We start from the raw sequence: 69,776 nt of genomic DNA on the forward strand, positions 1-69,776 counted from the left end.
TGCTGGGTTTGGGGCTGCCAGCCTCCTCTATTCCCCACTCCAGGGTAAGCCCTGCTCCCCAGCAGACTCCAGCCCCACTGCACCCCAGAAGCCTCCCCACCCCCAGTTGCTCCCTTCACCCCTGCCAGCCCCCGGAGTCCCACCCGGCCATCACCATGGGCTCTGTCTTGGAGAAGGGAGGCTTGAACTGACCCTCACCAGCCAGGGACTCCGACCACAGAGACAGGATACCTGTGTGCTGCCCCACCCCCCGCTGCACCTGGGGTGCCAGCAGGCTGCTACCCAACACCCTTCTCCTGGGGCCGGTGGCCTCAGGCCTTCCCCGGCCCCGCCTCTGGGCAGCTGCACGCAGGGTTTGAGATCTGGCTCCGTCCAGTTGCTGCTCCCTCCTCACCTCTGTGCCTGGCCAAGGCCAGGAGCCGGCCAGAGAGGGAGGAGATGTCGAGGAACTGGAGGAACTGTGAGCCAGGTCCCTGGGGGACAGCACAGGGGTCCAGCCTCCCTGGGGCCAGCAGAGAGCAGGGGTCAGCCCAACGGGGCCTGCAGGACACAGGGGCAAGGGTGGGGGTGAGCAGAATGGACGTCCCCTCCCTGTGGGGGCCACCTGGGTGTCGCCTCTGCTGGCCTCTGGGTATCCCGCCAACTCAGACCTGGAACTGGTCACTGCAGGCTGGCAGATCCCACCCCTGGGGGCAGCAGCTCTGGAGGCAGAGCCCAGCACAGGGGGCGCATCCAGAGAGCCCTCTGAGCAGGCCTGCTCTGTGGAGAATCTCGTCAGGACGGGAGCCTGGCTGCGCCTGGGCCTCGGTCCGGGAGTCCAGGGACATTTTGCTACCAGGTCCCGTGAGGGCCACATCTTGGGTCCCGTGCATTTTGAGGACTACCAAAATACCCGAGGCTTCAGTTTATTGGCTCCCAATGATGAGTAGAAAATGCCACGTTGAAACTAACAAAGGTCCAGTGACACCGGGACCCCACACGGCAGCATGATTCTCACACCAACAGGGAGATGGCCACAATTACTAGCATCCCATGGGCAGGAGAACGAGGCAGAGGACCACAGGCGCCCACCCAGGGACACGTAACGGGAAACTCCAGGGCTGGGGTCGCCGAGGTCCCCAAGCACAACCCTCGCCGCGCTGTGCAGAGGCTGGTTCCCTCCAGTGGCTGGGTCTGACTGGCCTCCACTGCACCTACAGACACCTTTGTCATTTCAAGACTGTGGCAGGCCGGGCCAGTGTGGACTGCTGGGGTCTCACCGGCCCCACCTGTCAGGACACACCAGACCCTAAAAACCTGCTGGGAATTGGCAAGACCAGGCCCCAAGGGCCAGAGGGTCTTCCAGGAGACTGGAGAGGACCTCAGGCCAGGAACTCACCGGACCACAGTGCATGGACCCTGCTTGCCTGCCACCCCAGGACACTGCCCACCTGCCACCTGGGGTCCCCCTGGCTCCTAGGAGGAGTGAAGAAGCTGGAGGGAGGAGTGGGAAAGTGTTCTACAGGCTCCGGCTGCCCCGCTGGCTGGTCCTGCTTTTCCTCTGCCCCACTCTTGTGTGACCCAGGAGACAGTCAAGGGAGCAGCTGCTAGTGGAATTCGGGCTTCTTGCTCTCTCGATGCATGCAGTGAGGACAAGGGGCTGAGGCCCAGGAGCAGGGTTTTCTGCTGTGGGGACAGAGAGTGGCTGAATGGGAAATGGCAGCCACAGAGCTGGCCGGGGCTGCCTGTACCAGGCACTGCAGGGAGAAAGTGGGGTGGGGGGCAGAGGGTCAGCAGGGCCTTGACATGATCCCCAGGCTGCCAGCATCCCCAAGCATCTCCTACCACAGCCGTGGAGCAGAGGACAGCGGGGACCTAGGCGACCACCCGGTCTCAACTCGAGGCTCTAAGCACACCTTAGAAGCTGGGGTACCCGGTGGTAACACGTGTCCCGCTAATTCTTCCAGCTTCTGGAGTGGGCCGCGTGGTTCTGGATCACAACACAGTGACTGGTGCCCGGTTCAAGGCAGCTGGATTTCACGTCGGCCAACCATGGGCGCAGGCTTTCGGGACCTCCTGTCCTCAGCACCCCGTGAGTGTCTGGGGCGGGCGCTTCTCCCACTTTGCGGACAAGGAGACTGAGGCTCAGGGAGTCTCCATGCTCCTCTAAGGCCACAGCCAGGATCGCGCCAGCTCCCGACGCTCCCACCTTGGTGCTGGGCAGGTGCTGGGCACCTCGTCCCCGCCCTGCCCTGCGCTGCCTCGAGCTCTGCAGGAGACTGCTTGGAGGAGGCACTGACCCCGCAAAGGGCCCTCCAGGGAGCTGCACCTGCCAGCCACGCTCCTGTCCACGCGCAGAGCACAGTGGTCCCCAGCAGGTGGGCCTCGACTGGCAGGAGGGAATACACCATGACCCCCCAAAGCCAGGTGGGCCTGAGCCGCCTCTGAGACTCCGGAATCCCCAGGCGGGGCTTCTGTGAGCACACAGTCGCAGGACATGCTGCGTAAATGCCAGCGGGGAGCCAGCAGTGGCTGCTGCCGGTGTGCCTCCCGGCCTCTGGCCACCTGGAGGGACCACCGAGCACCCCACCCACGGTGCTTTTCTGTGGGCACCACTGCCCGGAGCTCAGATTCCAGTTGACATGGGAGGAGGCAGCTGGGACCCGCCTGTGCCCGCTCCGTCCCTCGGCAGGCTGGGTGGCCCCAACTTCCCTCACACTGACAAGCAGGTGGAGGCCAGCCTGGTCTAGCCTCACCAGCCCTCATGTGTCCCCCACGCAGCCCTTGGGGAAAGCTCTGGAGTCAGGCCGGGCGGGTCCTCCTTTCTCAGGAGCCTGGAGTCAGACCTGCCACTGTCCTGCCCACACAGCACAGGGCCCTGGCCAGCAGGGTCAGGGACCACATAATCTCAGGTCTGGACTGGCCTTCTCTAGGGGTGTCTGAGCCGGTCACTGTCCTGGCAGTTCAGTCTGCCCAAAGGGCCTGGCCAGGCTCAGGGTCTGGGAAGCTGGCCCTGCTGACCCCAGGCTGCACCCAGGACCGCTGTCTGTACCCTAGAGTCTGGCCAGGCTCTCGGCCAGATTCACAGCTGTGGGAGAGCCTCCCTCGCCACCTGATCATCCTCTAATCTCTCCTCCACTCTGCTGGGCAGTCTCCGTCAGGATTTAGAAATAGCCCCTTTCAAGCCCCTCTCAAGTGGCCGAGAGTCAGACACAGACAAGACAAGAGATTCCCCGGGAGGGACCCGCCCTGGCGAATGCTGACCAGCTTTGAAGTATGTCCCCACCCAGCCCTGGAGGAGGGAGCAGGGCCCCCTCGCCCTGGGCAGGCGTGGTGGCCAAGGTGGCAGGAGCCTCCTGGAGGAGGGAGCGGGCAGGGCTGTGGGTGCAATGCAGCAGGGGCCCCGCGGAGCAGCTGGAACCTGCTGCACGCTCCCAGTTCCCTGCCCTCACCTGCCCGGCTCCGAGGGCGCTGGACGTTGCGGGAGCAGAGGGCAGCGCTCCTGCCTGGCAGGCCAGGTCAGCCCTCAGGGAACTCTGAAGTCAGCAGAAAGCCAGCCAGGCGGCCGAAGCTCTGCACCCCCAGATCAGCCGGCCCCGCCCCTTCCCCACGTGCTTCCAGACCTCAAGTCCAGTCCACAGTGGCCCCAGAGCTACCGCCCATAGTGGGGCCTTGGAGGGGACCCCCCTTCCCAGGCAGGTGGGAGCTCAGACGCGGCTGGGCTGTGCGGGCGGTACTCACCGTGCAGCAGGGCATGAGGGCGGCGGGGTCCCTCCTCCAGGCTGGTCCCTCACTGCTTCTGCTCAGCCTGCTGGCTCCAGTGGGCTGTGCCTGCCTAGTGGGCTGTGCCCGCCCACCGGACTGCTCAGCCAATGGCAGAGACCCGGCGGCCCCCGCCCCCTAGTGGAAGCTCTTTGTGTGGGGACCCTGCAGCCCTGCCTGCCGGCTGAGCCAGACGGAGTAAGTCATCCAGGCCACCACAGGTGTGGCAGGGACTGCACAGCTAGCGGGTGGCGGCCAGCCAGGGCTGAGCGGGGCTCGCTGCATGAGAGGACGGCTCTCAGAGGATCTTGGAGACTGGCATCCCAGGGCTCCCACAACCATCCCTGCACGTGCCATGCCAGAGTCAGCTGTCCCCTCCAGCAGGACGGCTGCAGCAGCCTCTTGGGCACCAGGCAGACTGGCTGCAGGCACCACTGCGGCGGGGAGCCGAGCAGTCTGGCCTGTTACCTAACACCCAGGAGCTGCGGCTCCTCCGCAGCAGGTTTGCTTGGGGACTGCAGGGGGAGGCACACCATCCATCATCAAACATGAAAAGACCCTCCTGCCCGGCTTCCCGTGGCCTTCAGTGACCTTTCTCCTTGGGGACAGGTGGGCAAGCCTGAGGCACAAAGAGGGTGGGTAAGCCTGACATCACACGGCAAGTTAGGGGCACATGGAATTCTGGCCCAGCGTCCTATATTCTAGTGTTATTTCCCAAAGCCTGAGCGTCCAGCTCCCTCCCAGCACCATGCTCAGCCCAGCCCAGCTCAGTCCAGTCCAGCCCAGCTCAGCCCAGCCCAGCTCAGTCCAGTCCAGCCCAGCTCAGCCCAGCCCAGCCCAGCCCAGCCCAGCCCAGCTCAGCCCAGCCCCAGCCCAGCCCAGCCCCAGTCCAGCCCAGCCCAGCCCAGCCCAGCCCCAGTCCAGCCCAGCCCAGCCCAGCCCAGCCCCAGTCCAGTCCAGCACAGCCCAGCCCCAGTCCAGCCCAGCCCAGCCCAGCCCAGCCCAGCCCAGCCCAGCTCAGCCCAGCCCCAGTCCAGCCCAGCCCCAGTCCAGCCCAGCCCAGCCCAGCCCAGCCCCAGTCCAGCCCAGCACAGCCCAGCCCCAGTCCAGCCCAGCACAGCCCAGCCCAGCCCAGCCCAGCCCAGCCCGGCTCAGTCCAGCTCAGTCCAGCCCAGCCCAGCTCAGCCCAGCCCAGCCCCAGCCCAGCCCAGCCCAGCCCAGCCCCAGCCCAGCCCAGCCCAGCCCAGCCCCAGTCCAGCCCAGCTCAGCCCAGCCCCAGCCCAGCCCCTGTCCAGCCCAGCTCAGCCCAGCCCCAGCCCAGCCCAGCCCAGCCCAGTCCAGTGTGGCCCAACCCTTCCCAAATTTGCCCACACCTGTAGTGAGTGAGAGGCCTGCAGAAGCTGGGTCAAGAGGTGGTCCCGAAGGCTTCTCATGGGTAGTTTCCAGAAAGTCAGTTGGATAATGATCTCAGTGCCTCTCATGGCCCTCTGATGTGGACTGACCCTCTGATGTGGGCATCTTTACCTCCTGTGTGCCAGTGTGGGGCAGGGCCAGCATCTGCTTACCACACCTACCCCTACTGCTGGCCGATTCCTAGGCAGCAAACCTCATAGCACCAGGGAGATGGGCCATGGGTGGAAAGACCCTGGGCTGCAGAGAGGTGCCCAGCGTGACATTCTTATCAGCATGAAACTGGGACCACTCCTTTACCCAAATTTGTCACATTGAAGAGGAAACAGAAGACCATGGAGTCCTTAGCCTGGGCTTGAACAACCACTCCACCTGCTGGACAGACACTGCAGGTGGGGGACTCCGTGCCTCAGTTTATCCACCCTCATGGGGTCAGGGGAGGTGATTTCCATAAGGAGGTGGGCTCTAGCTCATGGCATGCAGTAAGTGCTTAATCGATATTTGGTGCCGTATTCCTTTTCCCATTTGGCCCACTCAGGGACCCCTCCCAGAGGGTGGCCTCTTCCACCTACACAGGTGGAGGCTGAGTCTCTGTGAGGCTCACTGGCTTGCCCTGAGTCACTGAAGGAGGATGCTCAGGAGACAGCAAGCCTGGTATCTTGTGTGTACCTGGGGGACGGCTCGACAGAAGGAGGCCACTCCGTGATGGGCAAGATGTGGGGGGTGGGTGCAAGATGTCTTCCGGTCCATCTTAGGGGCCCTGGCAATCTAGGCGTCCCAGGGGCCAGGAGTGCCTCATAGACCCTGGCATCTTCCATCTTGTCTGACAGCCAGAGAGAATGCCGACAGGACAGCAGCCCGGGCACCATGGAGACGGGCCAGACAGAACCTTCTTGATGTCCAGAATGCTTCAGAGTGGCTCGTGGCCCACCTACCCACAGAGAAGGAAGCAAGGTGGATGGCGGGGGTGCACAGCTGCCGGGGACAAGGGGCAGCGCAGCCCAGGCAGGCTGAGCCAGGGACACGCCCACCGTGTCCTGGTGGGCACAGGCAGCTCAGTCGCCAACACAGCGTCTGCGGGAACTTGCTCACGTCAGAGCTCTGAGGCAGTCCCTGGGACACGGCTCCACACAGCGGCTTCCCAGGACATGTTGCTGCATTTGGAGTTTGGGGAGCCCACCAGAGTGGGGTTTGGCCCCCTGCTAAGCCCTTCTTGGTAGGGTGGACAGCAGAAGGACTTCTGTTTGTAGAGGAACAGAGGACCTGCCAGTCTATGTTCAGGGAAGACTCGAGGAGACTCATTTGTCGGCTTGGTTTCCTTTTATTGAGAAGACAGACATTTTACTCTCTCTGGCAGAGAGCATAAAACCTACTCTGGAGAACCATAGGGTGTGGCAGGAGCCCCTAATCTAGCTGGGCATGACTTGGGGACTTCTCATTAGCCAGGGAACTTGAGAGTCTGAGCCAAGAATGAAACCCCACCTCTTCTTCAGGCACCCCAACCTCCCTGCCTTTCTTAGCCTCTCCACCTCCTCTTCTTCCCTCTGCCCTCCCCTCCTTCTCTCCCTGCCTCCCTGCCTTCCTCCCTTCGCCCTCCTCACTCCCTGCCTTCCTCCATTCCTCATCCTCCCTCTCCTTATTCTTCTCTAGCCCCTTCCTTTCTATCCTTCCCCCTCACCTAGCACATCCACCTGATACTGACGGTACCAAGTTGGAGACATGGCTCCTGACCCCACGCTCACCTGAGCCTTCAAACAGGTGAGCATACCTGCTGAGGACACTGACGTCAGCATGTGATTTAAGAAGACTGTAGTTGAATCCGGAAAACTGGAGCCTGCCCCGTGGAGGAGGCTCTTGCATACATGTGACTGAGGAGGGCACTGAAGGTGATGGAAGTGGGTTTAGAGAAGGCTGTGAACTGAGGTGAGGAGATGGGGGACATAGGGCTCTCTTCCTTCTACTTCCCTTCTTCCTCGGAGGACAGTAGGTGGATGATGGGGACGAAGGTGGTGGTGATGGTGTTGGTGGTGGTGATGGTGATGGTGATGGTGGTGATGATGGTAATAGTGACGGTGATGTGGTGATGGTGATGGTGAGATGTGAGGGTGATGAAGATGATGATGACTAGTGAAAGTGGTGGTGGTGATGGTGATGGTGGTGATGCTAGTGATGATGGTGGTGGTGATACAAGTGATGATGATGGTGAAATGGTTACAATAATGGTGGTGGTGGTAATAATGGTAAGGGTTATAATGATGATGGTGGTGGTGGTGGTGATGATGATGGTGATGATGATGGTGATGATGGTGGTGATGATGGTGATGGTGATGGTGAGTGCGGTGATGATGATGTCGTGATGGTGACAGTGGTGATGGTGGTGATGATGGTGATGATGGAGATGCTGGTGGTGGTGGTGCTGGTGGTGGTGATGGTGATGATGGTGGTGATGATGGTGATGGTGATGGTGAGGGTGATGATGATGATGTCCTGATGGTGACGGTGGTGATGGTGGTGATGATGGTGGTGATGATGGAGATGCTGGTGGTTGTGGTGCTGGTGGTGGTGGTGATGGTGATGATGGTGGTGATGATGATGTCGCGATGGTGATGCCGATGTAATAAGTGGGTGCCCTGCAAGGCCCTTGTCTCTGGCTGCATCATGGTCCCTGTGTTTTCCTGGGGGACCTACTGTTTTCCTGCTGGTCCTACTCCCTCTGCACAGCAGAGGGGTGAAAGTGCTGCTTGTCCCGCTTTTGCTTTCTGGCCAGGGCTGGCCCCACAGATCTCCGCTCTGATGTTCCTCTCCATTTTGCATGTGTGATGCCAATGGTGGGATTTCAGAGGCTGTGAGCGGCAGGGGAGGCAGCATTAGGGCTGGGGATAGACCCCTCAAGTCTGCTTCCCTGTGAGGGGTTGGGCCCTCCCTGTGCCTGCTGAGCAGTCTCAGAATGAGGTGCTAATAATGAGCAGCCTCGTGATGAGGGCTTGCCAGACCCTCACTGGCTCCAGAGGGGACGGCTCCATCTGTCTGCTGGGCTCCTGGCGAGACTGGGCCTGGCTCCCCACAGGAAGCCTCCAAATGTCCTTACTCAGTGTTTCTGCAGCAGACTCCTGCAGGCCAGCTTTTACCAGGCCATTAGTCCTGCCCAGGCCGCCTGCAGCCCCCTGCTGGAAGGCCCAGGTGTTTGTCTGGGGGACAGAGCTAGGGGCCCGTCTCCAACAGGCCTGAGCCTACGGGCTCCTGGGCCCTGCAGGTCCCCATCAGAGCCCTGGGCATGGGGCTCAACCCCTCTGTCAGAAGAGGGGGAGGCCCTGGCTCACTCCGCTGCTGTCCAGCTGTTCAGTCCAGCCGTGTGATTGCGGCTACCTGCCCTGGCGGGGAGTCCGTGCAGGCGGGTTTCCTCGCACCTCAAACACGAAGGTTGCCGTCACTTCCACAAGAAGCAGAGGCTGCTCCTCGCGAGATGCTCACTTTCCCCTTCCATCTAGAATACAAGGGTGCGGTGCAGTGACAGGCCTAGAACAAGGCCAGCAGCGGAAAAGGTGTGACAGGGTCTGGGGACATGCACGCCGGAAGTCCGCCCCTCCGTGTGGCTAGGTGGTGACGTGGGACAGGTTGGCAGCTTCTGACATTCAGGAGAGGCCAGACACTTGGATTTATGTGAAATCTCCTTCGCTCAGTGCGACCAACTGTTCAGAAACATTTAATAGCAGCCGAATGCCAAAAAACCTGTGTCTCAGACCCGTAGGTCTGGGCCTGGCCCAGGAAGTCATCCCCAGAGCACCTGCCTCTCCTGTGATGCCTGCTGAGCTCTCCTGCCTCACTTCCTCCCTGGCCCTGGGCGTCTCTGGCCTGCCTCACTTCCTCCCCGGCCCTGGGCGTCTCTGGCCTGCCTCACTTCCTCCCCGGCCCTGGGCGTCTCTGGCCTGCCTCACTTCCTCCCCGGCCCTGGGCGTCTCTGGCCTGCCTCACTTCCTCCCCGGCCCTGGGCGTCTCTGGCCTGCCTCACTTCCTCCCCGGCCCTGGGCGTCTCTGGCCTGCCTCACTTCCTCCCGGCCCTGGGCGTCTCTGGCCTGCCTCACTTCCTCCCCGGCCCTGGGCGTCTCTGGCCTGCCTCACTTCCTCCCCGGCCCTGGGCGTCTCTGGCCTGCCTCACTTCCTCCCCGGCCCTGGGCGTCTCTGGCCTGCCTCACTTCCTCCCCGGCCCTGGGCGTCTCTGGCCTGCCTCACTTCCTCCCCGGCCCTGGGCGTCTCTGGCCTGCCTCACTTCCTCCCCGGCCCTGGGCGTCTCTGGCCTGCCTCACTTCCTCCCCGGCCCTGGGCGTCTCTGGCCTGCCTCACTTCCTCCCTGGCCCTGGGCATCTCTGGCCTGCCTGGCTTCCTCACTGAGCCATGCATGCTTCATGCAGCTGCTGCTTCAGCCTCTGTTCCAGCACCTGCAGTGTCTGTTTCCTGGAAGATCTCGCCTTCTGTCCAGGCTATTTGTAGAACTAACCTGCCGTGCCGGTCATGGCCCCTCTCCTCCTGGCCCCACAGCACCTTCCTGAGGCTCCTCCTCCAGGAAGCCTCCCCTGCTTCACAAGGGGGTTATGGGACCCTCCTTTGCACTCCCCTAATGTTAGGGTGACCACATGATTTGACATCCAAACCAGAACTCTTGCTAGTGAAGAGAGCCAGGGTAGCAGTCACAAACTGGGTCGTCAAGGGCAAGTTGGGACGAACACCACCTGATGGGCTTCTGTGCAACCTTCTGCAGACATCAGGCTCCTTGGGGATGGGGCCGCCGTGGCAGGGTTCACTCTAGCACCAACCCAGTGTGCTGCCTGAGTTGGCCCGGGGCAGGGCAGGCCTGGGTGGCTGGGCAGTACCGTCTGCAAACCTGGACCCCTCATCCGAATCGGTCAGGTGTGGGCTGGCCAGGAACCTCCCAGACTTCAGGACCAGCCTGGCTGCTTGCCTTTGGCTGGACTGCAGGTGGAGTGATCCACTCTGCCCTGTCCCCGTCCGTCTCCCAGCCACCAGCTATCCACCTGTCCATCTGTGGGACACGCGCTCCTCCGGCCCCTCTTCCCAGGCCCTGGAGACAGTGGCGACTTGGCTGCTGGCTCAGTGCCCTTGGGGGGCTTGCCCTCTGGGAAGGCACACTGGCACTAAGCAGGACAACACAAGACTGAGTGTTGTGCCCGACTTCGGTCCCGCCTGTGGGCAGCGGCTGCTGGGGCACAGTGGTGACCCTGGGTGCTCAGACAGAGCAGACCCTGGGTCGGGCAGATGGGACCAAGGGCAGGGGCACCAGCAGGCAGCATCATGTGGGGGGACAAGGTCAGGGGTGGAAGCAGCTGCAGCTCGCCAGGAGGGCAGGGCAACACCCTGGCCAGAAGGTGAGCCCACGGCAGCCCCTGTGGCGGCCTCCCCCACATCATCCTGCAAGGGAAACTTTCCTGCTTCCTTCTCAGGTCTGGCTCTGAGCAGTCAGGTGACTCACTGGAGGTCACCGCGCCAGAGAGGAGCCAGCAGGCAGGAGCCGGCACCCCGGCAGGAGCCTGCCATGCCCTCGCACTCCTGGACCGACCTGCCCCAGGACAGCCCCGCCTTCCATCTGGCTGTGAGTTTTTCAGGGCCAGGAACACGGCTGCTTCTCTCTGGGCCTGGCCTTGTGTCCCCCGAACCCAGCAGTAGGTTCTGGGAGCTGAAGCCCCTGCGCTCCCCATCTGTCTAGACAGGGCTATTTATCATGGGCCCAGGCACAGTCAGCTGCTGGGCTGCCCACCTGTCCTCTGAGGCACACAGATGGACAGCCCTGCGGGCCCTGCAGTGAATTCCTGGGACTGACCACGGAAGCTGCCCCCCACCCTATCCCATTTCCAGGACTTCTGGGGAGGAGGCCACAGGTCCCTCTTGGGATCTATTGTGAAGTGTTGGAAGGAGGGAGACCGTCCCCACGCCGCCCACCTCCCCAGGCTGGGGGTCTTCCATGGGCCCCTAGCCCACCGACCAACAGAGCTCCAAGTCCCCAGTCTGGAGGTGGACTTGAGATGGCCAGAGCCACCCTCTGGCAGGAGCAGCAAGACTCCTACAGAGGGGAATTCTCTGGGTGGGGGCTGCTGCTGAGTTTCCCTTCTTTCCACTTTTTAAACATTCTCCAAATTTCCCACAAAGGAGTAACACTTTTACTTTTCTAGTGAGAAAAACACAACTTTATCCAACAACAAAGGTGAAGGCAGCCGTGAATACTCTGCTAAACAGATTTGGCGTGGCATGAACAGAATGCCAAAAGAAATTACAAAAGAAAAAAAAAAAAAAAAACAGAAAAAGAAAGATAGAAATTTTCCGAGGGTGTGTCTCGGAAGACCCCGAGTGGAGCCGTCCCGTCTTTCACCCGAAATGCTGGCGGGCCTGCTGAGGACTCGCCTGGGTGCTTCCTGCAACCGCGGAGGGGTCTGCTTTCGTGTTCGCTGGGGATGGAACAAGGGTCTTGGGCGTGCTAGGCAAGGGCTGCACCCTGAGCCACAGCCCAGCCTTGTTTGTTTGTCAGTTAAATGACTAGAAAACACGCCGAGTGGTTTGTCCTTGGCTGCCCTTCTAGCCCACCTCTCTCCTTTCCTGTCTTGGTTCTTGGACCCTGTGGGTAGAGCTGGTTGGGCACATCTGTGGTGGGAGACACCAGGAATGGCCACAGGTGAGCAGAGCGGGGAGGGGAGAGGCGGGGTCTGCACAGAGCGCCCTGCCCACAGTAGAGGGTCCTCAGGCTCCTGAGAGGCTGGCAGGGAGGCCCAGTCAGCCCCGCTGGTCAGTAGGCAGCGCCCTCTGGTGGCCCGTGCTGGCGACACCAGGAGGGAGAGCTGGGAGTGGTCTACGTGCTCACTGGAGCAGGCTGGGAGTGGGACTCAGGACCTGGGGCCTGGGGGACGCCCACTTGGGTGAGGGAGGGGACAAGCAGGTCAAATGAGACTTTAGTGAGGAACCAGCTGCATGGCCTAAGGGCAACGGGGCTCCTGCCCAGGTGCAAGGGCTGGGCTCCAGGCCATCAGCCCCACCCTGGCCGGGGGGCGGCTCTGTCCTGCACTGCATTTTCCTTGTGTGGGATGCAGGGGGCAGGATGGAGGGGCCCTGCCTGCAGCACGCATCTGCTGTGACCTCATTCTCAAGCTTGCCTCACCCTGCGGGCCTGTCCTGTCCACGCTTGGGTCCCCGGGCAAGAGCTGGGCGGTAGAGCGGGCTTGCTCACAGTCCTGGGTGGGTCTGCGTAAGGGCAGGGCCTTCTGGCAGCTCTGTGGGTGGGACAAGGTGGAAGGGCCGGTCACCCGCTAGATGGGGCCCATGGGCAGGGACAGCCCCTGAGCGCCCGGCCGGGACCCCTCTCCCAGGGCCCTCTGCAGGACTGTCCGCAGCGGCTCCCGATTCCCGGGCTGCCGACCCATAACGAAGTACAGGAGGGGCTTGGCACTGCTGTCCACGCAGGCCAGGAGGGTGGCCAGCGGGAGGAAGAGGGGCAGCAGGAAGTTCAGGATCGGCCGCAGGCTCCAGTAGAGGATGAAGGGCAGGCGGCAGAAGAGGAGCAGGACCCCCGAGCCCTGGACGATGCCGCAGAACGTGGGGCGCGGGCGGGGGGAGCAGCAGTGCACCCAGACAAAGAGTACCAGGCAGGCCCCGAGGGCCACGCACACCAGCGACAGCAGCCAGGTGACGCTGACGGCGTGGTAGCGGATGCAGGCCAGCAGGCGCGTGCCCGCATGCAGCAGACCGCAGGCGTTGGCGGGCAGCAGCACGGCCGGCAGCGTCAGCGCCCAGACCAGGACGCAGAGGCCGGCGGAGGCGTGCGGGGGCCGGCAGCGCTGGTGGCAGGAGGGGAAGATGTCGGAGAGGCAGCGCTCAGCACTGAGGACCGCCAGCAGCCAGAGTCCTGCCGAGAACCACAGGAAGGTGACCACGAAGTAGAGCGCGTCCCAGGAGGAGCCCAGCACGGCCTGGACGATGGAGAAGGCCACCTGGCAGGAGAGGAACAGGAAGTCCGCGGCGGCCAGGTGCAGCAGGTAGGTGTTGAAGGGGCCCTTCTTGATGTGGAAGCCCAGGTTCCAGAGCACCAGCCCGTTGCCCAGCAGCCCCCCAGCGGCGATGACCAGGGTCAGGTAGAAGAGGACGCTGTTGACCGTCCTCCAGACGTTCAGGATGCCGAACATCTCGGCTGGCTCTGTAGGCGCCGGGCAGGAGCCTGTGAAGGGGGACGGGCACTGAGCACCGCGTCAGTGGGCACCGTGTGGGGAGCGGTGGGCACTGACCACAGTCCTGCCTGTCAGGTCGTCCTGGTGCAGCTCTGTGTGACCAGCGACTGTGACCTCCAGTGCTCAGCCCCCAGTCAAGGCCAGGTGTGCCTTTGGCCTCACCCTGGCTGCAGGTGCATGGTCCCTGGCCCCTCCTGGCTGGGCAGAGGGACGTGCCGATTCCCACACTCTCCCTGGCCAGTGCAGCCCTGCAGAGGGGACATGCAGGGACCAGGAGTGGAGGGTCTCCCTCTGTCTTCCATTAGGGACTGGGAAGTGGAGGCTGGACCCAGCCTCCTGCACTCCAGGCCCCTGCAGTAGCTAGTCTCCAAGGGTCACAGGAAGAGAGCTGCCCAGGGGGACACTCCAAGCCTTGGGTCAAAGGCAGGGACGTCAGAGGCAGGTCGCAGGGCTCTGGGTCTTCTCGGGGCCGCTCAGGATGAGGAGAGAAAAGGGCACTAGTGTTTTGTGGGCAGCGAGGGCTGCTGAGGAGCATGTCTCCCTGGGGATGTGCGCAGAGTGGAGGGAGGGTCTCAGCGGCCCCACTGTCCCTGCCCCACCAGATCCACAGCAGCAGCTGTTCTAGCTCAGGGAGGAGGCGGGGGGAGAGACGGGGGGGGGGGAGAGATACAGGGAGACAGAGATGGAGAGAGGAAAAGAGATACAGGGGATGAGAGAGAGATGGAGAGAGAGAGATGGAGAGAGAGAGATGGAGAGAGACAGAGACAGAGACAGAGAAGCAGAGACAGCCAGTGAGGTGAGATGAGCAGAGGGCCGCAGTAGCCAGGGATCCTGACCTGCAGTGTGTCCCTTGGGTGTCATTGCTGGGACTGAGCCTCTGCTTGGACCACCCTCCTCTCACAGGCCTGGGACCTTCTGCAGTTTCTGGGGTTCACTCTCACCTCCACATCTCACCCCTGGGCATCCTGGCCTGGCCTGGCCTCTCACAGGACAGTGGCTGGATCTCTGAGCCTAGACTGCAGGGCCAGACTCCACGACCTCAGCTGGACTCTGGTGTCACATGGTGATACACAGATGAGACTCTGCCCTGCTGGGTCTCAGTTTCCCCAAGTGCACCAAGGAGCTCAGCAGACTGCCGTGTGGGTCCTAAGGGAGGGGCCAGGCTGGTGGGGAGCTGTGGAGGTGTGGGGTGGAGATGGGTGCAGAGGGTTGACAAGATGATGCGGTCCCCAGGTTGGGACCTCACGGTCGCATGAACAGAGGTCCTGCTCTGTCTTTCCGAAGCAACCCTGGCTGCCTCCTGCCCTGCCTGCCCTGAGGTCCTTCCCAGAGGAGATCCTCTAAGCCCCCAGCGTCCCTCTGAGAGCCAGGCAGGGCCAGGGTCCTGCAGGGGCAGGGGAGGATGTCGCTCTTACCTGGGGCCAGGAGGAGGGGTGGATTGAACCTTTCCTCCTGCCAACCACCTGCTGACGGTGACTGTCCTCAGCTCTCCCAGGCCCGCTGGCCCTCCTCTGCTCAGGCCCACACCGAATGCCTGGGGGCTCCTGGAAGGCCTTAAATCCGCCTGTGTCCTCTGGGGCCTGGCTGGCTGGACCCAGGGTGTCCTGGCCAGTTCCCTAGAAGTGGGCGGGTGTGGTGCCCGGTTCGCAGGAATCGCAGGAGTGAGCTCAGATGGAGATGTCAGTGTGGGCGGCCCTTCCCTTCCTCCCTGGCCCACTTGGGTGGGGAAACTGAAGGACCTAGCACGTGAACTCTTCTGGAACAGCCCAGTCCGCCTGGGCCAGGACAGGACCCAGGTGCTGAGAACCCAGAGGGACGGGCAGACAGGATTGCGCAGGGGCAGCTCGCTGGGGACTTGGCAGAAGGTGGTCCTGGGTGGCAGAAAGACTCTTGAATCCCTGCAATTTGGTCAGAAAGAGGGGCCTCGTTATGCGTTAGAAGTGATTTCGTCCCGACTGAAATGCGTCTGGCTTGTCAAAGATCCAGTGTGTCCCCGAGCAGGCCTGGTTGTGAAGCTCCACACTCCAGTGGCTCTCGTGTCTCAGTTTGCTGGCAAACTGCACGAAAAACCGACCATGGTTTTCTGGGGTGAGCAGTGGGCTAGGGCTCCAGATGGCTGCGGTCGAGTCAGGTAGAACCACACCTGAAAACCCCACGCATCCTCTCTTCTGCAGGGTGGCACATTGCCCAGGAGGCGGCTGGAGAGGCTTGCAGCAGAGGGGACGGAGAGTAGAGGCTTGGGCACGAGGAGACGGAGAACAGGTGTGTAGACGTGAATGGCGGTCGGTCCCCCCAGGAGCCACACCTGCCACTTGGCATCTGCTCTAGAAGGAGGGGCGGGACCAGGCGTGCCTGGGCTTTCAGTGGGCTTTCAGAGAGTGGGGACAGTGGCACCGACGTCTGGGACATCGACAACGTCACCGCCTCCTGCCTGGGTCAGTTCTTGGCCAGCGTAAGTACCCCCAGGTGGCGGTCACTAAGCAGGCCACGTGAGTGTGCTTCGGAAGTGGCTTCACCCCACCAGGTCACTCGCTGGGAGGAATGCAGAGGTGACCGTACCCACTGCAGAGGGACCCATCTTTTTTAAATTTTTTTGGTACCAGGGAGTGAATCCAGGGGTGCTTAGACTTTGAGCCGCATCCCCAAGCCCTTTTTTGTATTTTATTTAGAGAGAGGTCTCGCTGAGTCACTTAGGGCCTGGCTAAGTTGCTGAGGCTGACTTGAGCTTGCGATCCTCCTGTCTCAGCCTCCTAAGCTGCTGGGATTACAGGTGTGGCCATCACGCCCAGCAAGGGGACCCACCTTGCTCAGAGCAGGTGTCATGCGCTGGGCAGTACAGTGGGGAGGACCTTCTCTTGTGCCCATGTAAACCCCAAGGTGCCTAAACTGGACTGGGGTGACTGGGCCCCCACCCATCTTGGTCTCTGTACTGCTCTGCAGCACTAACTGCTGGGCAGCTGGCCGGTGGGTTTGGTGAAACCCAGGCAGTGTCCTCAGTATGACTGGCTTGTTGCTGCCCAGTGCTGCCCGCTGACTCAAGTGTCCGTACCAGGGCCATCCACAGGCATCAGTTCCAAGTCTTTCAAGGTCTCCCGTTACCCAGTGCTGTCTGCCTGTTACGGGGCGCAACTTAAGAACAGACCGATCACCACTGAGAAGTCCAAATTTGAGAGTCTTTATTAAGCTGGCCAGCTGACTGTCTCACACAATGCCCCCAAAATATGGCTGTTGGGAGAACAGCCCCGACCACAGGGTTGTAGGAGTTCTTATATCAAAAATCACATCAATCATAAGTGTCTGTTGCTATGATTCAAAATTACAAACTAACATCATGAGATCATCGACAGAGGGGGAAGTGGATCAAACTGACCCTTACCTAGGTACAAACTAAAGAATGGTTGCTACAAACTAACATCATGAGATCATCAGCAGAGGGGGAAGTGGGTCAAAATGACCCTCACCTAGGTACAAACTAAAGAATGGTTGCTAATCCACACAATCACCATTTACATGGTACATTGGTTAAGAGCAATAGAGGTCAAAGGAGAGCAATTTTTACTACATAGGAGTTGCCATTGTATATTATTAAACACGTCACACCAAGTAACTGACGATGGGCACAGAGGCAGGGTGTTCCCATGGGAGAAGCTTATTTCCTACATAACATGGAGTCTCAGAGCAAAGTGGAGTCTGTTTAGTCATTTCCCTTAGAGTCTGGCCTAGAACATTCTCATGGAGCCAGATCTATCAGCCCATCACATGCCGAGACATGGAGTGACCACACGCGGCTGCTGCAAAGCATCCCAGGTGAGCAGGAAGCGTGGCCGGGTGTGTACAGTGCAGGCCATAGACCTCTGGGTGCGCTGGCACTGGCCGCCTCCCTGGCGCCTGGCACACGCTGCCTGTTGATCTTGAAGGCCTGTTTGTGAGGAGCCTTCCAATCCTGGCCTCGGAGAGGAGTGGCCCCCAGGGCGGTGCAGACCAGAGGGAGCGTCCACGTGCCCAGCATGCTCAGCACCACACCCGTGTCTGTGGAGGGGACGAGAGGACCCACAGGAGTCCAGAGCCGTGTGTTGGGAGGGCCCTTGTAAAAGCCGCTCTGCTCCTCCAGCGTGACAGCCCCGTGAGGTCCCGCGAAGGAGGCTGCGGGCTGGCGAGTTGGACCAGGCCTCTCTCCAGACACGGGCGGACTAGCCGGCTGACCCAGGGCAGCTGGAGGGTCCCGGGGCATTTCTTTTGGCCACTCAGGGCATGAACCATGACCACAGGTCCAGACTCCAACAGGATCCGTGGGACCATGTTGGGAGGGCCAGAGACCCCTCAGCCGTGGCTGGACCAGCCAACAGGTCGGGGAGCGAGTTGCTCAGCCCTGCTGGAGCTCCCACCCTGGGCTCCTTGCTCATTCCGTGGGCACCAGCAGCACTCTTGGCGTGGGTGTCCACCTTGGCAAGGGCACTCCAGACCCACAGCTTGGACACCAACGGTCTTGGGCATGGGCGGAGCTCCCAGGCATCTTAAGGAGCCGGCCTGCCGGCCCTCGGCATTTACATTCACTGAGGTCCTCCGAGGACCTCAGTGCAGCCGGCCCAGGGTCAGCTCCACGGCCCCTCTCAGTCTTCCTCCCGACGGCCCTGCACCCGTGGCTTAGGTGGCAGACAAGCGTGCCGCTGTTTGGGTGAGCTTGGCCTAATTCGGACAGCCGTGAATGGGTACCACAAGCCACATGTAGCTTCCCAAGGCCTTTGGTGGGCAGCGTGGTCAGCTCTCTTGCTGCAAAGGCTCAGGCAAGGCTGGAAGGCTGCGGCTCCTCCTGCCTCGTGCCCCGTAACGCAAAGCCGCAGCACCAGGCACCACGGCCCTGGCCCAGAGGCCACCAGACGCCCCAGCCACGGCTGCTCTGCTTCATTCCTGCCTCGGTCCCTCTGATGGACCCACCTGAGCTCTGAGCACTGCCGGCTCTGGGGCCACCCCCTGGCACCCGTGAGCTCACAGGGGCTGAGGTGTCCTCAGGGCTCTGGCAACCTCACTGGCCAGCAGCTGCTCAGGAGTGGTAGGGCTGCACCGCACAGATGGGAGCCGTGGAACCTGCCCTCCAAAGGTGGCGGTTTCCCAGGGTCCAGTACAGTCCTGGTCAGCAGCGTCACTCCCCGCAGGACAGGCTCACCTGGATGCTGCTGTTTCAAGGGGAGGGTCTGCTTCAGCTCCTGTCCAGGGCTCTGACCTAAACCCGGAGCTGCCTCTTGTCCCTGTCATTCCTGCCCAGGAGCCCGACTCAGGCCACTGCTGTAGGGGGACATCTAACTGCCCTGGCACTGCTGGCAGAGGGTGGCCGAGCCTGTGCTTCCAGGTCCTCACTCTCCCAGATGCTTCCTGCTGGGCGCCCAGGCCCACGCGGCTCCCTTCTTGATCAGGTGACGCAGGGGCACAGACCACAGTCAGAGGTGAAGGGAAGGCCACAGGCGGCCCAGGAGCCTGCGGAAGCTTTGCCACGCGGGGGACAGGGGAGGGTCGGCCTCATTTCACACTGGTCTGTACTTGAACAGACCGCTCAAGGGTCTTCACAGATGGTCCGGTCCCTGGGTCCTGTGGGGTGGACAAAAGCAGTGCGTAGACAGCAGCAGTCTCCGCCAGTCAGCATAGTGCCGTCAAGAGGGTGCACGGTAATGCCGGCAGGAGAGAGAACGGAGGGCCCACGCTGGGCCCTCTGGTCCCTCCAGTGGAGGAGAATGGGTCTCGTGAGTCCAGCTGTAAAGGAGCCCCAGGAAAGGCCTTGACCAGTTCCAGGGGGGCCTGTGCAGAGTCGAGGGAGGCTGTGGTCCCCCCACTGGGTCCCGTGTAGGGCTGGGCACTGCAGGGGGGAGGGGTGTCACCTGGAGTAGCTCCCTCCCGTCGCCCATGGTGCTCAAACCCCATCCAGCTGCCTCAGAGGCCAGGCAGGGCTGTGGAAGGCACTGTGGCAGGTGGTGGAATCCGTGTCCCCCCGGGCGCACCGCCCGCCTCGCGCCAGGGAGCCTAGCAGGGTCCCACGGTGCTTCTCCAACGCTGCCTTTACGACCACAGCTTTGGAGACCCCCACAGAGCTCTGCCAGCTCTCTCCTAGTGGAATGGCCACCCCAGAGGATTCTCAGGGACCCAGGAGGTGAGCACCAGATGAGGAGCAGGGGCGCCCTCCCGGTTCCTGGGCACCAGTAGACACTGACGGCCTGGCCCTGCACCCAGCAGTGACCGCCGGGGCCCTGGAGAAGGCGCCATCCTGTACTGGTCTTCTCCTTGTTCTTGGAGGACCAGGAAACAGTGGTTCCACCTGAGTCCTCTGGTCACTCTTCGTGGCCCTTGCTCGGGATTGGCCTTGGCCCCACACTGACCACGGGAGTGAGGGTCCATCCCGAGTGCTTCGGTGCCAGAGCCTGGACGCCCGGCCCTTCCTCAGGAAGGGGGAAGCCGGACTGCTGTTTGGGGTCGTCATCCACTGGGGACCAAGATGGCACTAGGGCGCTGGCGCACCTCTTCTCTGGGGTGCCGGGCTCTCCTAGCCTAACCTGCTGCCTCGTTTCTTTTCTTTTCCCCTTTAACCTGCCTTTCTTTACTGACAGGCTTTGGAACGAGTGGCACCCTGTCCCCACCAGATCAGCAACGGCCACTCCACATCGGGGACATCCTGTTCCACAGTTGGCTGAGGAGGAAGAGGACAGGACGCTCGGGGGCATGTGTAAGCATTTGCTTTTCTTGCCAGGTGTAAAGATGGCTGAGTCAGGTCCTCGAGGCCCCAGAGAAATGCCCGTAGTTCCTTCGTCGGCAGTGCGACTCACAGGCCGGCTGTCGCACGTTTCCGAGTGATCTAGCAATTCCACGGCAGCGTGACCCTGAGCAGTGAGACCTGCCGGACAGCAGGGCCCCTCCTGCCTCGCACAGTGAGCACTGGATCAAAAGCCAGGGCTCGCAGGCGAGGCCCCTGTCCTCTGGCCCTCTAGAGTCTGGGGTACTCACTGCCCTTCCCAGGACCCCGTTCTCTGCGTCAGTCTGATCACGCGGTGGCAGCTCTCTAGCCCGAGCCACAGGCGACGGTTTCTGGCTAGGTGTGTGCTGGCTTCCTGCCTTCCCAGGTCAGAGGTGGACAGGGAGGTAGAGAGACGCACATCTCTTTGCAGTTGTGACTCTCCCATTTCTTCACCCAGGTGGGCATCGGGGGCCCGTCGAGCAGCCCATAGTGGGCGCTGTAGCTGTGAAATGCCCCTTCCTTCCCACAGTGCTATCAGTGGCGTCTGGGGAGTCCTAGGCTCGTCGTTAGATGGCCACCTCCCTCAGCCACTTCCTCTGCCTCCTGGCTGGCTCAGCTACTGTTCTGGAACTGCCCAGTCCTCGTGAGTGAGGACGGGTCCCGAGGCGCCAGGAGATGGAAGACAGGCACGGATCTGGGACTGTCCAGAGGGTGACCTTCTGGGGACTTGCTGACAGAAGGTGGTCCTGGGGGCAGAAGGACCAGCTGGATCCCTGCAATTTGGTCAGAAAGAGGGGCGTACTTGTGGGTGAGGACGGAAGGGACCATCCTGGCTGGAATGCCTCCGTCGTGCCTTGAGGTGATGTGGAAGCGCTGGGTATGTCCCCAGAGCAGGGTCTGGTTGTGAAGTGCCACACTCCACTCTGGTGGCTTGGTTTACTTAGGTTTCCTGGGAGAATATGCAGGAAAAACGGACCAGGGCAACCCTGGCAGTTAGATTCAAGAGGGCTGCGGTTACGTCCCACACAAGTGGCCCTGGCCCTTGTTGGATCTGGGGGATGGAGGGGAATGAGCAGCCTGGGGACGTTGTGTCCAGTAAGGGCTGGCCACACCTCCCAGCTACTCCACTCTGTGGACAGCTCCTGGCATCCTCCAGGTCGCTGCAAAGGTCCATGTGACCCAGGTGCTGTGAACACAGGCCTGGAAGTGGCTCCTGGTCTGACCCTTTCTGGCTGTGTGGCTTTGAAGAAATGACCTATCCTCCCTGGGCCTCAGTCCCTGCCCCTACTGGACTGTTCATAGACAGGTCAGCTCCTGGGTACAACAGGTGCTGGCCCAGGACTTCCTTCCACAGTGGGCCAATGCTTAGGTGGGTGTTCTGCAGAGAACTTCTCCTTCCTAAGGAGCTCCCCACTGCATGTCCCCCTGCCCTGGGTCCAGAGCTCCTAGCCATCCACAGATGCTTGTCTAAGTTCTGTCTGCAGAAACATGTAGCCTGAAATGTTCCGGACATTGTCTTTGTCTCATGGACTGTATTCTATGATTCCTGACTAGAAATGTTATGGTTTAAATGTGGTGTCCCCAAAAAACTCACATGTGAGACATGCAAGAAGGTTCAGAGGAGAAATGATAGGGTTGTAAGAGTCTTAACCCAATCAGTGATTTAATCACCTGATAGGGATTAACTGAGCGCTAGCTGAAGTGGCAGGATGTGGCTGGAGGAGGTGGGAATTGGGGTGTGACTTTGAATATATATATTTATCTGGCAAGTGGAGTCTCTCTCTGCTTCCTGATCATCACTGCCAGCTGTTTCCCTCTGCTATACTCTTCTGTCATGATGTCCTGCCTCACCTCAAGCCCCAAGAAATGGAGCTGGCCTTCTATGGACTAAAACCTCTGAAAACATGAGCCCTTAAATAAACTATCCTCCTCTAAACTTGTTCTGGTTGGGTCTTTCAGTTGCAGCAACAAAAAAGCTGACTAAAACAGAAATTGAAACCAGGAGTAGGGTCATTGTTGTGACTAAACTGACCATGTGGTTCAGAAGCTTTTGGAGCATTTTGGAATTGGTGGGAGGTATTTTGAGACACTTAGTAGTACAAGCTAGAAATGCTTTAGATTGTTGTAAGCAGAGCTTAATGGCCAATTCTGGTGGGAGCTCAGAAGACCAGAATGCCAACAGGACTGTGGACAGTGAAGACAGGGCTCAAGAGTGTTCAAAAAAGGAGGACTCTATTGGAATTTGGAGTAGAGGCCATTTGTGTTATGTTCTGGCTGAGAAGTTTGTCTACATTTTGCCATGTCCTGAGACTTTCTGTGAGTCTGATTTAAAAAGTGATGGACTTCTTAATCTGATAAAAGAAATGTCTAGGAAGCATGGCATTCAGGCAGTGGCATGGGTATTGCTGGTGGCTTTTAGCTAAGTTTATTGTGATATTCAGAAGCAGAAAGCAGAGGGAAAAGATTTGAAAAACTTGGACTTGAAATTTGGGAGTAAAACTGGGGCTAAGGAAGTTGCAGTTGTTAAAGACATCACCACCAGTAGAAAGATGCTGAAGACTTTGCCCAAAGACAATAAGAAAGATGCTTGAGGGCATCTCAGGAGCTGGCAGGACCACACCCATCTCAGGCTCAGGGGAGTAAAGCTGAAATTTCTCTGGAGAAGAGGCCAGTGGGGCACCCTTCTTGCACAAGGGGACCTAGGAAGTTTTTCCAACATGCTCAGTCACCCAGAAACTCAGAGGCTGTTGCCACCAAGGTCCCTGGAGGGCTTGGCTATTGCTCAAGATTGCAGCAGATCTTGGTATCAACCACGAGGTACCGATTTTACAGGAATGCAGGATGCTGGAGTTAGGGTTCATGGAGGATTCCACCAAGATTTCAACGCAGGGCCTGGGAGGACAGGCAAAGTGTAGCAGGGTCAGAGTCCCTGAGGGCACCCCCTGAGAAGACAGGGTGTGGAGATGTGAGGAGGAAGCTGAAGCTACAGTGGAGACCCCCAAGATTAAGAGATGCCAGAAACGTAGGGCATCGTCCTAGGAAAGCTACAGGAATCGAGCAGAGACAAGCCCACAGAGAGGCCACTTGGGCTGCAGCCAGCAAGACCACGGGCGTGGAGCTACGCAAACCCTTAGAGAGGACGGTGCCAAGTGCCCTAGGTGCTGGATATGGAGCTACAGGACTTTTTTTCCCAGCTGGATTTTGGTCTTGCTTTGGTCCTATCTCTTTTTTCTATGCCCCTAATTCTGTGAATGGAAATGTTTACTCAGTACCTTTATATGCTGGAAACTTGTAATTTGCTTTTAACTTTATAGGAGCTCACAATGTGAGATTGTTGAGCCTCAGAGAAGACTCTGGACTTGAACTTTGAGCAATCTCAGAACTGTTGACTATGGGACTCTTGGAAACAGACTAAATGTATTTGCATTGTCAGATGAGTGTGACCTTTTGGGGGCCAGGGGAGGAATGTTATGGTTTAGATGTGGTGTCTCCCAAAAACTCACATGTGAGGCAAGGCAAGAACGTTTGGAGGAGAAATGATTGGGTTATAACCTTGACCTCATCAGTGAGTTAATCCCTGATGGGGTTAACTGAGTGGAAACTGGAGGCAGGTGGGGTGAGGCTGGAGAGGTGGTTCATTGGGGTATATATTTATTTCTGATGAGTGGAGTCTCTGCTTTCTGATCATCATGTGAGCTGCTTCCCTCTGTCACACTCTTCTGCCATGATGGTCAGCCTCGCCTTGGGCCCAAAGGAATGGAGCCAGCCTTCTATAGAGTAAGACCTCTGAAACCGTGAGCTCCCAAATAAACTTTTCCTCCTCTAAAGTTGTTCTGGTTGGGTCTTTCAGTCACAGCAGCAAAAAGCTAACTAAAACAGGGACACACAGAGCACGCAGCTCCATACGTCAGGAATCAGGTTGAAAGGTGCTGTTGACCCTAATATTTCTCAAATGGATGGATTTAACTTCAGAAACCATTTCTGTAATGTCAGTTGTCAGCTGGAGTCTTGGTGTTCCACTGACTCAGTCTGGAATTTCAGGCCCAGCCACCCCTCGCCTGTGCTCAACTTTGATGCTCTTGGCCTCCAGACACAACCTTGACAGAGCATGGACCTTGGGTATCTGGTGTGTAGGACAGCAGGGTTCTGCTGTGCCTAGACCTGAGTTACTGCATTTTGTAAATAGTAGTTTGCCATGAGCTTCTCTATTTTAAGTACAGGTGACAAGGTGCAGTGACTCCATATCTTGATTGTACAACTTAACAGTCATCATCTGCCTGGTCACCACCATAAGGCACAAATTGATAAATAACCTATATGTGTCAACCTATCAAACTAAATCAGGAGCCCCTGGATTTGTGGACATCTCACATCACATAAAAAACACCAGACACAGGAGCTTATCAACCCCACCAGATGAGAACCTCTCACTCAGGACCCATAAAAGAAGGAGCCCCTGAGACTGGACATGCCGACCCCTTACCCTGTCACCTGATCACTCTACACAGGCCTTGTCCAGGAAAATCGCCATAGCAGTGAACCTCTGAGTTCCTGTCTGTCAGGCTGCCTCCAGGGGTGGTTTCTCCTGCCTCTGATGACCTCACACGGCCTGCTCCACGCTGACCCCTCAAGCTGACATTCTGAAGCTGAAACTGCCATTGTCCCTCCCTCTGGACCCTCTCTTGGACAACCCCGTGGAGCTGGTTCCTTAAAATCCTCATCTGGCCACCCACAGCGGCCCTGTGGTTCTGCACTCCGCTCTGCCTGCGCTTCTGGCTCAGGATCCTGCAACCCTGAGGCCACCCTGACCCTCTCTGTCTCCTGGGACCTACTTATACGTCACTGTGTGACATGCGTGTGACTAGAGTATTCAGATATCAGAAACCAAGACTGGAGTTGAGGAACCTGTGACTGACGCGTGACTACCAGGCGACCCTCAGGCATTCAGGGAACTGCCAGCGATGAGAAGGGGGTAGCCTGTGAGTTTATTGTCACTGGATGGACTCTGACGCTGGGGAAAGGCACAGATGCGTTTGGTCTCTCACGACACAGCTCACGGCAGTGAATGAGGACAGCAAGCAGGGCTCGGCTTGGCCAGTGGGAAGGTTTCAGGGTCCTGGGGCCCAGGGGCTGCCTGGTTGCCCAGCACCTGCCCTGAGTGAGGAGGGTAAGGGTGGTGGCCACAGCAAGAGGGTGACACAGGAGGGACGTGGGCTCGGCACTGTCGGGCGGGAGTTGTCCTGGAAGCTGGCCTTAGGAATCAGCTCTGTGAGGCCCCGCAGGCTCACAGAAAGGACAGGGAACACGGGGGCCATGGCGAGCTGCTAAGGACGGGCGGTCCCGGGCTGCGGCTTTCTGCCTCCCACCCCCTTCCTGGGTTGGGGTCTTGCATGGCAGGGAGGGAAGGGCTGCCGAGGGGCTGCCAGTCCCCTATGGCCTTCAGAGGCATAGGATCTGGCCCCTCCCGGCTGCAGCTTGTGGCTGGCCCTCTTGGCCTCTGGAAGCCTCGGTTTCCCACCGGTTGCCACAAAGGTCGTGTGACATCGCCAGGTTATGTGGGTGACCCGTCTCCCACAGCAGAGCACAGGCACAGTGTTCTGGTTTCTGCCACCAGTGGAATCCACTCATTTAAAAGAAAAACACTGATTACAACAGCACAGCCGTGTTCTTCGGTATTCACGCGTGGGGCGGGGGCAGCACGGGCCGTGGAAAGGCCCTGGCAGAAGCGCCCGGGCAGGCGGTGGGACCCGAGTCAGAGCCCCCGGCACTGGGTCTGACCAAAGGGGCGACTCGGGCAGCAGCACAGCGCAGGCACCTGCCCCCGGCTCCGCAGGCCCCTGTGGCTCCAGCTGCTGACGGGGGACAGCGAGGAGTGAGCAGGTCCCCTGCAGCCACCAGGACCCGGCGCCAGGACAGCCTCACGCCCGAGCAGGGGGAGGTGGGCAGCGGGGTCCTCCTGGGCCCTGCCCCGAGTCCTGGCAGACGGCCTGGGCCTGGCAGGGCTCCCTGCAGGCTGGGGAGGGGCCGCGGTGACAGGGGCTCCCTGGAATGTTGGCTGTCCCCACAGTGACGTGCTGTTCCCGGGAAGTCTGTGCTGTGGGAGTGGCCCAGTGTGGCCTGGGTCCTGCGGGGGTGGTCCTGGGGGGCACTGACCTGGTCCTCGCGCCAGGTCCTCCTAGGCCCCTGGGCCCCCTCCAGGTCTGGCTTTGCCTGCGGCCTGGGGAGGGTCCTCTTTGGGGAGTAGGCCTCAGGTCATGCCAGGTGAGGTCGGGGAGGAGGTGGCTGGGGTCCATGGTGGGCCCTCTTGGCTCCAGGGCAGAAGGGGAGGTGCAGCCAGGTGAGGGCAGGTGGGCAGGTGGGCAGGTGGGCAGTCAAGCTGCCTTGCCCGGCGGAACCTGGAAGCTCTGATGAAGACTGGGAGAACCATTGTCTGGCCTAGTATCTCAGGGTCTCTTGACTGCTGAGCGGGCAGTCTGGACTGAGAGGGAGCCCACCAGCTGGCCCTCCAGGCTACACACCTGCTGCCAGTCAGATAGAAGGATCGGCTGCACCCAAACCCCTGGACTAAGGGCCTCACTCAGGGAGGCAGGGAGTGTCCCGAGGACCCCTGGCCTGTCTTCACCCTAGATGGGGAAAAAGGGGAGGGGGAGCCAGGGTAGAGCCACAGGCTCCCGAGCCAGCCCTGAACCAGCAAGGGTATGGAGGGATCCAGGGAGGGGCTTTCTGGGTGGTCAGGCGCAGTCCCAGATCCCCTGCATCAGAGACCCCACGTTGTAAAGTGGGGGTGCCTTCCCCACACTGAAGGTTATGGGTTAATGTCCAGGGACGTGGTGCCCGTGGCGCTGATCTGTGCTGTCCCCCGTGGCTCCTCCTTGGTCTGAGGGAAGAGTGTCCAGGGCTGCAAGTGGACTTGTGGACAGGCCGCTTCCCTTTCTGCTCTCGTTTCCTCTCAGAGTGATAGCAGTTCATCCTGCCAGGAGGAGAGGGAGGGCCATGCTGGCTCCCAGGCCACCTCGGGTCTCCCTGGACCCACACCTGCCAAGGCACACAGGAGCCTGGGTGGAGGCCCGCGAAGGGGGAGGGCCTGGCCCCAGGAGGACAAGCTCAATCTCAGCCAAGACTGGATGTCAGGTCAGCTAGAGGCCTGGCCACGCTGTCAGAATCATGTCCTGCAGTTGGAAAGGAGACCCTCTCAGACGCCTCAGTCTGGGTCAAGATGCACAGTGGACTTGGGCCAGTGGACTTGGACCCGGAGAGTCAGAGACACAGTGCAGTTCTGTTGGGACTTGTGAGGTGCTGGACACTCTTCGCAGCCTCTGGTACTCATGAAGTCACTTGGCTCTTGGGCTTTACAGATGGCAGAGGGGGCGTGTGGTGGGCTGAGCAACCCATCCACCATGACAGGTGGTGGGGACCGGGCTTCGCCCAGGCTGCAGGGCTCAAAGCCTCTGTTCTGAACCCCGGGCAGCTCTGGGATCATCCCGGGCCCAGTACCGGGGGGCTCTGCAGCCTGCTGTGTGCAAAGCCCAGCAGAGTCCTAAGTGACCCTCCTGAGTGGGACATGCCCAGGCAGAAGTGTGGGCGGGGGGCTGTCCAGGAGCCAAAGTCTGGACTGTCCTGCGGGGCTGCTCTGGGAGTGGGCAGGACTGTAAGGGCCCTCAAAGGCCTTGCTGCCCACCCAGAGCCCTTCTCAAGAGGCAGGGCACGCTGTGGCCGTCGGCCTTTCTGAAGCTTGGGTCCAGGTCCGTGTAGTCTAGGACCCAGTCTCGTCACCGATGACCAGGCTCTGGAAGCCCATCCTGGGCCCCTGCGCGCCTTCCTCTGGCAGGAAATGTCGATGTGGACTTTCGCAGCTGTGCAGCTGGGCCGCCAAGTTGTCCATCCACGTGCAGCCTCGTGGGGAGGTCACTGTGGTTTGGGATGCCACTGTTTTCCTGCTTAAGCTCCTGATGGGATGCGAGTCGAAGACGGGCTGCTGGTGCTTTGCATGGAGTGTGGCCTCGGGTTTTTGGCAGTGCTGGGACAGAGAGTGCCCAGAGTCCAGACCCAGAGAGCACAGCTGGAGCCAGGCAGACACCAGCCCACTGCTGGTGGGGAGTCCAGGCAGTCCGTCAGGGGCTGCGCCCGCCGCGTCCCCAACAGTAGCTGTTCTAACATGCAGTGACCAGCCTGGCCTGACGTGGCTTCCCGGGGCTCAGCGGGCTGCTTGCTCTGCTCTCGCTGAGGGGGAGGGGGCCGACTCTGCTCACTGGCCCTGGTGTGGGGGTCTGGTGGACATTTTCTTCTGTGGCCGGCCATCCAGGGTTTCCTGAGTGTCTCATACCGCCTGCCTAAACCAGTTCCAATTTCAGGGCGTCTGAGACTATGCTGGAGGGAGAGGCCTTGGGGAACCGGGGCGGTCACGCTGTGTCCCGTGGTGGGGTGTGCCCTCAGCTATGGGGAGGCTGAGTGGGGAGGCAGGATGAGCTGTGGGAGATGGCTGGCCTGCACCCACCCTGGGGACTGACTGTCCCCTTCCTCTCCAGCTTTGCTGTCATGAAGAGGGCGGCTCTCATGGGTTCCTGCGCATGACAACAGCCCTGGGGGCTTCCTCGAAGTGCGAGTCCCCGAGCTGCCTCCCGAGACCCTCCTCCCTGGTGAGCCTCCCACAGGGAATGCGGGTGGCACCTGGGGTCCACACCAGCAGGTCATCGGCAGAGGCCTCCCTCGGGGGTCTTGCTGCCCCGGCCTCTGATCCCACCCGTTCCCCAGAGGCATCTCCCTGGCTGCGGGTCAGAGCTGGGTCGGGATGGGGGCCTAGGCCGTCACGTCCACGAGGCCCCTGTGGGAGGCCTCCCTCCCGGCCCCCAGCTCGGCCTCGTCGCCCAGGGCCCGCTGGAGCACCAGCCGGAGGGGCTCGCGCAGCCTGCGGCCGCGGGCACTACCCAGGCAGAAGTAGATGGCGGGCTTGGCGGAGCTGTGAGCGGCCGCCATGAGGAAACTGAAGTGGTAGAAGTGGTAGGGGGTGTGCCAGTGCAGGCTCCGGGTCAGCCAGTAGACGCCGAAGGGCAGGCCGCAGAAGAGGGCCAGGAGGACGGCCAGGAGGACCAGGCCCGCGAAGCCCCGGGGCTGGTGCCGCTGCGGGCCACGCTCCACCCGCAGCAGCAGGAGCAGGCTGGCCAGGCACATGGCACAGCACAGGGTGGCCAGCAGGGCTGCCACCACCAGCCACAGTGTCCTGCACAGCTGGCCACTGGGCTCCCCGAAGAACTGGGTGCAGGCCCCGCTGAGCAGCAGGTCCAGCAGGAGGCAGAGTGCCCAGGCCAGCGCACACACGCAGGTGGTCAGGTGGCGCGGACGGCGACACAGGTACCAGGCCGGGAAGAGGGTGGCCAGGCACTGCTCTGTGCTGATGGCCGCCAGGAGGCTCAGCCCCACGATGTAGCAGAAGAACCTCAGCGTGGCCAGACTGGTCTGGACGAAGCCCGGGAAGGTCAGCTGGCGGGGCAGCAGGTCGGGGATGACAGCCACCATGTGGCAGCCGAGGAAGATGAGGTCGGCACAGGCCACGTCCAGGAGGTAGATGGAGAAGGGGTTCCTGTAGACGTTGCGGCTGAGCAGCCAGAGGACCACGCCGTTGCCCAGCAGCCCGCCCAGGCTGAGCAGCTCCGTGAGCGCCAGAATGACCAGGTTGAATGCCTCGTCCTCCTGGCTGCTCTCGGGGGGCGCCGCGCGCTGCCCAGCTCCCCGCCACTCCATCTCCAGGACGGGCGGACGAGGTGGGGGAGGCCAGGAGGCTGAGGTCGTCTGCTCCGCTGTCTCCGGGAGCCCTGGAACCACAGAGTCCGCTGAGCTTCCTGTTCAGGAGTCTGTGCTTCTGTCCCTGCAAGGGGCCTGGCGGACGGGGACTGGGTGGGCGGGCAGGCGGTGAGACCCTGCTGAGAGGGCAGCCCTCCTTCCATTTCTGCCCCATCCCCGACCTCACCCTCCCCACCGTCCAAGGCACGCAGGGTCTGCCAGCAGCTCCCCGGGTCCCAGCCTCCCGTGGCTGCTAGTGGTGCCCTCGTCCTACCGTCCATTGTCCACAGGGCGGGTCCTGCAGGCACAGGAGGTCTGGAGAGAGGACAGCGCCCTGAACCTCGCAGTGCCCGAGAGCGTTTGTCATCTTAGAGCTGCTCTTACTCCCAGGCCTCCCGGGAATTCCAGGAGAGGTGCTGCCAGCTTGGCCCTCGGGTGGCAAGGCTGGGACCCAGGAGTCCTCCTCTCCCCCTTGCCTTGTCCCTCCGGCCCCGCGGCAGCCTCCTACCCTCTCACCTATCACTCCCCCTTCCCTCAGGGAACAGGAGAGGCCAGTCCGATGTGAGGCTGGTGGGGGCCCCAGGCTCAGGGCAGGCCCTGCGTGCCGGTGAGGGATCAGTTCCGAGAGCAGAGCTGGCCTGAGCTGGGCGGAGCCAGTGAAACCGTGTGCAGGAGACCTCACAGACTAGCAGGACTCAGCCGAGGCCTCCTGTAGCTCCCTGCCCCTCCCAGCAGCTGTGGCTACCTGCTCCTCCTATCCTGCCACCTGTGACTACCTGCTTCCGTCTGCCGCCTGGGGTGGTCTGTCCCCAGCTGGTGCCCTGAGCACTGGGGGCCACAGCTCCTCCTTGCCGGGTTAAGGAGATGGGACAGGGCCTCGCCTCTCTCTCTGGAGACCAGCGGCATCTGGGGATGATCTCCCTGGGCCTCCCCTGCCTGGTGGTGGCTGATCCTCTGGTCTCCTGGGTGGGGCTGGGAGGGGATGAGGGAGATGGGGGTGCAGAACAGGCTCCCGCATTAAGGCCGTGCCCAAATCTCCTGCTCTCTCCCTTCAGGGGCGGCAGTGACCCCGGACTGTGCAGGAGGATGGGGTAGGCCAGGATTCAGGGCGGGAGTGGCCTTGCCGAGGGGCCATATGCTGACAATGGCCCTGGCTGTCCTGCGGGCCCTGGTCACCTCCTCTTCCTGTCAGACCCTCAGTTTTCTGCTGTCACAATTTGACAAGGGTGAAATGACAGGCCCTGGGAATGGGTGTCTATTCCTGCCACTGCAGGAAGCTGGGCCCTTCCTGGGGCAGTGTGAGGTCCCCCGTGGGGCTCTCCAGGAGTGGGGTCCAGCCCCAGGTGGAGATGAGGAACTGACTCCTGGTTGTGCACTCCATCCTAGGTCCTGTGTCGCTGGAAGGCTGGAAGTGGCCATGGGCAGGTGTATGGGGCACGGTGAGGTGGGTGGACTCTAGCAGGTGAGGCTTGACAACCTAGGGTCTAGCTGCCCTGCCTGGACCAGGACAAGTGCAGAGGGGACACTGCATGGGGCTGTGGGCATCCCTTTGTTTCAGACAGGACAGATGCGGCCCTGCTCAGGAAAACCTGGGCGTGGCCACTGTACTCAAGCCTGAGGAGAGGCAGAGATGAGCTTGGGAGGTCTTGAGTCCACCAACGTGAGACCCCCACCCCAGACGTACCATTCTGTGCACCCAAACTCAGAGCTGCCTCCAGGACCCCCAGCAAGGCTCTGGCCCCAAAGGAGCGGGTGGGCTTCTCCAGCCCCCGGGCTCCATGCAGGGCTCCGCCCCCACCTCCTCTCCAGGCTGACTTCAATCCCTCCCTGCACCCAAAGGAGGCTGCCCTGCCAAGGACCTCCCACCGTCCCTGGGACAAGGCTGGGATACAGCCCAGGGTCCCCAGGGGAGCCAGGAACATAAGCCACAGATCAGAGGGAAGAGGAGGGTGGGGGGAGAAAAAGGGAACAGGAGGGAGGGAGAGGGAGAGGGGGAGGGGGAGGGAGAGGGAGAGGGGGAGGGGAGGGGAGCAGGAAGGAGGGAGTGGGCAGGAGCAGGACCACAGGAACTACTGTGGGTCAGCATCGGTGACGGGGAAGGTGAGGCCCAACTAGGCCAACCGGGGCCTTTCTCAGCTGGGACCCTGCAGCAGGGGCTCTGTGTGGGGCCATCTGTCCAGCTGGAGGCCCTGGAGGGGGCTCAATAGATGGGATCCCCACAACTGTCACACGAAGGGCAGGGCAAGGAGGGTGGGAGAACAGGAGGAAGGCCCAGCCTCCCGCCATCCCAGAGCCCAGGGAGGTGGGTGATGGGCGTGTCTTTGGCCTCTGCAGTCAGGCCCAACCCTGGCCTGGCCCTGCTCCTGCTATGGGCAGTCAGAATCTAGGGGCCACCATACCACCCAGGAACAGTGCCCAGTGTGGCCGGTCTCCTTGACCCTCCTCGGAATGGGGCCCAGCCTGTCCAGCCCCCACCAGCGTGGGACAGAGTAGCACCCGACATTGGGAAAGTGGCCATGAGCTGGCCACAGGCCAGGTGGCTCAGCCCAAATCAGAAGGCAGAGGATGGCTGGACAGATGCTGTCAGGCTACTGCTGGCCGCTGTGCCCTCCCCAATCTGGCCAGCAGCAGAGCTCAGACAGGCTAAAGATGCAAACCCCCGGGCTGGCCGCTGACCCCCACCCTGGCCAGTGCTGCCCCTGTGCTCACCGTTCTGAATCCTGCCTGCGTGGACCCTGGACCTCAGAGCTGCCCGGGCTGGCTGTGGGCTTCTGCCGCCCCAGAGCCCGCGGGCGGCTCCTGCTCTGTCAGTTCCCGGGAGTCACATGGTGTCGGGCTGGGATAGGGCTGGTCGGGGAGGAAGCTCTCTGGGGACCTTTCTCTGCTTGACTGGGCTCCTGCCCAGGTGTGGGCAGAAGAGAAACCCAGACCCTCCCTACAGCCTTCCGGGCAGGCCTGGAGAGCAGAGAAAACCATGCCATCTCCGGGTGGAGCCCAGCCAAGCGGTGACCTCACCAACGCTCCTAGCTCAGAGACTCAACCCCCATGGGGCCTTTTAAGGACACTTCTCCCCCTGATGATGCAGAGGGGTCAGTTGTGAGCCAGGCCGCCAGGGGCTCTCGCTCTTGCAGTGCAAATGTGTCTCTACAGAGCGCCCGGGCGGCCAGCCGGTCTCCTCCAGGCAGCAGGACAGTGGGAGGAGGGTCCTGCTGGGGCACAGGAGGATGTGAGTGGAGGCCGCACCTTCTCTGGTCCCGGGGACCCCGGCTTGCTGGTGTCAAGGAGCTGCTGCAGACCTCGGCAGAGGGGCGTGGACCACGTACAGCTTCATGCTCGATGATAGCTTGGGAATTCAGGACAGCTGATTGTCCAAAACGGCGATGTCCCCTCTCCAGCTGTATCCTCCAGAGCCATACAGGAGGCTGCAGCCGCTGTGCAGAGAAAGAGCAGGTGCATGTTTTGGCTAGTGATCATCCGAGAGTCCAGGGGTGTGTGTGCGTGTGAGTGAGTGTGAAGGGGCGGAGCCCAGGCCTCGTGCATGCCAGGCGGGTGCTCTACCACTGAGCCACACCCAACCCTCACTTTAAAGTTTGCAAAAACTCCAAACTCATGGAGGAGCTGCAGGAGTAGCCCAAGGTTAGCTCGACGGCAGTGCCCACGCCTGTCCACCTCTCGCCTTTCTTTTGCTGAGCCCTGGGGAGCAAGTTTCTGGCTGCTGGTGCTTTATCTTCAGATGCCGGGTGGGCATCCCTGACAGCACGGTCGTCTCCCTCAGGACCAAGACGAGGCCATGCTTGAAGCTGACTGCTGGGGACAGGCTGGCCTGACACCCGCTCGCACCAGCTGCCAAGGCCTGTCTCACCCACCCTGCTGCCCCGCGGGGCTCTGCCAACCACACCTGCTTTGCCAGCCGCTCCCTGGGGCTCTGCTGCAGGTGGCGAGAAAGTCCCCACCCCACCCCCGCCTGCCATCTTGTTCCCCACCCTTCCATGTCCCTTCCTGGGACTTGATTTCAGTTTGCAGTCCTCATGACCCTTGAAAACCAGCTCATTTCTCCAGTTTGGGACACTGGCCGCCCCTGTGGGGACGCCCCTTCTTGGTCCTGGAGGATGCACATTTGGTCACCTTTCAGCGGCTGCTCCCACGGGTGGCTTCAGGTTGCCCCTTCGGCGGCCCCTTAAGTGCCTTTTCCCGCGGTTCCTCCACACTCCTGAGCAGCTCATTCAACTCATCCTGTCGAAATCACATGTGGCTTTCACCTCCTGACCATGTCCTTGTAGGTGCTGAAATTGCCGGGAGGTCCCCAGGTCCCCTGGCCTAACCCTAACTCTACTCTAGCCCCAACGAGGTCGTTTGTACTGGGGCTGGCCTGTCCTTGGCCTGGCCGGTAGGGACGGGCTTCTTGGCGGTGGTAAAGGGAGCTGACCACCCACACCCTGCCACCGACCCTAGTCCATTAAGGGAGCAGGTGTGACGAGACTGGGTTGCCTCTGCGACATGCCCATGCAGCTGAGGGCCCTGCCCCATGGCCATCAGGAGGACCACAAGTGCTGTGGCGTCGTTCATGGAGTTTACAGAGAGGAGACAATGGCCTCCTCTTTTGGTTGAGGGAGCCACAGGGCAGGGTGCTGTCTCTTGAAACCTAGGACCAGCACACCAGGGACCTGGGCAGTGGGCAGGGCCATCTGGGGTCCCTGAGAGAGCAGGAGGGAGTCCTCCCTCACCCTGTCCTGCCTGCAGGTGATTCCAGGTGGACCACAGGGAGGAGGACCAGGGGCTGGTTTAGCTCCCTTTCCGTCTGGCAAAGCGTGGCTTTTCAGAGCAGGTCAGTAGGGCAGGGCAAGGGCTCCATGTCTCAGCCTCTGGGCCTCTTGTGTCTTGCAGAACCCTGAGCCTCCCTTGCTGTTGCCCTGCTGTTTCCAAAGCACACACCTCTCCCCGGCAGCCAGGACCAGGCCAGTGTGACGGGCTGACAGATCAGGCTCCGTGGGAATGTTACAGGCCAGACTCTAAGGGAAATGACCAAACAGACTCCATTTTGCTCTGACTCCATGTTATGTAGGAAATGAGCTTCTCCCATGGGAACACCCCGCCTCTGTGCCCATCATCAGTTACTTAGCGTGACATGGTTAGCAATACAAAATGACAATTCTTATGTAATGAAAATTTGCTCTCTTTAGATTCCTATTGCTCCTAAACAATGTACCATGTGAACAGTGATTGTGTGGATGTTAGTAGCCATTCTTTAGTTTGTACCTAGGTAAGGGTCATTTTGACCCACTTCCCCCTCTGTTGATGATCTCATGATGTTAATGTGTAATTTTGAATCATAGCAACAGACACGTATGATTGATGTGATTTTTGGTATAAGAACCCCTACAACCCTGTGGTCGGGGCTGTTCTCCCAATAGCCATTTTTTTGGGGCATTGTGTGAGACAGTCAGCCGGTCAGCTTAATAAAGACTCTCAAATTTGGACTTCTCAGTGGTGATCGGTCTGTTCTTAAGTTGCACCCCATAGCACCCAGCCTGGCCTTGCCACCCCTGCCCTCTGCATGATGCTGGGGACAATCCCAGGGTGTCACACTCACTGGGCAAGGGCACGACCAGAGCCGCAGCCCAGCTCCTCCTGAGCCCTGTCTGTAACACGCCTGCTGTGTGTGCAGCGCAGCTCTGAGACCTACCACCGTGCCGGCAGAGCGTGTGCATTGCTGGGTATTTCAGAAGCTGCGATGGGCGTCCTCAAGATGGTGTTAGGTGGGCGTTGGGCTGTGTTAGGGCTTAGACCTCAGACATGCCCCAGAGGCCCACGTTTTAAAAGCTTGGTGGGAGGCAGTAGGTCTGGAGGGGCCCTTGGGAAGGGGACCCTGAAGGGGACCCTGGGACCCAGGGCCCTTCCCGCCCTGCTCGGACTGGAATCGTGGGTCCAGATAAACCCTGGCTCCTTCAAGTTGATGGTCACGGGTGGGCACCACACCCAGGCCGGCTCGGCCCCTTCCCTCCCCTGGGCAGACTCCTGGCGGCCCACAGAGTCAGGCCAGGGAAGGTTGGGCTGGGCCTGCCGTCCAGCGTGCGGGACGTTCGCCATCGCCATCACGCCGGCCATGAGAAAGTTTCCTGCCTCTTTTCGGGCCTCCACGTTTCCGCGCAGGGTTTTGCAGGGAGTTTCAGGGTTCTGCTCCCGGTGCCTGGCCACTCCCAGATCTTCCTGACCTTGTAATTATTTTTAATTTTTCCCTGGGCACCTTGCTCTGTGGGTGTTTTTGTTACTGTTTTTCTAGGATTTTGGTTGAAATTGAACCGACTTCTGCCTCCTGGCGGCAGCGTCTGCTCTCCAGGCCGCTCTGCGCTCCGCACACCGCGGTCTGCAGGCCAACAGCTGTTGCTCTCATTGCTTTTGAGAAATTATGAAATGCAAACAACCCTTTCCTCTGAGGGTTGTTTGAGAGAGTTTCAAATTTCCACGAGCACCCTCCCGTCTCCTCTCACTATTGTCTCCTGGCCGTGTTGCCGCGAGTGTGCAGCAGGCTGTTGAGCTGGCGTGTGCTGGGCCTCGGTGGAGTTTTAATGACGGGCTGCTTTCCCTCTGTGTCCGCCTTTGAAGCCCACCGCCCAGCCTGGGCTGTGGCTCCGAGGTAAAGCAACCGACTAGCACGCGCCAGGCCCTGGAGTGGATCCCAGTGCAAAGGAGGAGGAGAAAGACACCCATGGGAGGTGTTCCCACAGAACCCAGGGCCTCACAGCACTCTACAGTTTATAGGGAGTTTTTGTCTACTTCCAGTTTATTGTTTCATTAGTTTTAACAGCATTATTTTCCTCAGTGAATGAGGAAGCCCAGAGAAGGGAAGTAACTTGCCCAAACTCACTCAGGTGGCAGAGCTACAGTTTGAGACAAGCTTGTTGGAGGCTGTGCTCATTCAACTGAGCCCACAACAAGTCTCCTACGTGTTGGTAGAGACAAAATTCTATCCCACAAAGATTGAGGAGAAGCAAGTGTGTCTGCTGTCACCACTTCTACTGAGCATGGTGCTGGAGGTGTCGACCAATGTAATAAGGCAAGAAAAAGAACTAAACAGCATACAAATCAGAAAGGAAGAAGCAAAAGTATTTATTCCCGAAAGCATGATTGTCTCTATACAAAATTTCAAGTAGCTACAAAGAAAGCTATGAGAACTATAAAATTATTATAGTGAATTCCCAGGGTGAAATGCAACATACAAAGTTACTTGTATTGCTAAATATTAGCATTGGACAAGTTGAAATTGAAATAAAAATACTATTTACAGTAGCACCAAAACCATGAAACACTTAGGGATAAATTTAATAAAATATGCACAACTTTCATCCATTGGAAATTATAAATTATTGCTGAGATAAAATAAAGATGGACTAAATGCAAATATATGGTATCTTCACATATTAAGAGGCTCAATATTGTTAAGAGGCACTTCTCCTACAATTATCTTCTACATACAATTTATTCCCAATCAAAATGCCATCAGGTTTCTTTTTGGTACAAATTGTCAAACTGATTCTAAAATGCATATAGCTATAGAAAGAAAACTAGAATAGCCAAACAAATATTGAAAAGGTAGAACAAAGCTGAGCATGCTATGGTCTGAATTATTTTTCCCTCAAAATTCATATTAAAACCAGAGTTCCTCCATTTCTGCTGGTAGCTGGGGTCTGCATCAGCTGCAGAGGCGAGAAACGTGTTACAACTCGGAGTGGTAGGCTGTGCCCTCCGATGATGCAGCAGACCCCAGCAGCTCACCACAATTCCTTTTCTGGGTTCTAGTCCTGCCAATTCAAGGAATGAAATCCACAGAAGGGGGTGAGTGAGCGTGATCGCATGATTTATTTAGTGTGACTAGAAATGGAACTTCCGCCGGGTGAGAGGGGACCCGAGAGGGACTGCCTCTGGAGTGTGCTGGCCTGGGGGTTTCGATGGCACTTGGGCCAATGCTGTTGCTCCAGATCCGTGCTCGTCAGGGTTTGGGACGGTATCAGTGCTGTGGGTTAGCCCTGCAATCCCATTCAACTCTGCACCACTTGTTTTCCTGGTGCTGGTGGGGAAGCGGGAGGTTGAGGTGATTGGATCATGGATGCTCAGGCGATCTGAGCTGCAGAGCTGTAGGAGGGGCTGCTGCAGTGGGCGTCCACGCTAGATCCTAGGCCAGGTGCCCTGGGGTGACAGATTGGCATGCCTTGGCTTGCCACTGCCCTGGCTCGCCTCTTATGGTGTCTCAGACCCAGGTTGGCATGGTGGCACTTTAGCCCACCTGGGCCACTGTCCTCAGCTCCGGAATAAGGCTGCGCTTCAGTATGTTGACCTCCTAACTCTCAAAGTGATGGGTGTTAGGAGATGGGGCCTTTCGGAGGCGACTGGGCCATGAGGAAGTAGCCCCATGAATGGTATCAGTGCCTTTTTGAATAGACCAGGGAGATCCTTGCACCATCCACCACACATGAGGCATGGCTGCCAAGTGTGCGAGAACCAGCAATCAGCCCTCCCCAGACACTGAATCTGCCACTGCTTAATCTTGGACTTCCAGTCTCCAGGAAGGTGAGAAAGAAGTTTCTGCTGTTCCTGAGCCACCCAGTCTATGGTATTTTGTTGTAACATCTCAAATAGATCCAGACAGAGGACTTAAACAGACCAACTGCAAAATTTATTGTAAAGTAACAGCAATCAAGAGTAGAGCTGTACAGAATTAATATTGTCAAAAGTCCATACTACCAAAAGTGTTGTACAGATTTAATGAATTTCCTATTAAAATTCCAATGATGTTCTTCATAGAGATAGAAAAAGCAGTTGTGAAATTCATTTGGAAAAATAAGAGGCCCAGAATAGCCAAAGCAACCCTCAGTGAGAAAAGTGAAGCAGGAGGTATCACAATACCAGACCTTAAATTATACTACAGAACTACAGTAACACAAAAGGCATGGTGTTGGCACCAAAACAGACATGAAAACCAATGGTGCAGAACAGAAAACACAGAGACAAACCCACACAAGTACAGTTATCTCACAGTAGACAAAGGTGCCATAAACATACGTTGGAGAAAAGATAGCTCCTTCAACAAATGGTGCTGAGAAAACTGGAAAACCACATGTAGCAAAATGAAATTAGACCCCTATGTCTCACCCTGCATGAAACTCAACTCAAAGTGGATCAAGGACCTAGGCATTAGACCAGAGACCCTGTGCCTACTAGAAGAAAAAGTAGGCCCAAATTTCTACCATGTCAGCTTAGAAACCAACTTTCTCAATAAGACTTCTAAAGTGCAAGAAGAAAAATCCAGAATCAAAGAATGGGATAGTATGAAACCAAAAAGCTTCTTCTCAGCAAAGGAAGCAATCAAGAACGTGAAGACAGAGCCTACAGAAAATCTTTGCCACCTGCACCTCAGATAGAGCATTAATCTCTAGGATATATAAAGAACTCAAAAAACTTAATATCAAAAAACCAAATAACCCAATCAATAAATGGGCAAAGGAACTGAACAAGCACATCACAGAAGAAATACTATTATTCAACAAATGTATGAAAAAGTGTTCAACATCTCTAGCAATTAGAGAAATGCAAATTAATACCAAACTCCAAAACTAAAGACCGAATGTTTTCTCTGATATGCAGATGCTAGTTCACAATAAGGGGGAGGCACTAGGGAAGAATAGAGTTACTTTATATTAGGTAGAGGGAGTGAAGGGAGGGGAAGGGGTATAGGGGTAGGAAGGATAGTAGAGTGAAACAGACATTAGCACCTCATGTACTTGTATGACTGCGTGACCGATGTGATCCTGCAGTGTGTACAATCAGAAAAATGTGAAATTATACTCCATTTAGTATGATACATAAATGCATTCTACTGTCATGTATAACTAATTAGAACAAATTAAAAAAATAAAATATAAAAAATTATCACAAAAAAACTACACTGAGATTTTATCTCAGTAGGGCCAGAATGGCAATTATCAAGAATACAGGAGAGGTTTCAAGATGGCGGACTAGAGGGTGGCTGCATTTCATGTTGCTCCAGAACTCAGGATTCAAAAGAGGAGATAGTGAGAGACTTGGGACCAACTCAAAGGCGCCGGGTGAGTCTCTCCCATTGGGGAGGCGTCCCGGATGGGGCGGTAGTCCTGGAACGCAGGGAACTTTGTGAAGTAGAGTTGCCCAACGAGACACCCCTCCCCCCGCTGGAGCAGTGAACTCAGACAACTGGGAGCATCATAGAGGAGGCCGCTCAGCACAGCGCTTGGACTCGGAGCAACCACTGGGGCTCCAGGCGGCTGCCTAGAGGAGGAGCTGCGTGGCGAGCTGTTTAGACTCAGAGTGATCGCTTCTGAACACCAGGGGGCTTCCCGGAGGAAGAGGAGAAGCGCAGCAGGTCGCTTGGTCTAGGAGTGACTGCATCAGAGCTACAGGCGGTTGCCAGAGGAGGAGTTGCGTGGCGAGCTGTTTGGACTCAGAGCGATCACTTCTGAACACCGGGGCCTGCCAGGAGGAGGAAAGAGGAGGAAGGCGGTGGGTCGCTTGGTCTCAGAGTGACTGCACCAGAGCTACATGTGATTGCCAGAGGAGGAACTGCGCAGCGAGCTGTTTAGACTCAGAACGATCGCTTCTGAACACTGGGGGGCTGCCCGGAGGAAGAGGAGGAATATGGCGGGTCGCTTCGACTAGGAGTGACTGCATCAGAGCTCCGGGTGGCTGCTCAGAGGAGGAGGCGAGTGGTGAGTGGTTTGGACTCAAAGCAACTGCTCCTGAACACCGGGGGTCTGCCTGGAGGATAAGCGCGGTGGGTCGCTTGGTCTCGGAGCGACCGCTCCTGAACACCCGGGGGGCTACCCGGAGGAGGAGGAGGAGGAACGGGGTGGGTCACTCGGACTCAGAATGACTGCCTAGGGCTACAGGCGGTTGGTGGGAGGAGGAGACGCAAAGTGAGTTGCTTGGACTCCTAGTGACTGCGTCGGAACACCGGGCAGCTGTCTGGAGGAAGAGGCGAGTGGCGGGTTGCTGGAACTCGGAGCAACTGTACGGGGCTCCAGGTGGCTGCTCAGAGGAGGGGCCGCATAGCCAGGCGATTAGGGGCAGAGCAGGGTACCAGGACCTAGGCGGCTTCTTGGTGGAAGAGCCGCACAGAGACATGCTTAGGGTGGAGCGAAGTTTCCAGGACTGCGGGCAGATTCTCTGAGGAGGGGCAGCCTAAGGAGACTCGTCTGCGAAGGGTGAGGCTCCCAGGCGCAGGAGGTAGGCCCGGGCCCCTGGGAACGTTGCAGAGGAAGGCAGCCCAGCCCAGGTGGTAGTTGTAGATTGAGGGGAACCTCTAGGAGGGGAACTGACCAGCGAGACCTCCCCACTGGGTGAGTCTTCCCTGCCGGGTGAGGTTTTCCCACAAGGACAGTAAAACCAGAGACACAGGCCCAAACAGGCCTTGCCTCAGCCCGCAGCCTAGTTCCCCTTTGGATGACCATTGGTCAACAAGTGGAGGCACCTCTGCCCACTAGCAGGGAATATACCCCACCTGAGGGTCACCATCCCTAGAGAGGCAGCTTCCTTGTGGAGCACCGCATTATCAACTTCCTCCAAGACTTCAGGCTACTGAAGGCTAAGAGGGGATATACTAGCAATCTTCAGGGACATTATAAGTCAATAGAGGAAATCTGCAATATCTTAATGATCCACTGATACCTGAACAATATGAGAAAACAAGGGAAGAAAATGCCCCAAACAAATCTAGATGTTACATCAATAAAATCCAATGACAGCATGGCAGAAGAAATGAAAGAAAGGGAGTTCAGAATGTACATAATTAAAATTATCAGAGAAGCAAACAATGAGATGAAAGAGCAAATGCAGGCATTGAATGATCACACCAACCGACAGTTAAAAGAGCAAATACAGGAAGCAAAAGACCATTTCAATAAAGAGTTAGAGATATTGAAAAAAAAGCAAACAGAAATCCTTAAAATGAAGGAAACAATAAACCAAATTAAAAACTCCATAGAAAGCATTACCATTAGGATAGAACACCTGGAAGACAGAACCTCAGATATTGAAGACAAAATATTTAACCTTGAAAACAAAGTTGAACAAACAGAGAAGATGGTAAGAAATCATGAACAGAATCTCCAAGAACTATGGGATATCATGAAAAAACCAAATTTAAGAATTATTGGGATTGAGGAAGGCTTAGAGAAACAAACCAAAGGAATGAACAATCTATTCAATGAAATAATATCAGAAAATTTCCCAAATCTGAAGAATGAAATGGAAAATCAAGTTCAAGAGGCTTATAGGACTCCAAATACACAAAATTACAACAGACCCACACCAAGGCACATTATAATGAAAATACCTAACATACAAAATAAAGACAGAATTTTAAAGACTGTGAGAGAAAAGAACCAAATTACATTCGGGGGGAAACCAATACGGGTATCAGCAGATTTTTCAATCCAGACCCTAAAAACTAGAAGGGCCTGGAACAACATTTTTCAAGCCCTGAAAGAAAATGGATGCCAACCAAGAATCTTATACCCAGCAAAACTTACCTTCAAATTTGACGATGAAATAAAAGCATCCCATGATAAACAAAAGCTAAAAGAATTTACAAAAAGAAAGCCAGCATTACAGAACATTCTCAGCAAAATATTCCATGAGGAAGAGATAAAAAACAAAGAAGCAAATCAGCAAAGGGAGGAATTATCCTAAAGGAATTGTCAAATAAAGGAGGAACCAAGTCGTGTCAAAAAATAAATAAATAAATAAATAAAATAAAATAAATGAACCAAATGACCGGGAATACAAATCATAGCTCAATAATAACCCTGAATGTTAATGGTCTGAATTCATCGATCAAAAGACATAGACTGGCAGATTGGATTAAAAAGAAAGATCCAACAATATGTTGCCTGCAAAAGACTCACCTCATAGAAAGAGATACCCATAGACTAAAGGTGAAAGGATGGGGAAAAAAATACCATGCACATGGACTCAGCAAAAAAGCTGGAGTATCCATCCTCATTTCAGATAATGTGGACTTCAAGCCAAAGTTAGTCAGAAGGGATAAAGAAGGACATTTCATAATGCTTAAGTGAAGCATAAATCAGCAAGATATAACAATCATAAACATCTATGCCCCAAACAGTGGCTCATCCATGTATGTCAAACAAATCCTTCTCAATTTCAGAAAATAAATAGACCATAACACAATAATACTAGGTGATTTTAACACACCTCTCTCACAACTGGACAGATCTTCCAAACAAAAATTGAACAAAGAAACCATAGAGCTCAATAACACAATCAATAATTTAGACTTAACAGACATTTATAGAATATACCATCGAACCAAGAGCGAATACATTTTCTTCTCAGCAGCACATGGATCCTTCTCTAAAATAGACCATATATTATGCCACAAAGCTAATGTTAGCAAATACAAGAAGATAGAGACACGACCTTGTATTCTATCAGATCATAATGGATTGAAGTTAGAAATAAATGAAAGAGTAAAAATCAGAAACTACTCCAACACCTGGAGATTAAACAATATGCTATTATATGATGAATGGATAAAGAAGATATTAGGAAGGAAATTAAAAAATTCTTAGAGGTAAATGAGAACAAAGAAACATCATATCAAAATCTCTGGGACACTATGAAAGCAGTACTTAGAGGAAAATTTATTTCATGGAGCACATTTAATAAAAAAAGTAAAACTCAACAAATAAATGACCTAACACTACAGCTCAAAGCCCTAGAAAAAGAAGAACAGACCAACACCAAAAGTAGTAGAAGACAGGAAATAGTTAAACTCAGAGCTGAAATCAATGAAATTGAAACAAAAGAAACAATACAAAAAATTGACAAAATAAATAGTTGGTTCTTCGAAAAAATAAACAAAATTAATAAACCTTTAGCCACACTAACGAAGAGAAGACGAGAGAAAACCCAAATCACTAAAATTCGGAATGAACAAGGAAATATCACAACAGACACGACTGAAATACAAAACATAATTAGAAGCTATTTTGAAAATCTATACTCCAACAAAATAGAAAATTTTGAAGACATCAACAGGTTTCTAGAGACATATGAATTGCCTAAACTGAACGAGGAGGACATACACAATTTAAATAGACCAATTTCAAGTAATGAAATAGAAGAAGTCATCAAAAGCCTACCAACAAAGAAAAGTCCAGGACCAGATGGGTTCTCAGCCGAGTTCTACAAAACCTTTAAAGAAGAGCTCATTCCAATACTTCTCAAAGTATTCCATAAAATAGAAGAGAGGGAACCATCCCAAACTCATTCTATGAAGCCAATATTACCCTGATACCTAAACCAGTCAGAGACACATCGAGGAAAGAAAATTTCAGACCAATATCCTTAATGAACATCAACGCAAAACTTCTCAACAAAATTTTAGCAAATCGCATACAAAAACATATTAAAAAGATAGTGCACCATGATCAAGTGGGTTTCATCCCAGGGATGCAAGGTTGGTTCAACATCAGGAAATCAATAAATGTAATTCACCATATCAACAGACTTAAAGTCAAGAATCACATGATTATTTCAATAGATGCAGAAAAAGCATTTGATAAAATATAGCATCCCTTCATGCTCAAAACACTAGAAAAAATAGGGATAGTGGGAACATTCCTTAACATTGTAAAGGCCATCTATGCTAAGCCCATGCTAATATCATTCTAAATGGTGAAAAACTGAAAGCATTCCCCCTAAAAACTGGAACAAGGCAGGGATGCCCTCTTTCACCACTTCTATTCAATATCGTCCTTAAAACTCTAGCCAGAGCAATTAGACAGACCAAAGAAATTAAAGGGATACGAATAGGAAAAGAAGAACTCAAACTATCCCTATTTGCTGATGATATGATTATATACTTAGAGGAACCAGGAAATTCCACCAGAAAACTTTTAGAACTCATAAGTGAATTCAGTAAAGTAGTGGGATATAAGATCAATGCACATAAATCTAATGCATTTTTATACATAAGTGATGAATCTTCCGAAAGAGAAATTAGGAAAACTATTGCATTCACAATAGCATCGAAAAAAATAAAATACTTGGGAATCAATCTCACAAAAGAGGTGAAATACCTCTACAATGAGAACTACAGAACACTAAAGAAAGAAATTAAAGAAAACCTTAGAAGATGGAAAGATCTCCCATGTTCTTGGATGGGCAGAATTAATATTGTCAAAATGGTCATACTACCAAAAGTGCTATACAGATTCAATGCAATTCCAATTAAAATCCCAATGACGTACCTTACAGAAATAGAGCAAGCAATCATGAAATTCATCTGGAAGAATAAGAAACCCAGAGTAGCTAAAGCAATCCTTAGCAGAAAGAGTGAAGCAGGGGGTATCACAATACCAGACCTTCAACTATACTGCAAAGCAATAGTAACAAAACCAGCATGGTATTGGTACCACTATAGAAAGGTAGATCAATAGTACAGAATAGAGGACACGGACACAAACCCAAATAAATACAATTTTCTCATACTAGACAAAGGGGCCAAAAATATGCAATGGAGAAAGATAGCCTCTTCAACAAATGGTGCTGGGAGAATTGGAAATCCATATGCAACAGAATGAAACTAAACCCATATCTCTCACCCTGCACAAAAATCAACTCAAAATGGATTAAGGACCTCGGAAACAGACCAGAGACCTTGCATCTTATAGAAGAAAAAGCAGGTCCAGATCTTCAACATGTCGGCTGAGGACCAGAGTTCCTCAACAGGACTCCCATAGCACAAGAAATAAAAGCAAGAATCAATAACTGGGATAGATTCAGACTAAAACGCTTTCTCTCAGCAAAGGAAACTATCAGCAATGCGAAGAAAGAGCCTACAGAGTGGGAGAAAATCTTTGCCAATCATACTTCAGATAGAGCACTAATCTCCAGAATCTATAAAGAACTCAAAAAACTCTACACCAAGAATGCAAATAACCCAATTGACAAATGGGCTAAGGAAATGAATAGACACTTCACAGAAGAAGATCTACAAGCAATCAACAAACATATGGAAAAATGTTCAACATCTCTAGTAATAAGAGAAATGCAAATCAAAACTACCCTATGATTCCATCTCACCCCAATTAGAGTGGCGATTATCAAGAATACAAGCAACAACAGGTGTTGGCGAGGATGTGGGGAGAAAGGTACACTCATACATTGCTGGTGGGGCTGCAAATTAGTGCAGCCACTCTGGAAAGCAGTGTGGAGACTCCTTAGAAAACTTGGAATGGAACCACCATTTGACCCAGCTATCCCACTCCTTGGCCTATGCCCAAAGGACTTACAATCCGCATAGTACAGAGATACAGCCACCTCAGTGTTCATAGCTGCTCAATTCACAATAGCCAGATTGTAGAACCAACCTAGATGTCCTTCAATTGATGAATGGTTAAAGAAACTGTGGTATATATATACAATGGAATATTACTCAGTCAAAAAGAATGATAAAATTATGGCATTTGCAGGCAAATGGATGAAATTGGAGAACATGCTAAGTGAGATAAGCCAATCTCAAAAAACCAAAGGATGAATGATACCGCTGATAAGCAGATGATGACACATAATGGGGGGTGGGAGGGGTTAGTGTTAGGGTTAGAGTTAGGGTCAGGGAGGGGGGCAAGAATGGAGGAAGGAAGGACTGTATAGAGGGAAAAGAGGGGTGGGAGGGGTGGGGGGAGGGAAAAAATAACAGAATGAACCAAACAACATTACCCTATGTAAATTTATGTTACACAAATGATATGCTGTTACTCCATGTACAAACAGAGAGGCAACATGTATCCCATTGGTTTACAATAAAAAAAAAAGAATACAGGTAACAATAAATGTTGACAAGGATGTGGGGTAAAAGATACTCTCATATTGCTGGTGGAACTGAAAATTGGTGCATCCACTCTGGGAAGCAATGTGGAGATCCCTCTGAGAACTTGGGATGGAACCACCATTTGACCCAGCTATCCCACTCCTCAGCATATACCCAAAGGACATAAAATCATTATACCATAGTAATGTGGCCATGTCAATGTTTATAGCAGCTCAATTCACAATACCTAAACTGTGGAACCAACCTAGGTACCCCTCAACAGATGAATGGATAAAGAAAATACGGTACATATACAAAATGGAATATTACTCAGCCATAAAAAAGAATGAAATTATGGCATTTGCTGGTAAATGGATGGAACTGGACTGCCATGTGTGAGGCCCTGGGCTCCATCCCCAGGCCCCTCCCCCCCAAAAAAAGAGTGACCTAGCCGCCTGCAGTCTAGGGTATGCTGTTCATGACATGACATCTGGGGAAGGACTTATATCCGCACCACGTAAGGAACTCTGAAAACTCAGCAGCAAGAAAGGAGCAGAAGGTTGAACTTGTGCTTCACGAAAGGAAAGAAAAGAGCTGTGAATGCACACATGAAAGACACCGTGTGGGGGGGTCTTAATGAAAACGCAGGCAAACCTCCCCAGGCATGGCTGCCCAGCCATCGCCTGGCGGCTGGAAAGAAGCCCCACGCGGGCGCAGCAGGCAGGAGTCCAACGCGACCCAGGCTCCTGGGAGGTCCGCCTGATGGTTTCTCATACAATTAAATCGACACCTTCTATTTAACCCACAATCTATCCCTCAGAATTTACCAAAAGAAATGGAATTTACATCCAAAGACCGGCCCTGAGAGTTCATAGCAGCTGGTAGAAAAAAGAATTCCAGAAAAATCAGATTTTTTTTTCTCTAAAACTACTCTGATTAAAACAGCCCAGCCGTGTTCTTCGGTATTCACGTGTGGGGCGGGGGCAGCACGGGCCGTGGAAAGGCCCTGGCAGAAGCGCCACCTCCGCAGCAGGCAGCTCCCGGGCAGGCGGTGGGAACCGAGTCAGAGCCCCCGGCACTGGGGCTGACCGAAGGGGCGACTCGGGCAGCAGCACAGCGCAGGCGCCTGCCCCCGGCTCCGCAGGCCCCTGTGGCTCCAGCTGCTGACGGGGGACAGCGAGGAGTGAGCGGGTTCCCTGCAGCCACCAGGACCAGCGCCAGGACAGCCTCACGCCCGAGCAGGGGGAGGTGGGCAGCAGGGTCCTCCTGGGCTCTGCCCCGAGTCCTGGCAGACGGCCTGGGCCTGGCAGGGCTCCCTGCAGGCTGGGGAGGGGCCGCGGTGACAGGGGCTCCCTGGAATGTTGGCTGTCCCCACAGTGACGTGCTGTTCCCGGGAAGTCTGTGCTGCGGCAGTGGCCCAGGGTGGCCTGGGTCCTGCGGGGGTGGTCCTGGGGGGCACTGACCTGGTCCTCGCGCCAGGTCCTCCTAGGCCCCTGGGCCCCCTCCAGGTCTGGCTTTGCCTGCGGCCTGGGGAGGGTCCTCTTTGGGGAGTGGGCCTCAGGTCATGCCAGGTGAGGTCGGGGAGGAGGTGGCTGGGGTCCATGGTGGGCCCTCTTGGCTCTGGGGCAGAAGGGGAGGTGCAGCCAGGTGAGGTGAGAGGTGTGGGCAGGTGGGCAGGCGGGCAGTCAGGCTGCCTTGCCCGGCCGGGCCTGGAAGCAGGGCTGCCCTCTCAGTCTGAGGCTTCAGCTTGCAGGATGGTCCTCCCCAGGCCCCAGTTCTCTGGAGTGGCCTTAATAGCCATGCTGACCACAGTCACCCTGCCAGGCTGCTGAGCAGAGCTCACCGGGGAGGCGTCTGCTCCGTGGAGAGCTGGCTTCCCTCGCTGGCGTGTCTCCTAGCTTTGCCGCGCGCGAGGGGGCGGGACAGCCGCCTCGGTCCTCTGTGCCGTGGCAGGCAGCCTGGGTCCTCCTGTGTTCTGAGCTCCTCCCCAGCCCCGGAGCAGGGGGTCTGCAGGCTGCGGGCCTCTCCTGGGACCCCCGGAGGTGCCCGCTGCGGCGGCTCCTGGGCAGCCTCCTCCAGCCTCTCTGGGATGCTCTTTGATTGGCTTATGAACCGCTTTTTCTCCACTCCCGTGAGAACCTGCAAAGGCCACATGAGTCTTCCATTTCCATTTTATTTATTTTGATTTCAGATTTAATTTTATTTTAAATCAACTCCTAAGTGTACGCCTTGCGGGTCGCGATGTGGCGTCGCGACGCACGCTCAGCGGCAATGACCCAGGTGGGACCTTGGCCTTTCCACCCCGTCTAAGGCCGACGACTTCACTGTGGGAGTGCTAAGTGTTCTCAGCCGCCCGGGAGGGACGTCTCAGGAGGGCACTGCCCGCAGACCCCCACCACTTGCCACATGGGCCCCAGGCGTCAGGGCGGCCCCTCTTCCCGGCCCCAGCTGCACTCCCGCCCGTCTCCCCACGGACCACACTCAGGGAGTAGAGTCCCGCACCACCTCTGCCCTGCAGCCCCCGTCCAGGCCGGAGCCCCCTCCTCCCCAGGGGTGACGGACAGCCCCGCCCCAGGGCTGTGCGTGATGAGGTGGACCGGACTGGCCCAGAGTCCCCTTAGGCACCCCGCGAGCAGTGAGCCCTCCCCGCCTCCCTGCTCCCCTGCACTTTTGGCCCTGCGGATCCTCCCTTGAGCGTCTCGTGGGGGCTGGCCCTCCGTGGCTTCTCGTCCTTGCCGCCCTCATTCACGCCCTGCAGGACGGTCCTCCCCGAGGAGGTTGCTCTCGCTGCTCAGGTGGCCGCCATGAGGGGAAGGTCCGCTGCTCAGGTGGCCGCCATGGGGGGAAGGTCCGTTGGGCTCAGTCTTGGAAGCATCAGTGTGGTCGCTTGGCCCTGTTGTGCTGGGCCTGTGGGGAGGGGAGACAGTGCAGCCAGGCCGCCCGCGCAGGTCCACGGGGAAGCAAGGAGGAGGACAGGGAGGGGCACGTCCCTCATCCCCTGCGCTCCCGGGCCCAAGGTCTCCGAGGCCCCACCTCCTAACGGCTCTGCCTCCTCCCAGCAGTGTCTGCAGGGACCAGGCCTGAACACAGGGGACTGGGAGACACTAGCATCCAAACCACAGCACCCTGAGGGCCCTGGGGAACAGGGTGCTTTATGGGTGGTGCTTTGCTGCCCAGGGAGAGCTCGGACCCTGCCTTCTCTGCCGCGACCCAGGAGACCCTTCCTCTGGGCGGCGCTGTCCCCTCTGCCCGGTCCTTCATGGCTCTTTCCCCTGGTCTCACGGTGTGGCTGGACGTGTCTTCACATGGCTAGAAACAGGCTGCACGGGACTTCCCCTTGTGGTCAGGAGGTCACGAGACGGAGGCTCTTGGCCAGATGAGATCTGATTTTAGCAGAGGAAGAGTTTTCTCTGAAAGTCCCGTCCGGCTGCTTCATTTTCTTGGAAGGTGAGGGGATGCGGCCGCACGCAATACTCACTCCTGGCCCGTCGTGCGGAAGGGAGCAGCTCCTTGCAGCGGGTCTGCTGGGCTGGGCATCCTCCCGGCCACCCCATCCACGGCGATTCCCAGGTTCTGCCTCCTCCTGCCAGTCATTCCAAGCGTCCAGTACCAGCCAGGACCAAGCCCCAGGCGGGGCCTGGAGGTTTTAAGGTGTGCTGCGGATCTCTAGACCCCTCTCCTGCCAAGAGGTGGGGCGTGTCCCGCTCCCCGCCTGGAGGGCTTTGGCCCATGGAGGGGCTGTGGGACTTCCAAGGTGAAGTCAGAAATGGCCCTGGCCTTCCTCCTGTCCCGGAAGCCTCCCTGCTGTGGGGCAGCCACGGTCCATGGTGCAGACCGTTCCAGCTGAGCATGCCCACCCTCCCAGCCTCAGACATGAGTGAAGAGGTTTCCAGACGAGTCCAGCCTCTAGCTGGGGCCTCCTCACAGCATGTTGGGTTCAGTGTTCGAGCACTTGGATTTTCCTTCTGAGGCCCAGGACCCCGCGTTAGAGATGACCACCCTTGCCCGCCCACCGTGTTCTGAAGGCAGAGTTCGTGAGCAGCTGAGTGGCCGGGCGCTCTGGGTTGCTTTCAGGAGCGCTGTCACTCAGCGGCAGGAGCACCAGCGGGGCAGGTGGGACAGGGCGTGGAAGGAGGCCAGGCCAGGGCTCCCACGACCACAGGCCACGGTCATGTGGATGAGGCGTCCAGGCAGGGGGTGGCACAGTGGGCCTGAGGCTCTGGAGCCAGGTGATGTTTGCTGGGGCAGTGATCAGCTCCTGGGTGCCCTGGGCACTAGGGGAGCTAGGTCTGTCCACGGGATGTCAAGTGACCATGTGAAAAGAGCTGCCCACCCCGGGCGACGTGTGATAGCCTCCGTGCATGGTGTCGGTCAGCACAGCAGCTGACCATTGTCAGTGGAAGTGGACATTTGAGACTGGGCCTGAGCAGGTCCTGCAGTCCAGAAAGCTCCATGAGCAGGTGGTCCAGACCACCACGTCACCATGTCCACGTTAGCCCTTGACAGCCTGAAGGGAGCCGCCCCCCAGCTCTGGAGAGGGGAGCCTGGATCTCGGTCACGGATCGGTGGGTCTGTGGCTCCAAGCTTAGATGGACTCCATGCCACAGTCCTGCCCGGGGGAACCCAGGCAGCGGCGAGGGCGATAGCACGGACAGGGCTGCGGACCTCTGGTCCTTCGGCCTCCTCGGAGAAGGCAGAGGTCTGGCGTCAGGATGTAGGTGGACTCCTGCCTAACGGGGTGGTTGGTCACCAGGTCTGAGCAAGGCTGAGAGGCAGTGACTCCCGGAAGTGCTGAGGACCCTTAAGGAGGCAGGCGCGGGCCACCCACTGCGCAAGTGCCCTGCAGCAGAGGCAGAGCTGACGCGGCGAGGACGTGCGGGACACGTGGCGGAGGAGCGGGGTGAGTCCCAAGCGCGGACCTGGGGAGCTGCGTCACCGGGAGGAGACAGCAGCCACCCACTGCTCCGAAGCCTCCGCCAGGCTTGGGCTTGAACTGGGCACAGGGGGACTGGAGTAGCGTGGGGGCAGACGAGGTCAGAGGCCACCTGTGTCCCACCGCACGTCCCCTTGGCCCCTCCGCTAATGCCAGATACAAACAGGTGTGCCTCACTCTGTGCCCACGGTGCCCGTGAGAGATTCCTGCCTTTAGCTTTCTGCTCTGGGGCCTCCCTGGCACGGAGAGGCAGGAAGGCAGGGGCCAGCCCGGCACGCCCGGCAGCCTGGTGCTAGGGAATGCTCCTGGGCAGCCCTCGAGGGGCCCGTGACTGGAGTCTCTGGTGCACAATTCTGAGGAGCTGCCAGGTGCACCTCAGAGGGTTCTGGCTGGACCCAGACCCAGTTTCCAGCAGCAGCAACGGACTCACTCTCTCCTTGTGAACCACCTTACTTTTCTTCCCGTCCCGTCTGTGCATCCTGGGATCGTCTCCAAAATAAATCATTCCCACCCAAGTCCTCCTTCCAGGCCTAGCTTGCACCTTTCCCTCAGGCAGTTTCTGGGCTGGGTTTTGGGTCTTTCTGCTGAGAACGCTGCTGGCAGTTCAGCTGTGCTTTCTGGCCTTGCTCATCTGCCTTCCCGTGGACTCAGCTCTGTGGAATTCGGAGAACGCGGGCTGAGGGGGAGGCCGCCCGCCCTCCTCACGCCTGGCACTTTCCAGCATCCCAGAAACAACAAGGGGCAGCTCGGGACGTGGCCCGAGGGAAGGCATCCCGGCCCGGGCAGCGTGTGCTTCCAGGCCGTGTCCCGGTTCACTCACGCCTACAGCAGGGAAACCTGCGGTGCCCTCGAGGACCCCCGGAGTCCGCGGAGGCGAGGTGTTGGGGCCGAAGCCTCCCCAGCTCCCGGGGCGGACTCTCACTTCTGAAAAACAGTGGAGCAGATTTGTCGAGGAGGCTTCTGGCTATAATATCACTGGAAATTCTTGGTAAAGAAAAAAAGAACAAACATATTTTTTGAATGCGTGACGGTGTTTCCTGTGAGGCTGGGGAAATTCCAGGGGACTAAGAAGAAGGAAGCGAGCCACAGGCGCCTGCCTGAGGGCCTCGCTGCTCCCGGGACTCAGGGCCTTGGATCCGAGCACGAGGTGAGGACCACCAACGGAAACCGCAGCCCCAGTTGCCCCGAAGGAGCCTGCCTACCAGAGACAGAGATGGGACAGGGCACGGACCTGAAGCCCCGGGGCAGGAGGCCCCAGCTCCCACAACACAGGCCACGGTCACGTGGATGAGGGTTTGGGTTTTCTTCTCTCCAGTCCCAGGACGGCACCACCACTGGCCTTGAGGGTGATCCCAACATCCCACAGCGCTGGGCGTCCCGGCTCCATCCCTTCCGTGGGAAGACGCCCCAGCCCATGGGATCAGCACTGGGAGGTCCACGTGGCTCCCTCTGGTTCCCACCTTCTGAATTTGCCCTTGTAGTGAGCGCATCGTGCAGCAGCCTGGGTGCGTAGAGGCCAGGCCCCACCCTTCCCGAGGGGCGACAGTAAAACGACCTTCGCTCTCTGGTGGTCCCAGTTGTCTCACAGTCCCGACATCCTCAGGCACCGCCCAGCTATGACCAGGTTGATCCTACCCCATGGCTCCGAGCTGCACCTGACCTGGCCCAGGTCCACCTCCCAGGCCTTCAGACACTGCCCTGAACCTGTGGTTCTCACCCCATATCCCTAATGCCCCCTGCTTTCCGGGTGGTCTCTCCACCCTGTCACTCCAGCGAAACCAGCTTCCCTGGGCAATGGCTTCCGGCAGACTGTGGGAACTGGTAGCTCTGGAACTGGGAGGAGCAAGAGTCCCACCACTTCTCAGCTCCACAAGACACCGTTTTCCCCCCTCCCGACCCAGACCCACAGCTCCTGAGGTGCACAAGCTCCTGGCTGCACCTGGTGGCCGATCCCTGCCGACCCTCATTTGCCGCCTCTGCACCTGCTTTTGCTCCTGAGCATCTCGGGAGACCCCAGCACCCACACACATCATCCACTCAGAGTTCCCGACTCCTGGTTCCGGATCACCACGCTCATCTGACTTCTCATTCAAACAGCTATCACTCCCCAGGGTGGTCTGTGGGTCCTGCACTACTGATGTGTCCTTCAGTCCCAGGGGAAGCATCCTTGCCCACCGCCCACCACCTCCTATGCTCCAGCTCACATTATTCTAGTTGCTTAATTCAATAATTTCTCATGTCATAGGTGCCTTCAAACATCTGATCCTATTTGGTTTTCAGCATCTGTGGAGAGGTTGAGTTCTGCTCTGAATTACTCCACAGTGTGCAGAACAGCAGCTCTCAGGCTGTGCCTGCCCTAGTGACTCCATGGTGTGCAGAACAGCAGCTCTCAGGCTGTGCCTGCCCTAGTGACTCCATGGTGTAGAACAGCAGCTCTCAGGCTGTGCCTACCCTGAGTGACTCCATGGTGTGTAGAACAGCAGCTCTCAGGCTGTGCCTGCCCTAGTGACTCCATGGTGTAGAACAGCAGCTCTCAGGCTGTGCCTGCCCTAGTGACTCCATGGTGTGCAGAACAGCAGCTCTCAGGCTGTGCCTGCCCTAGTGACTCCATGGTGTGCAGAACAGCAGCTCTCAGGCTGTGCCTGCCCTAGTGACTCCATGGTGTAGAACAGCAGCTCTCAGGCTGTGCCTGCCCTAGTGACTCCATGGTGTAGAACAGCAGCTCTCAGGCTGTGCCTGCCCTGATTGACTCCATGGTGTGCAGAACAGCAGCTCTTAGGCTGTGCCTGCCCTGAGTGACTCCATGGTGTAGAACAGCAGCTCTCAGGCTGTGCTGCCCTAGTGACTCCATGGTGTGCAGAACAGTTCTCAGGTTGCCTGAACTGACTTACTCCAACTTATGAGCTTCTCCATTTCAAGTTTTAATGCTGAGGTGCCATGACTCTGCTCCTTGTTTGTACAACTAAATAACCACCATCTGCCTGCCACAACCATAAGGCACAAATTGATGAATAAATTAACTCTTCTAATAAAATGACCACCTGAGGCCTTATCAAATTCCTCAGAAGCATGTGGTGAATGGATGGGCTCATCAAACTCAAGTCAGAAAAACCAGACCCACGAGCTTGTTGAACACACCAGACCACTGAATAAGCCATCCCTCACTTGAGGCCCATAAAAGGAGCAGTACTCTGAGCCTGGACATGGTGGAACCTTGACCACACTCGGTCACTCATCACAAGCCCTGCCAGGAAATTTGCTGCAGCAGTGAACCTTTGAATCTCTGTCCTCAGGCTTCTGCATTGTGTGGTTCCTCTTGCCCGTGACCCCCACACTTGTCCTGCTCTCGGCTACATCGTGAGCTGCCTCTCCAAGCGGCCACTCTGAACCTGCTGTCATCTGAACCCTGGCCTAGAATAAGTTCCTGTGGTTTGACAGCTTTGGGCCCTGAACAAGTTCCTCATTTGGTTAGCGTTAGTTCCTAAACCTATCTGACCACCTACAGTGACTCTTCGTGTATCTGCTCTCTGCTTTGTTCTCTGTTAGGGGCCTGAACCCTGCACTGCCTTATCGCTCTCTTAGCCCTCTGTGATTGCCCGCCTTAGGACTGTCAGTTGACCCACAAGTATAGAGAGAACTGCGGATAGTGGTGTAACCTGTGAATTTATGCTATTAATAAATTCTGACTTTGTGGGAAGACAGGAGCATGTTTGGCCTATGTTAACATGGCTTGCTCATGACAGCATGCATTAGCATGTACCTCCTCTTCAGAGACGTGTCTGCTCAGGGATCTTACCCATTCCCAGTGGAATTGTTGCTTTTCTTGCAGTTGAGTGTAGTGGTCTTTGTACATCAATTGGATAAAAAGTCTCTTGTTGGGTATGTAATTTGACATTTTTTCCTCAGTCTGTCTTATTTTTTCATCATTTTAGCATGATCTTTCTCAGAATAAATACTTAAAATTTTGGTGTTATGTCTAAGAATTGCTCGTGCAACCCTAGGTCATGAGGTTGTCTCCTCTTTTTCTCATGATAGTGATATAAACCAGTTGTTTTAGTCCCAGTGCAGGCCCATGGCCTGGGAACCAGGAGCACCAATGCCTGCAGGCAGGAGAAGATGGGTGTCCCCTCTCAAAATGAGAGTGGATTCTCCCTTTCTCCACCTTTTTGTTTTATTTTGGCAGATTGGGTGCCCACATGGTTGGGGAGTCTTATCTCAATCAACTGATTTGAGCATTCCTCTATTTCAGAACACACTCATATGCAGGCCCAGAAATAATGCATTTGGTGTCAGCTGTCTGGGCACCCCCTAGCCCAGTCAAGTTGACATATAATTAAACATAACACTGTCCCCACACCATTTAATGGAAAAAATTCCTATTCCATTGAATTTATTTTGCATCTTTGTAAAAAAAATCAATCAACTATATTTGTAAGGATTTATTTCTAAACTCTTTCTTCCACTCTAGTTATTTACATACCTGTCTTTTTGCAAATATTGGATTATCCAGATTTTTGTAGCTTTTTGATAACTCTTAAAATTGGATAATGTGAGTCCTCCAACTTTGTGCATTTAATTTTTGTTTCTCATTGTTCTTTACTAATATATAAAGCTACAGCTGATGTTTCTTTGTATTGACCTGCATGCACTCTGAGATGTTGCTAAACTCACTTATTAGTTCTGGGAGTAATTTGTTATTCTTGGGAATTTTAACATAGAATATGATGTCATTTGCAAAATAGGAACATTTATTCTTCTTTATTGATATAGATAACTTTTTCTGCTATATTATTCATTTTATTTTTAAAGAATTCTTTTCCTGGGCATAGAATTCTAGATTGGCTGTTATAATCTTATATCACTCAGTTTTTCATTCCATTATCTTCTAACTTTTGTGGTTTTCAACAGCAAGTTAACTATAAGTCTCTTAACAAATCATTTAAAGGAAATGTGTCTTTTTTCCCGACTTCTCTTAAAATTTCCCTTTTTATCTTTGATAGTCAGTTATGTGACTCTGATGTACCCAGGTTGATGTTTGATAGTCATCAAACTATGTGACCCTGTTGTACCTGGGTTGATGTTATTTGTTGTATTTATCTTGCTTAGTGTTTGCAGAAATTCTTGAAATTTTAATTTAGTATGTTTTGTCAATTTTAGAAAACTCTCAACCAGTCTCTTTGAAAGGTTCAAAAATCTCTTCTACTGCATCCTCTCTCTCCTCTCTGACAGTAAATTGTGCGTATGTAAGACATCTTCATCTTATCTTGTATATATGTGATATTCTCTTCTGAATTCTACATCCTTTTTATCTCTATGCCCCAGTATACAAATTCTCCCATCTCCCATCTTCTGCCATTAAAATGCTGTTAAACATACATATTAAGCTCTTAGTGTGCAAGCTTTTTAGTTCTAGAACCTCCTTTATTTTTAAATGGAGATAGATTCTCAGGGAGTTGCAAAGTTAGTACCAGGAGTTCTCATATACCCTTCATGCATTATCCCTCAAAGGTAGGGTCTTATAGGCTGTAGTAAAACATTACAACCAGGAAAGTCACGTTGTTACAACCCACAGGCCTGATCTAGATCGCACGGTTTGTGTGTGTGTGGCTTGCGGTTTGGGGTGGTTGTATTCCACGTGTACATTTGTGTACACCAGGACGATCAAGACACAGAACCTCCCCACCCCCACGGAGCTCCTCTCCCACTCCTCTGGCCCCTCCCCAGGTTTGGGCTAGCAGGATCCACGCTTCCTTGTTTGATGGTTCGAGAATGTCATATAAATGGAATCCTAGTCTACAATCTTCCAAGGTCAACTTTTTCCACGTAGCATGGCTCTTCCCATCTGGTTGCTCACGTTTCCATCACTTATTCCCTCTTCTGCTGACTAGGACTGATGGTTTAACCCCCACCTGTTGAAGCACCCTTGGCCCTTGGACTGTCCCCGGGTTTTGGTGATTACAAAAAGAAGTGTTGCACACACGCACGTATGTATTCAGGCGGACACCAGCGTTAATTTTTTGGGACTAAATGGCCAGGAGTGAAGTGCTTGGGTTGTACGGGAAGTGTATGTGGAGTTTTCAAAGAAGTCTTCAGCCTGTAGTGTTTTCCAGAGTGTCTGTGTGTCCTACCTTTCCACCAGCAATGTAGGAGGAGAGACCCAGTTTCTGCACATGCTTTCCAGAATTGACGTCATCACCATTTGATAAAGTGGTTCTAACAGGTGTTTCTCCACTTTGGGAAAATATCTGCATATTTTGTTATGTTTTCTAATTTGTATTTTTAAATGTTAAGTTCCTGAGAACGCTTTCTATATTCTAGACAAGAGGGCTTTGTCAGACATGCAATCTGCAATTATTTTCCCCATACATATCTTCTCTCTCAATCCTCATAACATGGAAAAATTTTTAAATTGGATAAAGTCCAAGTTGGGGATCATGCTGCTGGAGTTGTATGTAAGAGCTCTTACCTAGTTCTAGGTCCTGACGTTTTCTCCTCCTGTTTAAGATTCATATTTATCAATGAGTAGGTTAATTTTTGCATAATCTGTAAAGGGTCTTTCCTTTCCTTCCTTTCCTTCCTTTCCTTCCTTTCCTTCCTTTCCTTCCTTTCCTTCCTTTCCTTCCTTTCCTTCCTTTCCTTCCTTTCCTTCCTTTCCTTCCTTTCCTTCCTTTCCTTCCTTTCCTTCCTTTCCTTCCTTTCCTTCCTTTCCTTCCTTTCCTTCCTTTCCTTCCTTTCCTTCCTTTCCTTCCTTTCCTTCCTTTCCTTCCTTTCCTTCCTTTCCTTCCTTTCCTTCCTTCCTTCCTTCCTTCCCTGGTTACTCCAGCATCATTTCTTTTCTTTTCTTTTCTTTTTAATTTATTTTTATTGTAAACGAATGGGATACATGTTGTTTCTGTTTGTACATGGACTAAGGCATACCATTTGTGTAATCATACATCTACATAGGGAAATGGTGTTTGATTCATTCTGTTATTTTTTCCTCCCCCCCACCCCTCTTTTCCCTCTGTACAGTTCCTCCTTCCTCTATTCTTGCCTCCCTCCCACCCCCCATTATGTGTCATCATCCGCTTATCAGTGAGATCATTCGTCCTTTGGTTTTTTGAGATTGGCTTATCTCACTTAGCATCATATTCTCCAGTTTCATCCATTTGCCTGCAAATGCCATAATTTTATCATTCTTTATAGCTGAGTAATATTCCATTATATATATTTACCACAGTTTTTTTATCTATTCATCAACCAAAGGACATTTAGGTTTGTTCCACAGTCTGGCTATTGTGAATTGAGCAGCTATGAACATTGATGTGGCTGTATCTCTGTAGTATGCTGATTTTAAGTCCTTTGGGTGTAGGCCGAGGAGTGGGGTAGCTGGGTCAAATGGTGGTTCCATTCCAAGATTTCAGAGGCATCTCCATACTGCTTTCCAGAGTGGCCACACTAATTTGCAACCCCACCAGCAATGTATGAGTGTACCTTTCTCCCCACATCCTTGCCAACACCTATTATTGCTTGTATTCTTGATGATCACCATTCTAATTGGTGTGAGATGGAATCTTAGGGTAGTTTTGATTTGCATTTCTCTTATTACTAGAGATGTTGAACATTTTTTCATATGTCTGTTGATTGCTTGTAGATATTCTTCTGTGAAGTGTCTGTTCATTTCCTTAGCCCATTTATTAATTGGATTATTTGTATTCTTGGTGTAGAGTTTTTTGAGTTCTTTATATATTCTGAAAATTAGTGCTTTATCTAAAGTATGAGTGGCACAATTTTCTCCCACTCTGTAGGTTCTCTCTTCGTATTGCTGATAGTTTCCTTTGCTGAGAGAAGGCTTTTTAGTTTGAATCTATCCCAGTTATTGAGTCTTGCTTTTATTTCTTGTGCTATGGGAGTTCTGTTAAGGAAGTCTGATCCTAAGTCGACATGTTGAAGATTTGGACCTACTTTTTCTTCTATAAGATGAAGGGTCTCTGGTCTGATTCTGAGGTCCTTGATCCATTTTGAGTTGAGTTTTGTGCAGGGTGAGAGATAGGGGTTTAGTTTCATTCTTCTGCATATGGATTTCCAGTTTTCCCAGTACCATTTGTTGAAGAGGCTATCATTTCTCCATTGCATATTTTTGGCACCTTTGTCTAGTATGAGAAAATTGTATTTATTTGGGTTTGTGTCCATGTCCTCTATTCTGTACCATTGATCTACCTGTCTATTTTGGTACCAGTACCATGCTGTTTTTGTTACTATTTCTTTGTAGTATAGTTGAAGGTCTGGTATTGTGATACCCCCTGTTTCACTCTTCCTGCTAAGGATTGCTTTAGCTATTCTGGGTTTCTTATTCTTCCAGATGAATTTCATGATTGCTTGCTCTATTTCTGTAAGGTACATCATTGGAATTTTAATTGGAATTGCATTGAATCTGTATAGCACTTTTGGTAGTATGGCCATTTTGGCAATATTAATTCTGCCTATCCAAGAACATGGGAGATCTTTCCATCTTCTAAGGTCTTCCTCAATTTCTTTCTTCAGCGTTTTGTAGTTTTCATTGTAGAGATCTTTTACCTCTTTGGTTAGATTGATTCCCAAGTTTTTTTTTTTTTTTTTTTTTTTTTTTTTTGAGGCTATGGCATATGAAGTTGTTTTCTTCATTTCCCTTTAAGCTGTTTCATTGCTTGCATATAAAAATGCTTTAGATTTATGTGTGTTGATTTTATAGCCTGCTATTTTGCTGAATTCATTGATGAGGTCTAGAAGTTTCCTGGAGGAGTTTTTTGGATCCTTTAAATATAGAATCATGTCATCAGCAAATAGTGACAGCTTAAGTTCCTCTTTTCCTATTTGTATCCCTTTAATTTCTTTGGTCTGCCTAATTGCTCTGGCTAGAGTTTCAAGGACAATGTTGAATAGAAGTGGAGAAAGAGGACATCCCTGTCTTCTTCCCACTTTTAAAGGGAATGGTTTCAGTTTTTCTCCATTAAGAATGATGTTGGCCATGGGCTTAGCATAAATAGCCTTTACAATGTTCAGGTATGTTCCTACTATCCCTATTTTTTCTAGTGTTTTGAGCATGAAGGAGTGTTGTATTTTGTCAAACACTTTTTCTGCGTCAATTGAAATAACCACATGATTCTTATCCTTATGTCTATTGACATGATAGATTACATTTTTTGATTTCCGGATGTTAAACCATCCTTGCATTCCAGGGATGAACCCCACTTGATCGTGGTGCATGATTTTCTTAATATGTTTTTGGATACGGTTTGCCAATATTTTGTTAAGGATCTTTGCATCTATATTCATCAAGGATATTGGTCTAAAATTTTCTTTCTTTGATGTGTCTTTGCCTGGTTTGGGTATGAGGGTGATATTAACTTCATAGAATGAGTTTGGTAGGGTACCCTCCTTTTCTATTTCCTGGAATACTTTGAGAAGTATTGGAATAAGTTCTTCTTTGAAGGTCTTGTAGAACTCGGCTGAGAATTCATCTGGTCCTGGGCTTTTTTTGGATGGTAGGCTTTTGATGGCTTCTTCTATTTCATTGCTTGATATTGATCTGTTTAAATTGTATATGTCCTCCTGGTTCAGCTTGGGAGGAGCATATGTCTCTAGAAATTTGTCAATGTCTTCGGTAGTTTCTATTTTGTTGGAATACAGATTTTGAAAGTAGCTTCTCATTATGTTCTGTATCTCAGTGGTGTCTGTCATGATATTTCCTTTTTCATCACAAATTTTAGTAATTTGGGTTTTCTCTCCCCTTCTCTTTGTTAGTGTGGCTAAGGGTTTGTCTATTTTGTTTACTTTTTCAAAGAACCAACTTTTTGTTTTGTCAATTTTTTGAATTGTTTCTTGTTTCAAATTCATTGATTTCAGCTCTGATTTTAATTATTTCCTGTCTTCTACTACTTTTGTTGTTATTCTCTTCTTCTTTTTCTAGGACTTTGAGCTGTAATGTTAGGTCATTTAGTTGTTGACTTTTCATTTTTTTCTTGATTGCGCTCCATGCAATGAATTTTCCTCTTAGTACCACTTTCATAGTGTCCCAGAGATTTTGATATGTTGTATCGTCATTCTCATTGACCTCTAAGAATTTTTTTATCTCCTCCCTGATATTTTCTGTTATCTGTGTTTCATTCAATAGCATATTATTTAGTCTCCAGGTGTTGGAGTAATTTCTGTTTTTTATGTTGTCATTGATTTCTACTCTCAGTCCATTATGATCTGATAGAACACAAGGCAGTATCTCTATTTTTTTGCATTTCCTAAGGGCTGCTTTGTGGCATAACATATGATCTATTTTCAAAAAGTTTCCATGTGCTGCTGAGAATAAAGTGAATCCACTTGGTGATGGATGCAATATTCTATATATGTCTATTAAGTCTAGGTTATTGATTGTGTTATTGAGTTCTATGGTTTCTTTGTTTGGTTTTTGTTTGGAAGATCTATCTAGTGGTGACAGCGGTGTTTAAAGTCACCCAGAATTATTGTGTTTTGGTCTATTTGATTCCTGAAGTTGAGAAGGATTTGTTTGATGTACAGGAATGCACCATTGTTTGGGGCATAAATATTTACTATTGTTATGTCTTCCTGATTTATGGTTCCCTTAAGCAGTATGAAATGTTCTTCTTTATCCCTTCTGACTAACTTTGGCTTGAAGTCCACTTTATCTGATATAAGGATGGAAACCCCCGCTTTTTTTTTTATTGTAAACAAATGGGATACATGTTGTTTCTCTGTACATGGAGTAACAGCATATCATTTGTGTAACATAAATTTACATAGGGTAATGTTGTTTGATTCATTCTGTTATTGTTTCCCTTCCCCCATCCCTCCCACCCCTCTTTTCCCTCTATACAGTCCCTCCTTCCTCCATTCTTGCCTCCCTCACACCCCCAATTATGTGTCATCATCCACTTATCAGTGAGATCATTCGTCCTCTGGTTTTTTGAGATTGGCTTATCTCACTTAGCATCATATTCTCCAATTTCATCCATTTCCCAGCAAATGCCATAATTTTATCATTCTTTATAGCTGAGTAATAGTCCATTGTATATAAATACCACAGTTTCTTTATCCATTCATCAACCAAAGGACATCTAGGTTGGTTCACAATCTGGCTATTGTGAATTGAGCAGCTATGAACATTGATGTGGCTGTATCTCTGTAGTATGCTGATTTTAAGTCCTTTGGGTATAGGCCGAGGAGTGGGATAGCTGGGTCAAATGGTGGTTCCATTCCAAGTTTTCTGAGGAAACTCCATACTGCTTTCCAGAGTGGCTGCACTAATTTGCAACCCCACCAGCAATGTATGAGTGTACCTACTCCCCCACATCCTCACCAACAAGTATTTGTTGCTTGTGTTCTTGATAATCACCACTCTAATTGGGGTGAGATGGAATCTTAGAAATCCCCACTTTTTTGCTGAGTCCATGTGCGTGGTAGGTTTTTTCCCATCCTTTCACCTTTAGTCTGTGGATGTCTTTTTCTATGAGATGAGTCCCTTGCAGGCAGCATATTGTTGGGTCTTTCTTTTTAATCCATTCTGCCAGTCTATGTCTTTTGATTGATGAGCTGAGGCCATTAACGTTCAGGGTTATTATTGAGATATGCTTTGTATTCCCAGTCATTTGGGCTTATTTTTGGTTTTTAACTTGGTTTGGTTTCTCCTTTGAGTGGTTTTTCTCTAAGGTAGTTCCTCCCTTTGCTGACCTACATTGTTGTTTTTCATTTCCTCCTCATGGAATATTTTGCTGAGAACATTCTGTAGTGCAGACTTTCTATTTGTAAATTATTTTAACTTTTGTTTATCATGGAAGGATTTTATTTCCTTCAAATCTGAAGGTAAGTTTTGCTGGGTATAGGATTCTTGGTTGGCAATCATGTTCTTTCAGAGCTTGATATATGTTGTTTCAGGTCCTTCTAGCTTTTAGAGTCTGGGTTGAGAAGTCGACTGCTATCCATATTGGTTTCCCCCTATACGTAATCTGATGCCTTTCTCTTGTGGCCTTCAAAATCCTATCTTTATTTTGAATGTTAGGCATTTTCATTGTAATGTGCCTTGGTGTGGATCTGTTGTGATTTTGTGCATTTGGTGTTCTGTAAGCCTCTTGTATTTGATTTTCTATTTCATTCTTCAGATTTGGGAAATTTTCTGATATTATTTCATTGAATAGGTTATTCATTCCTTTGGTTTGTATCTCTGTGCCTTCCTCAATCCCAATAATTCTTAAATTTGGTCTCTTCATGATGTCCCATAGTTCTTAGAGATTCTGTTCATGATTTTTTACCATCTTCTCTGTTTGGATTTTCAAGATTAAAGATCTTGTCTTCATTGTCTGAGGTTCTGTCTTCCAAGTGGTCTAGTCTTTTGGTGATGCTTTCCATTGAGTTTTTTATTTGGTTTATTATTTCCTTCATTTCAAGGATTTCTGTTTGTTTTTTTTTTTTTTTTTTTTTTTTTGAGAATCTCTATCTCTTTGTTGAAATGATCTTTTGCTTCCTGCAGTTGCTCTTTCAACTGCTCATTGGTATGATCATTCATTGCCTGCCTTTGCTCTCTTATCTCATCCTTTGCTTCGTGAATCATCTTATTCATGTATAATCTGAAGTCCTTTTCTTCTGCCATACTGTCATTTGATTCTATTAATATAGAATCTAGATTTGTTTGGATCATTTTCTTCCCTTGTTTTTTCATGTTGTTCATGTAACTTCCCCTCTAGTAGTGCAGATCTGGGGTATTGCAGAGTTCCCCCTATAGGTTTATAGTGGCCCTATTGGTTTCCAAAACCTTTTCTTTAAGGGGAGATCAATATTAGCAGTGCCCAATTCAGACACTATGCAATCCAAGACCAAATAGCCCCTATGAGGACATTAACAATATTGTCATAATAAACAGAATGAGTTCAAATATTATCTTCAGTATAACAAACAGATTTGCAATAAGGTCTGCAGTTTCTAATGGAGGACAAAGAGGATGCAGAGGGATGTAGGATGTAGCTGTTAATGGGATAAGAAAAGAATATACAGAAGTTCTAGATAATAGAAAGGGTGAGAGTATAATCAAAAGAAATTGAATGTTAGCATGAAAAAAGGGAGAAAGAGACTCTGAGGGAATAGGTATACAAAAGGAAAAGAGAGCAAGAAAAGTAAAGAAGTAAAAACTTGGGCTGGGGAGATAGCTCAGTTGGTAGAGTGCCTGCCTTGCAAGCACAAGGCCCTGGGTTCAATCCCCAGCACTACAAAAAAAAAAAAAAAAAAAAAAAAGAAATAAAAACTTAAAATTGTTCAATAAGTAGAAAAAGAAAATTAACACTGTAACAGTCATATAGTATTCAAACCTCCCAGTCTTCAGTAGCCTGATGCATGAGAGGTACCTGACAATGAGCTTCAAGCCTCCAGCAGGAGTCGCAGGATGGGATTTGCCCCACCTAAAGATCAGAGCTATGACTTCCAGGATTATTCCAAATGTGTTGGCAAATGCGGAGCTGCAGCTTGGGGTGTGGACATGGTCGGCTGGAGGTCCTAAAGGTGGGGTGCGGTTGGTCAGGCAGGGGTCCTGGAGATCTGGTGTGTTTGGTGTGGTTGTGGGATCCTGGAGGCCGGGTGCAATCAGTCGGTCTGGGGTCCCAGTGATAGGATGCAGTCAGTTGGTCTGGGGGTCCTGGCGGTGAAGCCAGAATTAAGGACAGGTAGTTAGTGTAGAAATAGGAAATCGGGTCAATTTGAGGAAATGAAGCCATGAAGCCATCTGCCTTTGGAAGTTGGAGACTGCCCCTGGAAGAATGGAATGTCAAAGATCTCCGGAGCCCATTGATTACCAAATTTACCTGCCTTTATCAAGGACTGCAAGCAAGGAGCTGCTAATTAATGCCCCCTGGGCCCTTATCTGCCTGAATCACCTTGGCCCTCCCCCTGCCCATGGCTTCTCACTTAATGCAAAACCAGGCCTAGTCACGAAGGCAGGAAGGAGAGATAAGGGGGGGAGAGAACTGGAGAACAAAAGAGACTTTAACCTATAAAAGATGCAGGGTGTGCTCACTTCTTGGGACTTTTAGAACATCAGCCATGGCCCCCTTCTCCCTGCCAGAAGAAGTCTGTATTATTCCCTTTAAATAAACCTGCTTAATATGCTTGCCTTGGCTGCTTCTCTAGTGCTTAATCTTCAACATTAGAAGAAGCAGAACTCGTCACTGGTAAACGACGGTATCAGCGGCAGGGAGCAGTCAGTCGATGTGAGGGCCCCAGAGGCAGGGAGTGATCTGTCGAGCTGAGGGATCCTGGAGACGGGGCTCAATCAGTCTGACCAGGGGTCCTATGGTGCCTGGCTGTTGTCTCAAAATGGCGGCAGCCTCATGTAATCAAACCTGCAGGTACTGTGACAGAGAACTTCCAGGCAGCAGCAGGCAGCCGGTGCTCCACTGGCAGTTGGTGATCAGTTTTCTGACTGTTGTCGGATGATCGGGAGGTGAACCTCGTTCGTTGGGTGATGGATAGGTGTAAGGCAGGCGATGGACAGGCGAGAGGTAGGCAAATGGCGGATGATAGGTGCCTGACAGTGAGCAATCTGCACTCAAAAAAGGCGTCAATATGCTGGCAGACTGCAGGTGATCACAGCAGACAAATGGGGTAAACAGCAGGGGATTTATAAGTAGCAAAAACTGCCTCACCAAGACACAGATATCCTCTGCTTGAAACCGGAGTTACAGAGGGACAAGGAACGCAGCCTCCTCTAGTCCGCCATCTTGGATCTCCACCATTTCTTGACCTTGACCATCTTCTGTCCAGCGAATTGCCCTTGCGACTTTGCCAAAATCAGCTGACTGTACTTGTGTGGCTCTCTTTCCAGTTCCACCTTCCATGTTACTGATCCATTTTCCTCTCTCTCGGCCTCGATTCCCATGCTACAAAGCATGCCTTAAATTGGGTACAGGGGTTCCTCCCATTTTCTTCTTTTCAAAACTGCACTAGCTTTTTGAGCTTCTTTGCCTTTCCACATACATTTTAGCTTAGCCTTGTCTGTGTTCCCAGCCATCTTGCTTGGATCTTGGTAGAAATCGCATGGGACCCGCAGACTGACTTGGGAGCTCTCTCGTCCCGTGTGCTGGGTCTCTCAGTCAGGGACGTGGTACGTGTTCAAAGCAGGCTGATGGCATCTCCATTTTCCACAGCTCATCTGACTTCTTTCCTTAGCATTTTTTAGCTCTCTTCATACCCGTTGTAGGCACATGTCGTGTGCGTGCCTAAACCTCACCTTTGAGTCATGATAAATAGCACAGGTTGTGGTTTGGGTCTGGAACATCCCCAAAGGCTCTGTATTGAAAGCTGGGTCCAGGGCAGCAGTGTTTGGAGACCAGGTTTGGGAAGCGATTGGGTGTTGAGGTCTCTGACCTCTTCAGTGGATTCATCCATTAATGGATTCACAGTTTGATGGCGTTATGGGAGCGGGTGGAACCTTAGGAGGTGAGGCTAGTCAGAGTACGCTGGGCTGCGTACCTGAAGGGGAGTCTTGTCCCTTACCCCCTGCTCTCTGACGGCCAGGGGCTAGGCAGCTTTCCTCCCCCGTGCCCTTCCACCATGATGTTCTGCCTCGCCTCAGGCTCAGAGCAATAGAGACTCTGAGCAGGAACGGAGCAACCTCTGAAACCATGAGCCAAAATAAGTCTTTCCTCCCCTGAGTTGATTTTCTCATGTAGTTTGTCACAGTGACAAAAAACTATTCACGTAGTGTGTCTTTAAAATTTTTTATTTTAGATGCACAAGGCAGTAGAGTGCATTTTGTCGTGTTATGCATACAGGGAGTATAACTTGTTTAACTTATTCTAATTAGGATCCCATTCTTGTGGTTGTACATGATGTGGAGATTCACTGGTCATGTATTCATATATGAACATAGGAAAGTGATGTCCAGTTCATCCTACTGTCTTGCCTATTCCCATCCCCCATCCCTTCCCTTCATTCCCCTCGTCTAGTTCAGGGAACTTCTATCATCCGCCCCTCATGGTGTGTCTTTAATCTTTGTCTTCATAGTTCATTACTAATATATAGAACTATGACATTTATGTATGGATTTTGTACCCTGAGACCCCGCTGAACTCATGGTTGGTTCTTGGAGTTCCTCTGGGGAGCCCTTGGGATTTTCTGCACAGGCCATCTTGTCATATGCAAGTATTTACTTGTGGCCTGGGCTCCTCTTTAGGGCTTTGCAGTAGGCCGTGTGTGTGTGTGTGTGTGTGTGTGTGTGTGTGTGTGTGTGTGGTGTGTGTGAGAGAGAGAGAGAGGTGACGTGGTTGTCCTGACAGTTATTCCATCCAGTCAGAAGAGGAAGTCTCAGTACAGATTCCAAAAACAGATGAATGAATTATCTGTGAGTCTTTAAAAGTCCGGTCTCTAGAATGGACTTCTGTTTATTTTGGTTTGTTTGATCTGGCCCAGGTCAAGTGGATTTCTTTCAAGAATAAACAATCCTTTTTCCCCAGTAAGTGGTAAGCCAAATTGAACAGACTCGTTTCTTTGGAAGATGCTTTCTCCCGTGGGACACATTCGCCACGCAGCAGGCCAGCTGGTGGCAGCGTGCTGGGCCCACAAGCCCCGAGCGGGGCCAGCTGCTTCGGGCTGTCTCCACCCACTGCCGCCAGCCGGCTTGTCCCGGAGGCAACGCCCAGGAAGGTGTATCGCAAGCTGATTTCTTTCAATGTGCCCTTCTCACAGAAAGGGCCATACCATTGTCACACCTAAACATCACCAGAACTTCCTGCCCTCCCGAATCGCCCGCGGCCAGTGAGGCTGCCCGCCAAGGGCGCGGTCCTCGGGCGGCCAGAGTGCAAGCGCGCGTCTGGGCCCAGCTATTTTTAAAATGCTTTTTCTCCCATTATCTAAATGGGTGTGGAGGAGGCTGAAGCGATGAGGTAAACAATGACAAGCCGCTCTGCAGCCCCTGGGACTAATGGGGTGGGTCCTCCAGGAAGGTAGTCCTCTGGACCGGCAGGTGGTTTGGGTGCCCAGGGGCCCAGACCCTCAGGACAGTGGCAGCTCCCAGGACCAGGAGAGACGGCCCAGAGGCAGGACAGGGGACTACACGCAGACAGGAGGGTGCCAGGGGAACAACCCCCGCCCTCACTTCCCTCTGCCCTCCCATTGACTGAACCCAAGCAGGGGACATGGGAGTGGTTGCTGTCCTTGGTCATGGGTGGGTGCCTTCACAGAACATTCTGGATCTTTCTGTCATCCATAGCTGGATCCAGGATCCATTTGCCTCCGTGCAACCTGAAATGCATTCTACCTATTTCCTGATGCAATTCAGAGCTGGGGCAGGTGACCACAGGGAGGGGGTGGGGTGAGCCTGGAGCAGAGGGCACGCTTGGTTCAGGCTCCTGGAGGGGCCTGCTGGCCCTGGTGCGCCCTCGCTGCTCAGAGAAGCCGGACACTTGCGGTTACCCCTTCCCGTTGGTGGAGGGGCCGTTCGGAGACAGCTGGTGTGGAAATAGGACCCCGCGATGCCTGTCGCTCCGTGAGGTCAGGCTGTGTGTGCTGGGCAGCCAGGACCCGGGCCGCTGCCAGGGGCTCCGAACAGAAATGCGCTTTGTGCTCTGGACACCAGTCAGACCACGGTGTGGGCGGCCGCACCCTCTGGAAGCCCTGGACTCTCACCCTGCCTCCCCAGCCTCCGCTGCCCAGCACCCTGTGGTGCTGAGGGCTGACTGTTTGCGTGTCCCCCACTCCCAGGTGGAACCTGACCCCCATGCCACGGACGGTGCAGGAGGCGGGGACTTCGGGAGGGGACTGCCCTTGCAGAAACTCAGGCCAGTGTTCTCCCACCTGCGCGAGGACGCAGCAGGAAGGCGCCACCTAGGGGCCAGATAGCGACATCTCACCAAGGGTCAGTGTTTTGCTAGGCAGCCAGAATGGACCCCTGGCCAGTGGCTGCCTCCCTCTACTGCCCGTCTCCAGCCGGCCACCTCCTCTCTGCTCTTACGTCAGCTTCATTGGATTCGGGGCCACCTGGATAGTCTCATCTGGAGATTCTTCACTGAATCACAACTTCAAAGACCTTTTTCCCAACAAGATGGCATCCACGGTACCAGGGGTAGGGCCTGGACAGGTCATTTTGGGGTCCACCATTCA

The 69,776-nt window shown here is 54.0% G+C and overlaps 2 protein-coding genes and 1 long non-coding RNA gene across 4 annotated transcripts; 1 reads left to right on the forward strand and 2 right to left on the reverse strand.

Moving 5' to 3' along the window:
* Nucleotides 1-11,367: 11,367 nt before the first annotated feature.
* Nucleotides 11,368-14,940, reverse strand: Mrgprg (MAS related GPR family member G). The gene is made up of 2 exons (XM_047518546.1): nucleotides 14,789-14,940; nucleotides 11,368-13,363 (listed from the first exon to the last, which is right to left on the reverse strand). The coding sequence occupies exon 2, from the start codon at nucleotides 13,329-13,331 to the stop codon at nucleotides 12,459-12,461; it is 873 nt and encodes a 290-aa protein (XP_047374502.1). The 5' UTR covers nucleotides 13,332-13,363; nucleotides 14,789-14,940; the 3' UTR covers nucleotides 11,368-12,458.
* A 10,147-nt stretch (nucleotides 14,941-25,087) lies between these two features.
* Nucleotides 25,088-31,276, forward strand: LOC124960025 (uncharacterized). The gene is made up of 3 exons (XR_007104019.1): nucleotides 25,088-25,258; nucleotides 28,617-28,727; nucleotides 31,255-31,276. It is a non-coding gene; the product is annotated as an uncharacterized LOC124960025 (long non-coding RNA).
* On the reverse strand, nucleotides 25,822-32,975 carry Mrgpre (MAS related GPR family member E). Of its 2 annotated transcripts, none has more exons than XM_047518544.1 (2): nucleotides 32,578-32,975; nucleotides 25,822-29,900 (listed from the first exon to the last, which is right to left on the reverse strand). In XM_047518544.1, exon 2 carries the CDS (start codon nucleotides 29,827-29,829, stop codon nucleotides 28,888-28,890), a length of 942 nt encoding a protein of 313 aa, XP_047374500.1. In that variant the 5' UTR covers nucleotides 29,830-29,900; nucleotides 32,578-32,975; the 3' UTR covers nucleotides 25,822-28,887. The 2 variants fall into 2 exon arrangements, with proteins under 2 accessions (XP_047374500.1, XP_047374501.1); XM_047518545.1 differs by having other exon boundaries at nucleotides 25,822-29,978.
* Nucleotides 32,976-69,776: the final 36,801 nt, after the last annotated feature.

This window comes from Sciurus carolinensis, chromosome 11 (assembly GCF_902686445.1).
Source record: "Sciurus carolinensis chromosome 11, mSciCar1.2, whole genome shotgun sequence".
NCBI classification, from domain to species: domain Eukaryota; kingdom Metazoa; phylum Chordata; class Mammalia; order Rodentia; family Sciuridae; genus Sciurus; species Sciurus carolinensis.

Excerpts from the sequence above, each read along its gene's own strand:
- Mrgprg (XM_047518546.1), bottom strand. The coding sequence starts at position 13,331 with ATGTTCGGCATCCTGAACGTCTGGAGGACGGTCAACAGCGTCCTCTTC.
- Mrgpre (XM_047518544.1), bottom strand. The coding sequence starts at position 29,829 with ATGGAGTGGCGGGGAGCTGGGCAGCGCGCGGCGCCCCCCGAGAGCAGC.